The sequence below is a fragment of the Salvelinus alpinus genome, chromosome 11 (genome assembly GCF_045679555.1).
Source record: "Salvelinus alpinus chromosome 11, SLU_Salpinus.1, whole genome shotgun sequence".
Classification (NCBI taxonomy): domain Eukaryota; kingdom Metazoa; phylum Chordata; class Actinopteri; order Salmoniformes; family Salmonidae; genus Salvelinus; species Salvelinus alpinus.
The window spans coordinates 63872911-63927720 of record NC_092096.1 but is presented as its reverse complement, the minus strand read 5'-3'; the positions used below and the strand labels follow the sequence as shown (position 1 = coordinate 63927720).

The following is a 54810-nucleotide window of genomic DNA, read 5'->3' as shown; positions in this document are numbered from 1 at the left end:
ATCATGAGAAAACAAAAAGAGAATTACTTGACACAGTGGAAAGAATCAACAAAAAAACAGCAAACTAGAATGCTATTTGGCCCTAAACAGAGAGTACTGTGACTGACCAAACTTAAGGAAAGCTTTTACTATGTACAGACTCAGTGAGCATAGCCTTGCTATTGAGAAAGGCCGCCTTAGGCAGACTTGGCTCTCAAGAGAAGACAGGCTATGTGCACACTACCCACAAAATGAGGTGGAAACTGAGCTGCACTTCCTAACCTACTGCCAAATGTATGACCATATTAGAGACACATATTTCCCTCTGATTACACAGATCCACAAAGAATTCGAAAAACAAACCCAATTTTGATAAACTCCAATATCTACTGGGTGAAATATCACAGTGTGCCATCACAGCAGCAACATTTGTGACCTGTTGCAACAAGAAAAGGGCAACCAGTGAAGAACAAACACCATTGTAAATACAACTGTATTGTAATGCTCGTCTTCCTCCTCTTCTGAGGAGGAGTAGTAGGAAGGATCGGAGGACCAAACTGCAGCGTGGTAAGTTTCCATATTTTAATAAAACAAATAGAACACTGAACAAAAACAACAAAGTGAACGAACGAAAACGAAACAGTCCCGTACGGTGACAACACAGACACAGGAACAATCACCCACAACCCACAATGACAAAACAGGCTACCTAAATATGGCTCCCAATCAGAGACAACGACTGACACCTGCCTCTGATTGAGAACCATATCAGGCCAAACACATAGAAACAGACAAACTAGACATACAACATAGAATGCCCACTCACATCACACCCTGACCAAACAAAACATAGAAACATACAAAGCAAATTATGGTCAGGGCGTGACAGTACACCCCCCAAGGTGCGGACTCCGGCCGCAAAACCTAAACCTATAGGGGAGGGTCTGGGTGGGCATCTGTCCGCGGTGGCGGCTCTGGCGCGGGACGTGGACCCCACTCCACCATAGTCTTAGCCCGCTTCAGTGGCCTCTTTAGAGCGGCGACCCTCGCTGCCGACCTTGGACTGGGAACCCTAATAAAAAGCCCCACTGGACTGAGGAGCGCCTCCGGACTGAGGGGCGGCTCCGGACTGAGGGGCAGCTCCGGACTGAAGGGCGGCTCAGGCGCCTCTGGACTGAAGGGCGGCTCAGGCGCCTCTGGACTGTGGGGCGGCTCAGGCGCCTCTGGACTGCGGGGCGGCTCAGGCGCCTCTGGACAGACGGGCGGCTCAGGCGCCTCCGGACTGAAGGGTGGCTCAGGCGCCTCCGGACTGAAGGGCGGCCCAGGCGCCTCCGGACTGAAGGGCGGCTCAGGCCCCTCCTGACTGAAGGGCGGCTCAGGCGGCTCCTGACTGAAGGGCGGCTCAGGCGGCTCCTGACTGAAGGGCGGCTCAGGCGGCTCCTGACTGAAGGGCGGCTCAGGCGGCTCCTGACTGAAGGGAGACTCTGGCGGCTCAGGACAGACGGGAGACTCTGGCGGCTCAGGACAGACGGGAGACTCTGGCAGCACTGAACAGGCGGGAGCACCTGTAGGGAGGAGACGGAGAGACAGCCTGGTGAGGGGGGCTGCCACCGGAGGGCTGGTGCGTGGAGGCGGCACCGGATAGACCGGACCGTGGAGGCGCACTGCAGGTCTCGAGCACCGAGCCTGCCCAACCCTACCTGGCTGAATGCTCTCCGTAGCCAAACCAGTGCGGCGAGGTGGAATAGGCCGCACTGGGCTGTGCTGGCGAACCGGGGACACCATGCGTAGGGCTGGTGCCATGTACCCCGGCCCGAGGAGACGCACTGGAGACCAGATGCATTGAGCCGGCTTCATGGCACCTGGCTCGATGCCCACTCTAGCCCGGCCGATACGAGGCGCTGCTATGTAACGCACCGGGCTATGCCTGCGCACCGGGGACACCGTGCGCATCTCCGCATAACACGGTGCCTGCCCGGTCCCTCTCTCTCCACGGTAATCACGGGGAGTTGGCTCAGGTCTCCTACCTGACTTAACCACACTCCCCGTGTGGCCCCCCCCAATACATTTTTGGGGCTGCCTCTCTGGCTTCCAGCCGCACTTTCGTGCTGCTTCCTCATACCACCGCCTCTCGGCTTTAGCTGCCTCCAGCTCTTCCCGAGGGCGGCGATATTCTCCAGCCTGTGCCCAGGGTCCCTTGCCGTCCAGAATCTCCTCCCAGGTCCAGGAGTCTTGAGATTTCGGCCGCTGCTGCTGCTGCTGCTGCCCGTTACCACTCTGCTTGGTCCTTTGGTGGTGGGTGATTCTGTAATGCTCGTCTTCCTCCTCTTCTGAGGAGGAGTAGTAGGAAGGATCGGAGGACCAAACTGCAGCGTGGTAAGTTTCCATATTTTAATAAAACAAATAGAACACTGAACAAAAACAACAAAGTGAACAAACAAAAACGAAACAGTCCCGTATGGTGACAACACAGACACAGGAACAATCACCCACAACCCACAATGACAAAACAGGCTACCTAAATATGGCTCCCAATCAGAGACAACGACTGACACCTGCCTCTGATTGAGAACCATATCAGGCCAAACACATAGAAACAGACAAACTAGACATACAACATAGAATGCCCACTCACATCACACCCTGACCAAACAAAACATAGAAACATACAAAGCAAACTATGGTCAGGGCGTGACATGTATTTCTTTTTTGTACTTTAACTATTTGCACATTGTTACAACACTGTATATAGACATACTATGACATTTTAAAGGTCTTTATTCTTTTGAAACTTCTGTGAGTGTAATGTTAACTGTTAATTTTTGTTGTTTATTTCACTTTTGTTTATTATCTATTTCACTTACTTTGGCAATGTTCACATATGTTTCCCAGACCAATAATGCCCTTACATTTAATTTAATTGAGACAGAGAGAGAGAGAGAGAGAGAGAGAGAGAGAGAGAGAGAGAGAGAGAGAGAGTGTATCTGTGTGTTTGTGTGTGTGAGAGAGAGAGAGATTTAGAGAAAGAGGTGGAGAGGGAAGAGAGAGCGAGAGAGAGAGAAAAAGAGAGAGGATATGTGAGAGTGAGGTTGCGCTTAACAATTTTGCAATCCGATTACAGTCTCAGCACGTTTCAAAACAGTCCTTCAAGGTCCCGGTAAGTCCCGGGGGAAATGAGAGGAATTTAAGGAATTTGCTTATCCCTCCCTCTCAAACAAGAATCTAGTACAGTGTTATTTGCAAAAGGGAATTTGATTCTCAATTACAATTACTTTGCATTATACTAGCATGATTTAGGACACATGGTATGTGCCGATTATATTTTATTTAAAAAAAAAATACATTGTGCACTCACAGCATGAGGGCATTGTACCACAAGAGGGCAGCAATTGCATGGTCTTTTTGCATTCATTGTACAACTATATAAGTGTGTCACCTGTATGCCAATGACGATCAATAGGCAAGATAATCAATAAGGAAATTGATTAATGTTCACCAACAATACGAACCGTTCTCCACAAGTACATCATGAATTAGGGGGCGATTTGGGATTGGGCCTTATAGCCATTGTCTACAGTGGTGGAAAAAGTACTCAATTGTCATACTTGAGTAAAAGTAAAGAGACCTTAACAGAAAATGACTCAAGTAAAAAAGTGAAAGTCACCCAGTAAAATACTACTTGAGTAAAAGTCCAAAAGTATTTGGTTTTAAATATACTTAATTATCAAAAGTAAATGGAATTTCGAAAATGTACTTAAGTAAAAGTTCAAGTATAAATAATTTCAACTTCCGTATACTAAGCGAACCAGATGACACAATTGTCTTGATTTTGTTTATTGATGGATAGCCAGGGGCACACTCCAGCACTCAGACAGAATTTACAACGGAGCATTTGTGTTTAGTGAGTCCGCCAGATCAGAGGCAGTTGGGATGACCAGGCATGTTCTCTTGATAAGTGTGTGAATTGGACCATTTTCCTGTCAAAATGTAACGAGCACTTTTGGGTGTCAGGGAAAATGTATGGAGTAAAAAGTACATTATTTTTTTTAGGAATGTAGAGTGAAGTAAAAGTAAAAGTAGTCAAAAATATAAATAGTAAAGTACAGATACCCCCAAAAAATGACTTATGTAGTAATTTAAAGTATTTTTACTTAAGTACTTTACATCACTGATTGTCTATGATAAGGGGTATGTAGACAGGACATGCCAGTCTTGAATAGATCCTCAATGTCTATATTTATAGTTACAGCATCAACAAAATAGTGTACAACAATGTAAAGTACACGTTTGTTACATCACGTACTTGCATGCAGCTTTTCATGTTCACATTTATAAAGGAAATATGCAAGGAAATATCTCTGAGGTGTAATATTGGTTCACATGCTGTGTAGGAGATATGATACCATTGTGGTTTGATAAAAGTTCACTTCCTAAGTGGTTTGTTTCAAGGTGTAACATGCATGTTAACGCCTACACACGCTAAAAATAGGCATTGGATCTGAACGGATAGTTTTCAACTGAACACTATGTTCTTCTATTCTCTTTAATGTGGTTGAAAAGTTCAATTCGGTTTAAAGCCTCTGGCTGCATGTTCAATTCATGTGAAAGATTGTCGTTCTGCAGAAGTATTGTCTCTATAATGTCTCTCATCTCATGGTGTGAGCAGAGTGCTACTAATTTAATTAAGTTTTAAACACCAGAGGCCAAAATAATCTTTGCTGCCTGCCATTCACCGGTCACCTGTGGCCACAAGATGGCCATGAATAGCCTGTATGCCAAAACTCCTGCCTTTATTTGTAGTTTGCCCTACTTAACAGCCGACAGTGTATAAAGTGTCTGAGGTGACTCAGATATAAAAAAAAAAATACATTTTAAAGTAATGTAAACACCTCTAAATTATATTACATGATGACTTGTTATTTAAGTGGTGCACAAAATAACGAAAACAAGACTGAAAAGATAAAATAAATGTATTTTGTAAAAGTGAGTAAATATAGGCCTACTCGATAGTCACTGTTTTAAATGCTCCCAGGTAACTGGGACAGGGATTACTTACATTTTCAGCCACAGTTGGAAGACAAGACCACCACACAAATGGATAAAGATGCATTTAGTAAAAAAATGATTATTAACTGATTATAAACAGAAACAGGGAGATTGGGGGAACTCTGGTCTGGCGGGAGGCACTTGCTACTTGCAGCCGGGCGTGACTCGACCACAATTCTGCACGAGGAGCTCATTTCTTGGTGCAGCGGTTGTGGCAGGCGCAGGTGAGAGCAGAGACCAGGACTACGAACTCATTGAAGTCCACCTCAGAGTCTCCATTATGGTCCAAAGCCTTCATCAGCTTGTCACAGTCCTCAGGGTTCTTAGAGGCCTGCAGAGAGACGGAGGAGAATGAGGAGGTCCCACAAAACAACATGATTCATCTCAACGACTGTTATTCACACAAATAACATGATATATAAACTAGAATTGACTTCATGATAAATCAGTAGATCTGAAAACAGCTTGCCCTTTGGATGGGACAAGACAGAGTTGTTGAATCTAATACATTTGCTGCAGTGTAGCGCTGGCCTACAGTGCAGTGTACAGTACCTTCAGGAGAGAAGGCAGCTCCTTTTCTATCATGGTCTTGAGCTCAGCCTTGCTCAGCGTGCCCTTGTTGCCCTCGGCTCCAGCGTACTTGTCAAAGGTCTTCAGGAGGATGGCCATCGCTGTCTCGAGTTGGGACATGACTGCTACTGGTGATGATAAAGTTAGGGCAAAAACTCCAAGGCAACGTTTCGGCGACCGGACAGGAGGAGAGGTGAAGGTACAGACCGAGTGGAATTGAAGTCTGCTTTATATTCTGCCCATGTATTAATGTTGACTGATGTTTGAATCAAGGAACTTACCAAAGCGACTATTGGCTCAGTGCTTGGGAGGTGGCAGTGACCGATAGTGTTTGATTTGGGGGAGTTTACGGTTGTGTCAACATTATCTTAACATCAAAACGCCTATTGCAAACTTTACCTCAATGACTGGTTCCATAGAATTCTGTCGTGCAATTTTGTGAAATTGGATTTGATTCAAGAATAGTTAAAGTGTTTTTAGGAAGGTGTTTGGATCCGGGTGCATTGTGGCTGTTTTCCTTCAGAGCTGCCGTTAGCTTACTTTGAGTGGCTTTTTGTACACAAGCCTAATGAGTTTTGGTTGGCTACATTAAATGGTTACACTATGATTAGAGTGTTTCTGTAGGAGAGTGAACATTCAGTAACTAAAAGTCAGAAAAGATCACATCATGTTCTTTGATCAATACCACATGACCTGACCAGGCAAAATTCTGGGCTATAGTTGCAGTTTAAGAGAGAATATAGATTATATACCGAACGAAAATATAAATGCAACATGTAAAGTGTTGGGCCCATGTTTCATGAGCTGAAATAAAAGATCCCAGAAGATCCCAGAAATCCATATGCACAAAAAGCTTATTTCCCTCAGCTTTTGTGCACAAATTTGTTTACATCCTTGTTAGTGAGCATTTCTCAATTGCCAAGATAATACATCCACCTGACAGGTGTAGCATATCAAGAAGCTGATTAAACAGCATGATCATTACACAGGTGCACCTTGTGCTGGGGACAAGGAAAGGCCACTCTAACATGTTCCATTTTGTCACACAACACAATGCAACAGATGTTTCAAGTTTTGAGGGAGCGTACAACTGACATGCTGACTGCAGGAATGTCCACCAGAGCTGTTGCCAGAGAATTGAATGTTAATTTCTCCACCATAAGCCGCCTCCAATGTCGTTTTAGAGAATTTGGCAGTACGTCCAACCAACCTCACAACCGCAGACCACGTGTATGGCATCGTGTGGGCAAGCGGTTTATTGATGTCAATGTTGTGAACAGAGTGCCCCATGGTGGCGGTGGGGTTATGGTATGGGCAGGCATTTTTCAATGAATTGCATTTTATCGATGGCAATTTGAATGCACAGAGATACCGTGTCAAGATCCTGAGGCCCATTGTCGTGTCATTCATCCGCAGCCATTACCTCATGTTTCAGCATGATAATGCCCGGCCCCATGTCACAAGGATCTGTACACAATTTCTGGAACCTGACAGTATCCCAGTTCTTCCATGGCCTGCATAGTCACCAGACATGTCACCCATTGGGCATGTTTGGGATGCTCTGGATTGACATGTACGACAGCGTGTTCCAGTTTCCGCCAATATCCAGCAACTTCGCACAGCCATTGAAGAGAAGTGGAACAACATTCCACAGGCCACAATCAACAGCCTGATCAACTCTACATGAAGGAGATGTGTCACATGTGTCACGCTGCATGAGGCAAATGGTGATCACACCAGATACTGACTGGTTTTCTGATCCACGCACCTACCTTTTTTTAAAGGTATCTGTGACTACCAGATGCATATCTGTATTCCCAGTCATGTGAAATCCATAGATTAGAGCCTTTTTAATTAATATCAATTGACTGATTTACTTATATGAATTGTAACTCAGTAAAATCTTAAAAATTGTTGCATGTTGTGTTTATATTTTTGTTTAGTGTAGTTTCCCTAGTCTTAGATGAAGTGTTAGCTGGTCCCAGATCTGTTTGTGCTGTATAGCCAACATATCTGGGACCAGGCTAGAGAAGGGTATCTCCACAGATAGAACAATGAGACAGATATTTCACTGGATGTATAAATGTGAAGCACCCGATTGGTGTTTCCACTCACTACCAAATATGGTAGTGAGAGGAAGCCTACTGGCTTGGCAGTGGGAGAAGATGGAACGAGATGGATTTTAGCCGACATTCTGCACATTTTCTCATCGATTAAACATTTGATCTAAATACAGTTTTCTGTTCCCAAAACTAGAATCTGTTAAAGAACAGAGTGGACTACGTTTTATAGACTTTACTCTTTTCAAAAGTTTGAAAAAATGTAAAGGCGAATTGAGTTATTGCACACGCGCACTTCACAGAGTAGGCGTTCCGTAACGGAAATATGCAGATAATACTAGAACACGCCAATAGGATATGTGCTTGGCTCTGCCCACCTCTTTGTTTGTTCTGCCCACTATGACTCATTTGTTCGCATTTGAAACGACAAGTTGTGGTCTATCTTGGTTAAGTTATGAAAATCTTTGGGTATCTCTGTTCTGTGTGTGTATCTGGTCTTCTATAGCACTGTTTCCTGGAAATGCTGCTCTCTTTTCTGGTAAACATTTAGGATCCCTGCATAGTGACGCTTTCTTCAAAAGACAACCTGCGTGTCTACATCTTACAGTAATCAATCCCCTGAATTAAACATGTTTGTTCCATATCAAAACACAACTTCATATATCAGATCATCTCTGATGATAACAAGTAAACGTGTGAATAGGAAACCAAGGATCTTGCCAGACGGCTGAAGCAGTGAGAATGTGTTACTGTGCCTAACAATTCTGTCTTGGTAGGAGTGCAGCCATGGTTACAAACTGTTGTTTGTTCTTATAAGATGTGAGTAGGTGTGTGTCTGCTTACTTTGTAACCGCAGGACCTAGTGACTCATTGGGGCAAGTTGTAGGATCCTATATTAATATATATAACATATTAAGCGTTTACGACTACGGTGAGCATATCATTTGTTAGCTGTGAGCAACTGATTAAAGTGTCCGCTAAACAGCTCTAAATAGCTGAAATGTAAATTTAACTGTCCTTTTTCCTGATCTGTTCCTCAAATATTTTCACAATGTGTATGAGTGTGTGTCAATTTGTAGGGCAATCACATCTACTGTTATTGTAAATACTGTTCTGTTTCTCATTTCTGTTCATCCTGTGGTCTACAGCAGACGAGGGGCCATGGTTACTACCTGAGGTATAAGCATATACTGTCACCACCGTCTGCTCTGTTTCCATTTCCTGTCACTGACCTATGAGAGAGCCCCCAGACACCATCATTTCCACTGGTGACAAAACACCAGTCAAACCGAGAATCTTAAGGCTGCATCTCTGGACTGTATGATTTTTGTCTGATGCTCAATCATTGGGCATTTTTTAAATTCTACTGTATTTTAATTTGCAGTCATTATTATTGTCAAAACGCACTCAGTGATATATATGTCTCTTGTGTCGTATAATTTCCACTTTTTCTCTTTTACTCGCTTTCTCTTGTCAGGCACATAGACACATTCACATGCATACGTGCGCACACACACTTTTCATGTGAACACTGGCTTTTGCATAGGTCGAAGATACAAACCAGAGTTAAATAAAGAGTAACTATTCACAGATCTCTGTAAAAGTACCTCATTGCACAATCTAGATTTACATGAGTTTCTGTTTCGCTCCCTCACTGGAGAATAAAGTACATTCCACACAGTAAAAATGGTTTATAGAAGAAACAATAGCAGTAATTACCTACTGCAATCAAATACAAAAACACACACATCAAAAAGACACTGTACATACATACTGTAAAATACATACAGAAAAGACTGACACATGAAGCGCAATAGAAAAATACATTCACAGACTGGGCTGAGCCGGTCCTTAACCTTTGTCTTGGGTTGGTAAAGCCATGTAATCAAGTGATTCATACACCTGGACTTGACACTGAGAGAGAGAGAGAGAGAGGGAGGGGGAGAGAGAGAGAGAGAGAGAGAGAGAGAGAGAGAGAGAGAGAGAGAGAGAGAGAGAGAGAGAGAGAGAGAGAGAGAGAGAGAGAGAGAGAGAGAGAGAGAGAGAGGGAGAGAGAGAGGGAGGAAAAGTCAGCAATGCATATAGAATAACACAGACTTCAGAAACGTTCTGATATCTTAAGTGAGATCACCATGCCTATAGAACTTACTCCATTAAATCAGGATAGGAATATTAGCCTGTGAGTAGGGTGTGGGACGGTGTATCGTGGCGGTAGGTGGTATGGTGTGATTAGCCTGTGAGTAGGGTGTGGGACGGTGTATCGTGGCGGTAGGTGGTATGGTGTGATTAGCCTGTGAGTAGGGTGTTGGACGGTGTATCGTGGCGGTAGGTGGTATGGTGTGATTAGCCTGTGAGTAGGGTGTGGGACGGTGTATCGTGGCGGTAGGTGGTATGGTGTGACTAGCCTGTGAGTAGGGTGTGGGACGGTGTATCGTGGCGGTAGGTGGTATGGTGTGATTAGCCTATGAGTAGGGTGTGGGACGGTGTATCGTGGCGGTAGGTGGTATGGTGTGTACTGATTATGAGACTCACCCATTGGGTGGATCCTCTGGAGGAGGAGCTCTGGTTGGCGGCCTCTTCCAGCTCCTCCATCTTCAACTCCTCGTCCTCATGGTTGGGGGCCTCGTGGATCACCCTGGTTGCTCTGTCTGGGGCACCACCTGCATACACCAAACACATACAGTGTTGTAAACTAAATATTTGCCTCCTTTCTAGTTTTCTCTATTTTTGCATATTTTTTATACTGAATGTTATCAGATCTTCCATCAAAACCTAAAATTAAAGGGAACCTGAGTGAACAAATAACACAACATTACATGCTTATTTCATGTATTCCATTAACAAAGTTGTGCAACACCCAATGCCTCTGTGTGAAAAAGTAATTGCCCCCTTACACAAAAAAACTGCTTGTGCCATCTTTAGCTGAAATGACTCCACCCAAACGCTTCCTGTAGTGGTTGATCAGTCTCTGACGTCACTGTGGAGGATTTTTGGCCCACGCTTCCATGCAGAACTGCTGTAACTCAGCGACATTTGTGTGTTTTCAAGCATGAACTGCTTGTTTCAAGTCCTGCCAAAACATCTGAATTGGGATTAGGTCTGGACTTTGACTAGGCCATCCCAAAATGTCAAATTTGTTTATTTTTAGACATTTTCATGTAGAATTGATTGTGTGTTTTGGATCAATGTCTTGCTGCATGACACACCTGCGTTTCAGCATCAGCTCACAGACGAATGGCCTGACATTCTCCTGTAGAGTTCTCTGAAACAGAGCAGAATTCATGGTTCCTTCTATAAAGGCAAGTCGTCCAGGTCCTGAGGCAGCAAAGCATCCTTAAACCATCACACTACCACCACCATGCTTGACCGTTGGTATGAGGTGTTTACTGCAGAATGCCGTGTTTGGTTTTCACCAGGCATAATGGGAACCATGTTGTCCAAAAAGTTATACTTTTGACTCATCTGTCCTGGCCTAGTCAAAATCCAGACCTAATCCCAATTCAGATGTTGTGACAGGACGTGAAACGAGCAGTTCATGCTTGAAAACACACAAATGTCGCTGAGTTACAGGAGTTCTGCATGGAAGCGTGGGCCAAAAATCCAACACAGAGACGTGAGAAACCGATCAACCACTACAGGAAGCGTTTGGTTGCAGTCATTAGAGCTAAAGGTGGAACAACCAGTTATTGAGTGTAAAGGGGCAGTTACTTTTTCACACAGGGGATTTGGGCGTTGCATAACTTTGATAATTAAATAAATAAAATAAGCATCATTTTACTTTTTTTTTTGTAAACTTAGGTTCCCTTTATCTAATTTTAGGTTTTGGTTGAAGATCTGATAACATTCAGTACTGAAAATATGCAAAAATAGAGAACATCAGAAAGGGTGCAAATACTTCTTCCACGGGTTTATACTTTTTCACGGGTTTGTAGATATCAAGGGCGTACACAGAAAAACAACCAAATAACAGGATGCGTCAACTCACTGTCTTGCATGGTAACAAAGTGATACAGCATTGAATATATACTGTAACTCTGATCTGTTGCGAAATGGGCTTGAAATACAAAACTAGGGACTGTTGCGAGTTTAGGGTGAAACGGCTTGAAAGACAAGACTCCGTAGCTGCTCTATAGAAATGAAAATGTACATCGTCGGATTGTAGGTTCTGATCTACTCTATGAATGCATACATATGTAAACGTTGATTGAAAAGCTACCATCTCTTTCATAAGCACACAAGTGTAGTATCCTATAGCAGTGTTTGACTTGGACTGAAATAGGTGCCAGTACTGTTTTATATTTAGGTGCAGAGGCTCCACAATACTTTTGAGCTGATATTCTATAAGAAGAACAGGAGCTCAAGCCGTAGAACATGTGTGGTGTCGGTACTCAGCTCCAGTCAAGCACTGGTGTAAAGATGTCAAATAAACATAATATCGCAATGCCCTCTGACCGTGGTGTCTTTTCCGTGCCCTGTACAGGCAGAGGAGAGCGATGAGGAACAGTGGCAGGACAGCAAGTGGAATCATGATAGGCAGCAGTTGGGGCAGATTTCCTTCTGAGGAATCTGCTGTGCAGAAAGAGTGGAGTTATTAGCAAACTATTGCAATAAGATTGGATCTATAACCAGTTTAACTTGTTCTTAATGTATAACTTTCCCCAAAGAAATGTTAACTGTCTCTAATCAATACTCGCCATTGTTTGTCGTATTTTGGGACGTAACTGTTATCCGTGTCCCATTCCCCTTGGATTCAATAAGAGATGGTATCTCTATAGTAACTTTACAGATGTAAGTTCCCGTGTCATTTCTAGTGAGGTTTGAGATGGTCCAATGTGAGCAGTTACAGGCTACAGTCTGTTGAGATGCCCTGTCATGACACTGACTGTTGTTGACCCGTAAACTATTATATTTTATCTCGGTGTGTTCTTTTTTATGCAACTGAACTGTCCCTCTTGACACATTTGTATTCCAGCAGCACTGGATCTGAACAGTGTCCCCCTCTGTTACTGTTACATTATGAGGAGACTGGATCACCACCAACGTGTCCCTTATACCTGTGGAGAGAGAGAAAACAACATATTAGTGAAACATCAAATGACAAGGCTAAATAGTATGACATTCATGAAGCTGATGTTTTGTATTCATATTAGGGTGGTACCATTACCAAATCAAAATAATTATTACCATATAAAACATGGTATAAAACTGGGTATAAAACAGAGTATAAAATGGTGTATAAACCATGGTTTAAAATGGGGTATAAACCATGGTTTAAAACGGGGTATAAAACGGGGTATAAAACATGGTATAAAACATGGTATAAAACATGGTATAAAATGGGGTATAAAACGGGGTATAAAACATGGTATAAAACGGGGTATAAAACGGGGTATAAAACATGGTATAAAACATGGTATAAAATGGGGTATAAAACGGAGTATAAAACGGGGTATAAACCATTGGTATAAAACTGGGTATAAAACAGAGTATAAAATGGGGTATAAACCATGGTTTAAAATGGGGTATAAACCATGGTTTAAAACGGGGTATAAAACATGGTATAAAACGGGGTATACGCGTAGTTTAATGAATTCTACAATCATTGTTGTTGTTGTTAATGATACCAAAATAAATGCATTGACTACAGTGAAATTAATGAAAACAAGTTAAGAGAAACTAAAAGGTAATGTCCAGACCAGTAGAATATGTAAATTACCTTCCCTTTAAAAACATTGCGATGTTTTTGCCCGGTTAGCCAATATGGTGTTGGTTTAATCTAAGATACTGATGGTCCAAATAAATGTGTAACTCAATATTTTGTAACCTACCCCAAGAAGAGAGGGAACAGAGGAAGGAGAGGAGCAGCCAGACCAACAGATGCTTCATCTTTCTGAAAGGGTATCAGAATGAGCCCAGTCACTCAGCCTTCAGGTGCTGTGGCCTCCCCCTCTACACACACACACACACACACACACACACACACACACACACACACACACACACACACACACACACACACACACACACACACACACACACACACACACACACACACACACACCCAGGGCATGAGAATCACAACTGACACACACTCGCTGTGGATTTCCTTTGATGACGCACTGAAATGTTAACCACAGAGTAACTTCTCTCCATCTTTCTCTCTCTTCTTTATGTGCGTAATTTGTGTTCTTTCTTCATGCTGACCCTTTGACCCACTAATGTCATCTTCTTTTGGTCTTGCTGTCTGCTCTATACCAGTTGATTTCAAGTATCTGCAGTTCTGAACCAGCTTTATTTGTTGATTAAAGATCTAGTCAAAAGTTTCATCATTGGCAAAATTATGGGGGAAAAAGAGAACTAAATGTGAAGATTGTGACATTTCCATTGTCGTATCACTCACTGTCACAAGTCTAACTTCCTTCCAACAACATCTGATGTAAAAATTTAGCAAAGAGAAGATATAAAGCAAACATTCGGCGTGGAATTGGCATGGTGACTGCAGGAATGTCCACCAGAGCTGTTGCCAGAGAATTTAATGTTCATTTCTCTACCACAAGCCACCTCCAACGTTGTTTTACAGAATTTGGCAGTACGTCCAACCGGCCTCATAACTGCAGACCACGTGTAACCACGCCAGCCCAGGACACCACATCCGGCTTCTTCACCTGCAGGATCGTCTGAAACCAGCCACCCGGACAGCTGATGAAACTGAGGAGTATTTCTATCTGTAACAAAGCCCTTTTGTGGGGAAAAACTCATTCTGACTGGCTGGGCCTGGCTCCAGGCCCACCCATGGCTGGGCCCCTGCCCAGTCATGTGAAATCCATAGATTACGCCCTAATTTTATTTAATCTTTATTTAACAAGGCAAGTCAGTTAAGAACAAATTCTTATTTACAATAACAGCCAAACCCTAACGACGCTGTGCCAATGGTGCGCCGCCCTATGGGACTCCCAATCACAACCAGTTGTGATACAGCCTGGAATTGAACCAGGGTCTGTAGTGACGCCTCCAGCACTGAGATGCAGTGCCTTAGACGCCTGCACCACTTGGGAGCCCCAATTAATTTATTTCAATTGACTGAGTTCCTAATATGAACAGTAACTCAGTAAAATCATTGAAATCTGCCTCCCGGGTGGTGCAGTGGTCTAAGGCACTGCATCGCAGCGCTAGCTGTGCCACCAGAGACTCTGGGTTCGAGCAGCCGGACGCGACCAGGAGGTCCATGGGGCGACGCACAATTGGCCTAGCGTCGTCCGGGTTAGGGAGGGTTTGGCCGGTAGGGATATCCTTGTCTCATCGCGCACTAGCGACTCCTGTGGCGGGCCGGGCGCAGTGCACGCTGACCAGGTCGCTAGGTGCACGGTGTCTCCTCTGACACAGTGGTGCGGCTGGCTTCCGGGTTGGATGCGTGCTGTGTTAAGAAGCAGTTGGGTTGTGTTTCGGAGGACGCATGGCTCTCGACCTTCGTCTCTCCCGAGCCCGTACGGGAGTTGTAGCGATGAGACAAGATAGTAACTACTAACAATTGGATACCATGAAATTGGGGAGAAAAAGGGGGGTAAAATGAAAAAATATATATATTTGAAATTGTTGCATGTTGCGCTTATATTGTTGTTCAGTACATCATATTTTTGTGGATCCAAACGTTCTGAATTAAAATTATTGACAGACTTACATTAGCTTTTCTTCCACTGGTAGCTATAGTAACAGAATATGGCCACCAGTATAATGACTGGGAGACATCTCAAGGTGTAGGGGACTGCTATGTCCTCCGAGGTCTCAATAACCACTGTAAGCACATACATGGTGTCAATACACACAAGTTATTATACAAATCCTGACAGACTACACATGGAATATTGGTATTCAGGAGAATTGAGAACTGTATATTGTTGTAAAGTGATTGATCTGTGTAAAAGTCTATAAGTCAAAACCTTACTCTTTAGCAAAACAGAGCTACTGTACATCAGCGGTAGACATTATGCTTGACAAAGATATAGACCAAATCAGACTACTCACCTTTGCTTTTATTCTCTCTGGCTGTAACTGTTATCCGTGTCCCATTCCCCACAGATTCAATAAGAGATGGTATCTCTATAGTAACTTTACAGATGTAAGTACCAGAGACAATTCTAGTGAGGTTTGAGATGGTCCAATGTGAGCAGTTACAGGCTACAGTCTGTTGAGATGCCCTGTCATGACACTGACTGTTGTTGACCCGTAAACTATTATATTTTATCTCGGTGTGTAAATCTTTATGCCAATGAACTGTCGCTCTTGACACATTTGTATTCCAGCAGCACTGGATCTGAACAGTGTCCCCCTCTGTTACTGTTACATTATGAGGAGACTGGATCACCACCAACGTGTCGCTTATACCTGTGGAGAGAGAGAAAACAGCATATTAGTGAAACATCAAATGACAAGGGTACGCATAAAATCCAATGTAATGTACTCATATTAGGCACAGATCCTTATAACACACACACATCTCTCAATCATTATTCACTCATTCTTACCATGGTATAAACAAGGTTTTATTATTTGTCAACAATTGATTTTTATTGAGTCGGTGTAATCAATAAGAATCACAACACCATTTTTTAACAAACACCCAACCCCTTCCAAACAAACAGGTTTTATGAGTTCTACATCTTACACGTAGAACAAGCACGTGGAAGAATAAAATCATTTATTTTTTACCTGTTATTTTCAAAATATTTCTAATGTATAAGTTAGGTTTTGATTAACCCAATACGAACGGTCTGCACTTACCGCTGGATGAGAGAAAACAGATTGACGAGCGGAGCAGGCAGCAACACAACAAGTTATAAAAGTACCTCATGTCAGATGACTGATGGGGTGATCGGTTCTCTCACTTATACCAACACCTTTCTGACTCTCCCTCTCTCTGTATTTATTAATTTCACACTTTCACAGCCAACCGCAGCTTGGCATTTCTCTCTTCCCTTTCTACTGCCAACACTGCTGTGGACTCCACTACCCATCTCCCCTTGCGTAAGTATAGGGAATATTGACCTCAAAATTACAGTAAGCTTGGAAAAAAATACTGTAGACTGGAGAAAAGTGACAGTCATACGATCTGTATTACAGGAATCATAACTAGCTCTGGCATGCTGTCAATTAAGTTCTGGGCCACATCCTGACTGATGGCAGCCCATTCTTGCATAATCAATGCTTGGAGTTTGTCAGAATTTGTGGGGTTTTGTTTGTCCACCCGCCTCTTGAGGATTGACCACAAGTTCTCAATGGGATTAAGGTCTGGGGAGTTTCCTGGCCATGGACCCATAATATCGATGTTTTGTTCCCCGAGCCACTTAGTTATCACTTTTGCCTTATGGCAAGGTGCTCCATCAAGCTGGAAAAGGCATTGTTCGTCACCAAACTGTTCCTGGATGGTTGGAAGAAGTTGCTCTCGGAGGATGTGTTGGTACCATTCTTTATTCATGGCTGTGTTCTTAGGCAAAATTGTGAGTGAGCCCACTCCCCTGGCTGAGAAGCAGCCCCACACATGAATGGCCTCAGGATGCATTACTGTTGGCATGACACAGGACTGATGGTAGCGCTCACCTTGTCTTCTCCGGACAAGCTTTTTTCCAGATGCCCCAAACAATCGGAAAGGGGATTCATCAGAGAAAATTACTTTACCCCAGTCCTCAGCAGTACAATCCCTGTACCTTTTGCAGACTATCAGTCTGTCCCTGATGTTTTTCCTGGAGAGAAGTGGCTTCTTTGCAGGACTTCTTGACACCAGGCCATCCTCCAAAAGTCTTCGCCTCACTGTGCGTGCAAATGCACTCATGTGACCAATAATATTTAATTTATAGGCTGATGTCACCCTATGGAAAGTTCTTATTCTCTAAGGCCAATAACAGGAAGTGGCCGTGTGGTCTACTGTGGACTGTCAGCGCTGTGCTCACTTGCAAACAGGAAGAACATTTCTCACCAACGGCGTTCAGATAAAGAATCTTACCGTTACTCAAAGCATCTGATACCCTCATAACTACTGCGTTAGGTTATCAGATGCTTTGAGGCGTCAATAATGACCTTCCCCTCGCCAAGGCCTTAAAACAGAAGCACTTCAACTGAGGAAAATAAAGAAATAGACACAAAATGGAGTGACTCCTTATTTTAGATTATACTCAATTTTATACAGAAAAAGTAGACCAGCACTTCAAGATAATCCACATCCTGGTCATACAATGTCACGTGTTACATTAGAGAATGTACATGACAGAATGTTTAATCCCATGTTCTACATGTCAGAAGGCCTCTCTTCAGATTAGTTATCCATCTTCACAGAAGACTGAAGGGGAACGAACTTTCTACTTGAGCTTGAAGTAAACAAAGAAGGTCCTGATTTCTTTGGGTGATATGGTCACGTTGAACTCTCCTCTTACACCAACACTTGACCTCTTGACCCCTGAAACAGACAAATACGAGCACTAGGACGTAGACAAAACAATTGTAAACACCATTTTTTCCCTTCAGATCTCACAGGTGGTTAACATCTCAAACACTACAGCCTACTCCATTGTGAACTGAATTGACAGCGCCTGAATCTCAAAGGTACACTGATGCAGTAACTTCTCATCTTTTAACAAAAAGGTATTTATTCTGATGCAATATTTCACCCCTACCAATGCTGATCTGCAGCTTACCAACACTCTCACCCCTCCCTGGGTCTTCTGAAGCCTTCCACTTCCACCTCTGGAGGTCGGCGATATCCCAGGTTCCTGTGAGAGAGCGCTCCTCCAACGCTCTCACTTCCCCCATGCCCCGCAGCACTTCCTGTTTTACACAGGAAATGGATTTTCAAAACATATTGTAAATAGAGCAGTGATCTGGGCTGTTGCGGTGACCGTATTACTGGCAGTCAAATTCCATGTCAAATCAAATCAACGTTTGTCATGTGCGCTGAATACAACAGGTGTAGACCTTACAATGAAATGCTTACTTACAGGCTCTATCCAATAGTGCAAAAAAGGTATTAGGTGAACAGGTAAGTAAAGAAATAAAACAGTAAAAAAGACAGGCTATATACAGTAGCGAGGCTATAAAAGTAGCGAGGCTACATACAGACACCGGTTAGTCAGGCTGATTGAGGTAGTATGTACATATGGTTAAAGTGACTATGCATATATGATAAACAAACAAATGTGACCGTTTAGTCACGGTAATTAGGCTTCTCCAAGCGCTGATGCTGTTGATCGCCGTTAGTAGCCTACCAAACTCACTAACTGCCTGGTACTCAGCTCGCCATTGTCCCGCTAATCACTGACATCAATGCAAATGTCATCGAAAATCTAATCAAAACACTTCAAGAGTGCCCATGTTGCGCAACATCTCTATAGGCTATGCAATCACGAGAAAACAGAGTGATGGCCTCTAAAAGAGGATGATCCCATCAGCTTTCTATAGGCTAGGTCTACTATATGTCTCTCAGCTAAACTAATATTAAGCACATTGTTTATCTTTACCACAGGAGTATAGCCCAGTTAAAAAATATATATAAATTACCAAATAAATTCTAAAAACCTGTTATATCTTTGTCATTATGGGGTTTGGTGTGGAGATTGAGGAACAAAAACAATTTTAGAACAAGGCTGTAACGTAACAAAATGTGTGGTCTGAATAGTTTCTGAATGCACCGTAGGCTAGTGCTTTTGCTATCTGATGCATCTTTCTTTACTGCGAGAAAGACCCGATGACATGGAGAGCCATGTGAGTGAGAGGTGCTTAGGACGCTCAGCACTCAGCACTCAGCCTGAGCAAAACAAAGCAGAGATCATGTCTTTCAAGCAACTTTTTTCAAGTCATTATAGTCACATCGTGCACAATTAGAATATATAAAAAATCAAAACGTTTGTATCACAACTAAAGTTGCATAAACAACTCTAAATTAAGCATATACAGTAGCAGTCAAGTTTGGACACACCTACTCATTCCAGGGTATTTCTATATTTTTACTATTTCCTACTTTGGAGAAGAACTATGAAGTAACACATATGGAATCTAGTACCCAAAAAAAGTGAAAATGGAAAATGTCAAGACCTTTGAAAGTGTCTTTAAGTGCAGTCGCAAAAACCATCAAGCACTATGATGAAACTGGCTCTCATGAGGACCGCCACAGGAATGGAAGACCCAGAGTTACCTCTGCTGTAGAGGACAAGTTCATTAGTTAACTGCACCTCAGATTGCAGCCCAAATAAATGCTTCAGAGTTCAAGGAACAGACACATCAACATCAGCTGTTCAGAAGAGACTGAATCAGGCCTTCATGGTCAAAGGACACCAATAAGAAGAAGAGACTTGCTTGGGCCAAGAAACACGAGCAATGGACATTAGACCGGTGGAAATCTCTCCTTTGGTCTTATAAGTCCAAATTGGAGATTTTTGGTTCCAACCCCACTGTCTTTTGAGACGCAAAGCAAGTGAACGGATGATCTCCACCGTGAAGCATGCAGGAGGTGGTGTGATGGTGTGGGGCTGCTTTGCTGGTTACACGGTCTGTGATTTATTTCGAATTCAAGGAACACTTCACCAGCATGGCTACCACAGCATTCTGCAGAAATATGCCATCTCATCTGGTTTGCACCTAATGGGACTATGATTTGTTTTTCAACAGGACAATGACCCAACACACCTCCAGGCTGTGTAAGGGCTAATTGACCAAGAAGGAGAGTGATGGAGTGCTGCATCAGATGACCTGGCCTCCACAATCACCCGACCTCAAACCAATTGAGATGGTTTGGGATGAGTTGGACTGCAGAGTGAAGGAAATGCAGACAAGTGCTCAGCATATGTGGGAACTCCTTTAAGACTGTTGGGAAAGCATTCCAGGTGAAGCTTGTTGAGAGAATGCCAAGAGTGTCCACAGCTGTTGTCAAGGCAAAGGGTGGCTACTTTGAAGAATCTCATACTTTTTGGTTACTACATGATTCCATATCTGTTATTTCATAGTTTGGATGCCTTCACTGTAGAAAATAGTAAAAAATAAAGAAAAACCCTTGAATGAGTAGGTGTCCAAACTTGACTGGTACTGTAGGTGTAACGATAGTCTATATCGTCCTCCTCATCGGACGAGGAAAGGCGAGAAGGATCGGACCAATATGCAGAGTGGTTGGTTTCCATGGTAATTTAATAACACGAAAACAAATATGCGATACAAAATAACAAAACGAAACTACCGTGAGAGTCCCGTGTGGCGAAACACTAACACAGGAACAAACACCCACAAAACACACGTGAAACCCCGGCTGCCTAAGTATGATTCTCAATCAGGGACAACGATTGACAGCTGCCTCTGATTGAGAATCATACCAGGCCGAACACACAAAATCCCAACATAGAAAATCACACATAGACAACCCACCCAACTCACGCCCTGACCATACTAAATAAATACAAAACAGGTCAGGAACGTGACAGTAGGAGTACCCATTTCTTTGTTAACCGCTCAACTCAGAAAAGCCACATGTGCCCACTGCCTCAAATCATTGAGAAAATATTTATATTTTATTCAGCTTGGTTCAATTGTATTCTTCAAACTATAATATAAAATAATGCCACTGAATTCTAAGCAAACGTTGTCTGCTAAATGAACTAGTGTAGCCCACAGCCATATGGTATAGCCACATCAGGACAACTCAGAGTATGTTATTCTATTCTTCTGAAATAGACAATATTTTCTTCATATCATGTTTCTTTAGACCTGTCTAAAATAAATAATTGATTTATTGTGAAGGTGTAGGCTACATTACATGGATTTATTAGACTTTTGAAATTGTAGATGTTCCACATGTCTGCATCAGTGGCTTGTAGGCTGTGTGGAAGCCAGGAGATGCTGCATATATTTATATTAATTAACGGTCAAGTACCGTGAGACCGACAGTTATTTGCTTGACAATCACCGGCTGACGAAATTTCGTAACCGCCACAGCCCAAGGAGAGACCACCAAATGTCAATATCACATCTATTTGTTCACTTAATTTAGCATTTAATACACAAACATCTATCTGGGTTATTGAAGTCTACTCTTCATATTGATCTCATCTAGCGGTGTTTCCTGTTACCTTCATGTTAATGGTAGACGGCTGAGACAGAACCGGGTCTTCCCCCCTCTCATACAGATGCATGATCCTCAGTAGGACACGATCGTAGTCCGGCTGTGTGGACCCAGGGGTACCGGTCTCCATGTTGCGGAGGTGCAGGGTGTGGTTGGAGCTGTAGAACCAGCCCGGGACACTCAGCGTCAGCAGGTGGAGGTTGTCAGGCAGGACCACGGGGCGAATCGGAGATCCGGTCCGAGGCTCCTTCTTCCAGGCTTTCTCTAAAGGGGGCAGTAAATGGCATTGTGGGTATGAGACCATACATTGTGACAATGCATAGTACAGGTGAGCAAAAACATGGTCGACTCCATTTGGGAACATTTCAATTGTGGATTTGTTTCTAGAACGGATTCCACTTCCTGGATTTCCAGGGAAAAGTTTAGTGGAAAGTAGCTGTGTGTGCTTTAAGCAGGTTGGTATTTACTGTCATGAATCTTGTCCTGAAGGCAGCTCTGCAGAGTGGTCACTAACTGGCACAGCCACAAAGTCATAAAATCTGATTTTAAACCTAACCTAGTCTTAACCATACTGCTAACCCTAATCTTAAATGAAGACCAAAATGCACATTTAGTTTTCATGAATGTTTACAATATAGCTAATTTTCACTTTGCAGCTGGAGCATCTAGAGGAAAATGGCTCAGTTCTGCCTCCAGGTCAAGATTCATGACAATAAAGGTGAACCTGCGAGCCTCGAAACAGTTGAGCTATAAGGAGTGGACTCACGTGGCCTGTCGATGGGCATGACCACAGGTCTGTGCTGCAGCTCTAGCGCCTCCCTCTGGTAGAGAGAGGAGGTAGCAGCCAGGGAGCCCAGTGTCATCCACAGGACAGGCCTCACCACCGAGCTGTCGTTCAGGGTCAGGTTATAACCCAGAGTCCACTCCTGGTTGTTCCACAGACGTCGGTGGAGCATCACCTGGGACAGATACAAGGGGTTGAGGTTGTGAGTGTGAGCGTACGCATCTCATACATAAAACACTCACCTCCAGCTCTCCCTCACTCTGGCTGGATGCCTCGTGAGCTCTCTCACTGAGGAGGACCAGTCTGCTAGAGTCATCTTCAATGTAGGCCATTCGAACCATGGGGTAGTAGTTCTGCAGTACACAGACACGGGAAGAAACACAAGCAATTGTCACAAAGTCCTGAACAGTAACCCAGGCCTGAACCACCAAAAAGGAAAGCTGAGACCAAACACCCAAACTTCCTGAGTAGGAAGAAACGTTGAGAGGAACCAGGCTCATAAAGTGTAGCCCATCTTCCTCTGGCTGGCAAGGTACTGTGGAAGTTCAGTGTACATTTAACCATCACAAAACTGTCCTTAAATACAACCCACTCACTCTGGCAACAGTATCATTGACGAACGTCCTGGAAGGCCTCTTCATCATCTGGTACCCGTTGTCGTCAGTAAACAGAGTCCTGTTGTTCTTCAGGCTGGTCTTGGTCCTGAGGACAGCCTCGGTGTTGACCACCAGGGGGCCCAGCGAGTAGCTCTGCTCCAGCCTGTAACACAGCCTGCCGCTGGGGAAACTCTGTGGTACTCTGGTGGTGACAGAGTAGGTGTAGTCCTCATCTGCTTCCTCCCTGCAGACAGAACCCATTGTTGTTAATGTGAGCCACCCAATATTAGACCTGCACCTTACTAAGCTGTAGTGTGGTGTGAGTGAGTGAGTGAGTGAGTGAGTGAGTGAGTGAGTGAGTGAGTGAGTGAGTGAGTGAGTGAGTGAGTGAGTGAGTGAGTGAGTGAGTGAGTGAGTGAGTGAGTGAGTGATAGAAGGAATATAATAGAGATCGTAGCTTAGGGAAGGAGGGTGGATGGAAACCAAAGACTGACAGAAAGGAGTTGTTCACATTCCCACCTGTAGAAGTACTGTCTGATCTCAGTGATGATCTTCCCAGGGACAATCTCCATCTTGACGGCCTTGTACGCCCTCACTGCCGAGTCGTTAGCACTGAAGATGTAGTTGTCAGAGATGGGCCCTGCGCTGACATTCCCATTGACCTGGTACTCCCAGAAATCCTGAGTCATTCTCACCGTCCTCTTCTCATGCCTGGCAGGGTCAAAGGTCAGAGGACATTGTTGACCTAACACCTGGGCTGCATTCAGAAGGAAAACGTTGTGCAACGTTCAGTAAAATAAACATGCTTCTCTGACATGTCATTTCTTCTACATCAGCTCTATTAATTACCTTTGTATCTGCAACGTTCCACAACGTTGGCCTGTTGAATGTGCCCCTAATGTGAATGTTGAATATAACTACCTGTCGGTGATGCTATGCAGTAGGTTAGTATCCTGGTCCAGCATGATCTTATAACACTCATTCAGAACCGGTAAGAGTCTCCTTCCTGTCTTCAACTCCTGTGAAACATTTAGTCTCTTGAACGACACAACCCAGGCATGGTGGGTCAAGGATCCCTCTTTACCCGGCTTCTCTGAGAACTTGATGAGGTACTTCCTGTGTTGGAGACCCCCAAGGTCCACCACAATGAACAGGTCATAGGTCGTGTTGGAGTCAGCTGAACTCTGGGTCTGTTGGGAGCAGAGAGACACAGGCCGTGTTCATTAGACACTAAACAGACAAACCGAGAGGGAATTACCTGAACTTGTCCAATAAGAAACACACATTTTCATCTTCCGATGCAAAATGTTTTTTTGCTGAGTGCCCAATGAACACAATCAGTTCTGAAAACTGAGTTTGTCTAGAAGGTATGTACAGTGGGGAGAACAAGTATTTGATACACTGCCGATTTTGCAGATTTTCCTACTTACAAAGCATGTAGAGGTCTGTCATTTTTATCATAGGTACACTTCAACTGTGAGAGACGGAATCTAAAACAAAAATCAAGAAAATCACATTGTATGATTTTTAAGTAATTAATTTGCATTTTATTGCATGACATAAGTATTTGATCACCTACCAACCAGTAAGAATTCCGGCTCTCACAGACCTGTTAGTTTTTCTTTAAGAAGTCCTCCTGTTCTCCACTCATTACCTGTATTAACTGCACCTGTTTGAACTCGTTACCTGTATAAAAGACACCTGTCCACACACTCAATCAAACAGACTCCAACCTCTCCACAATGGCCAAGACCAGAGAGCTGTGTAAGGACATCAGGGATAAATTGTAGACCTGTACAAGGCTGGGATGGGCTACAGGACAATAGGCAAGCAGCTTGGTGAGAAGGCAACAACTGTTGGCACAATTATTAGAAAATGGAAGAAGTTCAAGATGACGGTCAATCACCCTCGGTCTGGGGCTCCATGCAAGATCTCACCTCGTGGGGCATCAATGATCATGAGGAATGTGAGGGATCAGCCCAGAACTACACGGCAGGACCTGGTCAATGACCTGAAGAGAGCTGGGACCACAGTCTCAAAGAAAACCATTAGTAACACACTACGCCGTCATGAATTAAAATCCTGCAGCGCACGCAAGGTCCCCCTGCTCAAGCCAGCGCATGTCCAGGCCCGTCTGAAGTTTGCCAATGACCATCTGGATGATCCAGAGGAGGAATGGGAGAAGGTCATGTGGTCTGATGAGACAAAAATAGAGCTTTTTGCTCTAAACTCCACTCGCCGTGTTTGGAGGAATAGAAGGATGAGTACAACCCCAAGAACACCATCCCAACCGTGAAGCATGGAGGTGGAAACATCATTCTTTGGGGATGCTTTTCTCCAAAGGGGACAGGACGACTGCACCGTATTGAGGGGAGGATGGATGGGGCCATGTATCGCGAGATCTTGACCAACAACCTCCTTCCCTCAGTAAGAGCATTGAAGATGGGTCGTGGCTGGGTCTTCCAGCATGACAACGACCCGAAACACACAGCCAGGGCAACTAAGGAGTGGCTCCGTAAGAAGCATCTCAAGGTCCTGGAGTGGCCTAGCCAGTCTCCAGACCTGAACCCAATAGAAAATCTTTGGAGGGAGCCGAAAGTCCGTATTGCCCAGCGACAGCCCCGAAACCTGAAGGATCTGGAGAAGGTCTGTATGGAGGAGTGGGCCAAAATCCCTGCTGCAGTGTGTGCAAACCTGGTCAAGAACTACAGGAAACGTATGATCTCTGTAATTGCAAACTAAGGTTTCTGTACCAAATATTAAGTTCTGCTTTGCTGATGTATCAAATACTTATGTCATGCAATAAAATGCAAATTAATTACTTAAAAATCATACAATGTGATTTTCTGGATTTTTGTTTTAGATTCCTTCTCTCACAGTTGAAGTGTACCTATGATAAAAATTACAGACCTCTACATGCTTTGTAAGTAGGAAAACCTGCAAAATCGTCAGTGTATCAAATACTTGTTCTCCCCACTGTATATCTGCAGTTCCATTGACACATGGCTTTTACATGATATAATGGTGACTCATTGTTCTACAAAGTGTTTAACTGGATAAATCAACTCTGTATTTCCACACTACCTGTGCAGGTATGGCCTGTCCTTGGTCGTCGAACACGGTTGCCATGGGGAAGGTTAACGTGACGTTGATGATGGCGGTGGTGTTCCATGCCAGGGGGTTGTACACAATGATGTGCTGCTCCAGGTCCTGATGGGAGCCTGCAATTACATTCATTATCAAAATGTTGTTGATGTAAACAAGACCCATGTTGTAGTTGAGGAAGTCATTAAATGATGCCTTGGACCAAGCTGAACCTTGTGCCTGGTTAGAATACAAAATACATCCTCTCCCTTCCTTGATGTGTACTCTCTGATCTGTAGTGTGTGATTGGATAAGTGAAAACATGCATCCCATCCAACTACTTTCACAAATCCACATCTGAGTTCATGTCAAATAAAGTATAAATATTTTTCAATTATTCATTATTATCTTGAAGTACAGTACTTTACCCTTGCTATGAGAGTCTTGTCTATTGAAGGCTTCAGAGTTGCTAGCGGGGCCCAGGGCCTGGGGCAGGAGGAAGAGGGCAGCCAGAAGTTCCTCTACTCCCATCATAGCCTGGGCCAGGTGCTCTATGTACATGTCAGACACCTTGGGAGACTCTGTCCCCGTGATCCCATCATGGTGCTGTACCTGGAGATAACACAGAGGGATAATATTATAAAAACAGTACTTATCTATTACAATAATTCCTTTTGTGGGTCTTTAATTTTAAAATTTGTCTGACAAGAGTGGGATATGAGATTGATAATCACTTGGTTACAATGATAGGTATAATTAATACATATAAATACACAATGAGTCACAATCAATTAGTGAGTATTTTGATCAAGCACCTCAGAGACAGCCCAGCGGAGGACCTTCAGCTTCTGCAGGGCCTCTTCTTTAGGGACCGGTCCATCTGGGTAGCTGACCCGGTACCGAGTGAACAGAGTCTCTGCAGCGTGCAGCTGGGAACTAGCTCTCCTGGCTATCCCCTTCAGAACATTCCGGGAGGCATAGAACCCAGTCCACGACTGAAAAGGTTCTGTAGAGATAAAAGGTTCCTTTTTAGCATTTTATCAACCCTCTGCTTCATAGCAGTTTTTACTCCTACATGTTTTGACTGTGCCAAGTCTTGGTCATTGGAACCATTGATACTGTATATACAGTGCATTCGGAAAGTATTCAGACACCTTGACTTTTTCCATATTTGTTACGTTACAGTCTTATCCTAAAATGTAAGAAAAAATATATTGTCACGTTCCTGACCTGTTTTCCTTTGTCTTGTATTTATTTTAGTTGGTCAGGGCGTGAGTTGGGTGGGTTTGTCTATGGTTGATTTTCTATGTTGGGATTTTTGTGTTCGGCCTGGTATGATTCTCAATCAGAGGCAGCTGTCAATCGTTGTCCCTGATTGAGAATCATACTTAGGCAGCCTGGGTTTCACGTGTGTTTTGTGGTTGTTTGTTTCCGTGTTTGTGTTTTTCACCACACGGTACTGTATCTGTTTTCTGCACTTCGTTTATTTGTTTTGTATTTTCAGTGTTCAGTTTTTCCGTTATAATAAATCATTCATCATGAACACTAACCACTCCGCGTATTGGTCCGATCCTTCTCGCCTCTCCTCGTCCGAGGAGGAGGAATATGACGATAGCCGTTACATATATACAGTAATTATCATCGATCTACACACAATACCCCATAATGACAAAGCGAAAACAGTTTTTTTGAATTGTTGGCAAATGTAAAATGAATAAATAATTGTAATAACTTCTTTACATAAGTATTCAGACCCTTTGCTATGAGACTTGAAATTAGGCTCAGGAGCATCCTGTTTCCATTGATCATCCTTGAGATGTTTCGACAACTTGATTGGAGTCCACCTGTGGTAAATTCAATTGATTGGACATGATTTGGAAAGGCACACACCTGTCTATGTAAGGTCCCACAGTTGAAAGTGCATGTCAGAGCAAACGCCAAGCCATTTTTTAAAAACCTTTATTTAACTAGTCAAGTCAGTTAAGAACAAATTCTTAATTCCAATGACGAACTACCCCGGCCAAACCAGGACAACGCCGGGCCAATTGTGCACCGCCCTATGGGACTCCCAATCACGGCCGGTTGTGATACAGACCGCTGCGCCACTCAGGAGCCATGAGGTCGAAGGAATTGTCCGTAGAGCTCAGAGACAGGATTGTGTCGAGGCACAGATCTGGGGACGGGTACCAAAACATTTCTGCAGCATTGGAGGTCCCCAAGAACATAGTGGACTCCATCATTCTTAAAAGGAAGAAGTTTGGAAACACCAAGACTCTTCCGAGAGCTGGCCGCCCGGCCAAACTGAGCAATCGGGGGAGAAGGGCATTGGTCAGGAAGGTGACCAAGAACCCGATGGTAACTCTGATAGCACTCCAGAGTTCCTCTGTGGAGATGGGAGAACCTTCCAGAAGAACAACCATCTCTGCAGCACTCCATCAATCAGGACTTAATGGTAGAGTTGCCAGACGGAAGCCGTTTCTCAGTAAAAGACACATGACAGCCCACTTGGAGTTTGCCAAAAGCCACATAAAGACTCTAAGACAATGAGAAATAAGATTCTCTGGTCTGATGAAACCAAGATTGACATTTTTGGCCTCAATGCCAAACGTCACGTCTGGAGAAAACCTGGCACCATCTCTATGATGAAGCATGGGGGTGGCAGATTCATGCTGTGGGGGTGTTTTTCAGTGGCAGGGACTGGGAGACTAGTCAGGATTGAGAGAAAGATGAACGGAGCAAAGTACAGAGAGATCCTTGATGAAAACCTGCTCCAGAGCTCTCAGGACCTCAGACTGGGGCAAAGGTCTGGGGATGAAGGTTCACCTTCCAACAGGACAATGACCCCTAAGCACACAGCCAAGACAACGCAGGAGTGGCTTCGGGACAAGTCTCTGAATGTCCTTGAGTGGCCCAGCCAGAGTCCGGACTTGAACCCGATCGAACATCTCTGGAGAGACCTGGAAATAGCTGTGCAGCTACGCTCCTCATCCAACCTGGCAGAGCTTGAGATGATCTGCAGAGAAGAATGGGAGAAACTCCCCAAATACAGGTGTGCCAAGCTTGTAGCGTCATATCCAAGAAGACTCGAGGCTTTAATCGCTGCCAAGGTGCTACAACAAAGTACTGAGTAAAAGGTCTGAATACTTACGCAAATGTGATATGTTTATTCATTATAAATTTGTTCAAAATTCTAGAATCTTGTTTATCTTTTTTCATTATGGAGTATTGTGTGTAGATTGAGGAATAAAAACAATTTAATACATTTTAGAATAAGTATGTAACGTATAATGTGGAAAAGTCAAGGGTTCTTATTCCTTTCCGAATGCACTGTACATTTTGTTTTTAATACATAGGTCTTAAACATATAATAGGTAAGAACATTTCAGGAAAAACCACCAATGTGTTACGTGGAGCAGGTGAACCCAAGAGCAGACTCAGACGAGAAGACTGGGATCAGGTAACCAAGGTATTTATTGAAAAACAGGGGGAAGATGGGGTGCAGGCCAGGGAAAGCTTGGGCGAGTTACAGGGAGCCAGGTGCTGAGGCTGGAGCGAGGGGAGTTGGGGCTGGGTGAGCAACTCCGGAGATGTATACAAGGAAGCAGAAGAGTGGGGGATCCAGGACAGGGTAGCAGGACTGATGAGACGTGGGACCGGAGACAGGGACCAGAGTCAGAGCGGACAGACCTGTAGCGGCGAGGAAAACAGCATCAGGCAACCAGGAACAACACGAAAGCAGGCGCAAACAGCTAAAACCACAGACTGACTGAGCAGAGATTACGATCTGGCAACGTGGAAGTGGCAGGGCTGAGTATTTGTAGGGGTCTTGATTATGGAACAGGTTGCAGCTGGTGGCGATCTGCTCCGCCTCCAGCACACCTGTCAACGCCCACACAATCACACACACACACACAGAGGGAGAGAACACTGGGGGAGTGGCGGCAGGATAGGGAAACACAGGATGAGCAGTAGGGGGCGTGGCAGATGTAACAGTGAAGTCAGTAAGGAAGGGAGTCCTCTCGACGCACTGAAGTCTCTGCTTTATGTGCGTAATTTGTTCTTTCTTCATGCTAAACATTTGACCCAATAATGTCATCTTCTTTTGGTCTTGCTGTCTGCTTTATACCAGTTGATTTCAAGTATCGGCAGTCCTGAACCAGCTTTATTTGTTGATTAAAGATCTAATCTGTCATGTGTGCTCCCTCTCTGGCCTCAAGGTCACCAGGCTGCTCATTATGGCGCACACCTGTCACCATCGTGACTCGCTCCTGCGCCTCATCAGACTCACCTGGACTCCATCACTTCCCTGATTACCTTCCCTATATATGTCACTCCCTTTGGTTCCTTCCCCAGGCCTCATTGTTTCTGTTTCATGTCTGTGCGTTGTTCGTGTTTTGTATTATGTTGCGTTTATTAATTAAAACACTCACTCCCTGAACATGCTTCCCGACTCTTAGCGCACATCGTTACATAGTCAAAAGTTAATCATTGGCAAAATGATGGGGAAAGCAGAGAACTAAATGTACAGGTTGTGAAAGTCTTGAAAATGTAAAGTTATTGTTTGAGGCAATTTAAGACAGAACTTTGATTGTATGGTGCAATATTTGTTTTATTAAGTCTTTAAAACAAACCAAATACAACTGTTTTACAACGTATGTATTTATTTTTTAAATTATAACCATCAACTACTACATGCACATAGTGTGAACAATTGAACAATTCACACACAAATGAAATGTTTAAGCTAAAGCTCCTAACTACGGTAGTTACTAAGCATCACTCCATCAGTGGTGAACTAACAGTGATGAGTATCTCTGTTGTGGTATTCTGCAGGTGTCCCTGTAGAGAGGTGACATGGTGGAGGTCCATGATGATCAACAGGAAGTCACAGCGTCGTGTCAGTCTCTTTCTTCTCTAGGAAGAAAGTGTCCATTGGTCTCTTAGCTACAGCTGAAAGAAAACAACACAATGCCTCACAAAACACTGGCCTGCATTCACATTACTATGTGTGTTAAAATGAATATTGAAAAGGGAATGCGTTAATTTTACTTTAAGTTAAAGTAAAGTAACTTAAAGCAAGTTCAAGTACATTTTTTAAATAATGTTATATTTTTGTGGATCCAAACGTTCTGAATTAAAATTATTGACAGACTTACATTGACTTTTCTTCCACTGGTAGCTATAGTAACAGAATATGGCCACCAGTATAATGACTGGGAGACATCTCAAGGTGTAGGGGACTGCTATGTCCTCCGAGGTCTCAATAACCACTGTAAACACATACATGGTGTCAATACACACAAGTTATTATACAAATCCTGACAGACTACACATGGAATACTGGTATTCAGGAGAATTGAGAACTGTATATTGTTGTAAAGTGATTGATCTGTGTAAAAGTCTATAAGTCAAAACCTTACGCTTTAGCAAAACAGAGCTACTGTACATCAGCGGTAGACATTATGCTTGACAAAGATATAGACCAAATCAGACTACTCACCTTTGCTTTTATTCTCTCTGGCTGTAACTGTTATCCGTGTCCCATTCCCCACAGATTCAATAAGGGATGGTATCTCTATAGTAACTTTACAGATGTAAGTTCCCATGTCATTTCTAGTGAGGTTTGAGATGGTCCAATGTGAGCAGTTACAGGCTACAGTCTGTTGAGATGCCCTGTCATGACACTGACTGTTGTTGACCAGTAACCTATTATATTTTATCTCGGTGTGTCCTTTTTTATGCCACTGAACTGTCGCTTTTGACACATTTGTATTCCAGCAGCACTGGATCTGAACAGTGTCCCCCTCTGTTACTGTTACATTATGAGGAGACTGGATCACCACCAACGTGTTGCTTATACCTGTGGAGAGAGAGAGAACAGCATATTAGAGAAACATCAAACGACAAGGCTAAATAGTATGACATTCATGAAGCTGATGTTTTGTATTCATATTAGGGTGGTACCATTACCAAATCTAAATAATTATTACCATATAAAACATGGTATAAAACATGGTATAAAACTGGGTATAAAACGGAGTATAAACCATGGTATAAAACATGGAATAAAACGGGGTATAAAACGGGGTATAAAACGGAGTATAAAACAGGGTATAAAACGGTGTATATAACATGGTATAAAACGGGGTATAAAACGGAGTATAAAACAGGGTATAAACCATGGTTTAAAACATGGTATAAACGTAGTTTAATGAATTCTACAAGCATTGTTGTTGTTGTTAATGATACCAAAATAAATGCATTGACTACAGTGAAATGAATGAAAACAAGTTAAGAGAAACTAAAAGGTAATGTCCAGACCAGTAGAATATGTAAATTACCGTCCCTTTAAAAACATTGTGATGTTTTTGCCCGGTTAGCCAATATGGTGTTGGTTTAATCTAAGATACTGATGGTCCAAATAAATGTGTAACTCAATATTTTGTAACCTACCCCAAGAAGAGACGGAGGAGAGGGAGGAGAGGAGCAGCCAGACCAACAGATGCTTCATCTTTCTGAAAGGGTATCAGAATGAGCCCAGTCACTCAGCCTTCAGGTGCTGTGGCCTCCCCCTCTACACACACACACACACACACACACACACACACACACACACACACACACAGGGCATGAGAATCACAACTGACACACACTCGCTGTGGATTTCCTTTGATGACGCACTGAAATGTTAACCACAGAGTAACTTCTCTCCATCTTTCTCTCTTTTCTTTATGTGCGTAATTTGTCCTTTCTTCATGCTAAACCTTTGACCCAGTAATATCTTCTTCTTTTGGACTTGCTGTCTGCTCTATACCAGTTGATTTCAATTAGCTGCAGTTCTGAACCAGCTTTATTTGTTGATTAAAGATCTTGTCAAAATTTCATCATTGTCAAAATTATGGGGAAAGCAGAGAACTAAATGTGAAGATTGTGAAATTTCCATTGTCGTATCACTCACTGTCACAAGTCTAACTTCCTTCCAACAACATCTGATGTAAAAATTTAGCAAAGAGAAGATATAAAGCAAACATTCGGCGTGGAATTGGCATGGTGACTGCAGGAATGTCCACCAGAGCTGTTGCCAGAGAATATAATGTTCATTTCTCTACCACAAGCCACCTCCAACGTTGTTTTACAGAATTTGGCAGTACGTCCAACCGGCCTCATAACTGCAGACCACGTGTAACCACGCCAGCCCAGGACACCACATCAGGCTTCTTCACCTGCAGGATCGTCTGAAACCAGCCACCCGGACAGCTGATGAAACTGAGGAGTATTTCTATCTGTAACAAAGCCCTTTTGTGGGGAAAAACTCATTCTGACTGGCTGGGCCTGGCTCCAGGCCCACCCATGGCTGTGCCCCTGCCCAGTCATGTGAAATCCATAGATTACGCCCTAATTTTATTGAATATTTATTTAACAAGGCAAGTCAGATAAGAACAAATTCTTATTTACAATAACAGCCAAACCCTAACGACGCTGTGCCAATGGTGCGCCGCCCTATGGGACTCCCAATCACAACCAGTTGCGATACAGCCTGGAATTGAACCAGGGTCTGTAGTGACGCCTCCAGCACTGAGATGCAGTGCCTTAGTCGCCTGCACCACTTGGGAGCCCCAATTAATTTATTTCAATTGACTGAGTTCCTAATATGAACAGTAACTCAGTAAAATCATTGAAATCAGCCTCCCGGGTGGTGCAGTGGTCTAAGGCACTGCATCGCAGTGCTAGCTGTGCCACCAGAGACTCTGGGTTCGAGCAGCCGGACGCGACCAGGAGGTCCATGGGGCGACGCACAATTGGCCTAGCGTCGTCCGGGTTAGGGAGGGTTTGGCCGGTAGGGATATCCTTGTCTCATCGCGCACTAGCGACTCCTGTGGCGGGCCGGGCGCAGTGCACGCTGACCAGGTCGCTAGGTGCACGGTGTTTCCTCTGACACAGTGGTGCGGCTGGCTTCCCGGTTGGATGCGTGCTGTGTTAAGAAGCAGTTGGGTTGTGTTTCGGAGGACGCATGGCTCTCGACCTTCGTCTCTCCCGAGCCCGTACGGGAGTTGTAGCGATGAGACAAGATAGTAACTACTAACAATTGGATACCATGAAATTGGGGAGAAAAAGGGGGGTAAAATGAAAAAATATATATATTTGAAATTGTTGCATGTTGTGCTTATATTGTTGTTCAGTACATCATATTTTTGTGGATCCAAACGTTCTGAATTAAAATTATTGACAGACTTACATTGACTTTTCTTCCACTGGTAGCTATAGTAACAGAATATGGCCACCAGTATAATGACTGGGAGACATCTCAAGGTGTAGGGGACTGCTATGTCCTCCGAGGTCTCAATAACCACTGTAAACACATACATGGTGTCAATACACACAAGTTATTATACAAATCCTGACAGACTACACATGGAATATTGGTATTCAGGAGAATTGAGAACTGTATATTGTTGTAAAGTGATTGATCTGTGTAAAAGTCTATAAGTCAAAACCTTACTCTTTAGCAAAACAGAGCTACTGTACATCAGCGGTAGACATTATGCTTGACAAAGATATAGACCAAATCAGACTACTCACCTTTGCTTTTATTCTCTCTGGCTGTAACTGTTATCTGTGTCCCATTCCCCACAGATTCAATAAGAGATGGTATCTCTATAGTAACTTTACAGATGTAAGTACCAGAGACAATTCTAGTGAGGTTTGAGATGGTCCAATGTGAGCAGTTACAGGCTACAGTCTGTTGAGATGCCCTGTCATGACACTGACTGTTGTTGACCAGTAAACCATTATATTTTATCTCGGTGTGTCTTTGTTTATGCCAATGAACTGTCGCTCTTGACACATTTGTATTCCAGCAGCACTGGATCTGAACAGTGTCCCCCTCTGTTACTGTTACATTATGAGGAGACTGGATCACCACCAACGTGTCCCTTATACCTGTGGAGAGAGAGAGAAAACAGCATATTAGTGAAACATCAAATGACAAGGGTACGCATAAAATCCAATGTAATGTACTCATATTAGGCACAGATCCTTATAACACACACACATCTCTCAATCATTATTCACTCATTCTTACCATGGTATAAACAAGGTTTTATTATTTGTCAACAATTGATTTTTATTGAGTCGGTGTAATCAATAAGAATCACAACACCATTTTTTAACAAACACCCAACCCCTTCCAAACAAACAGGTTTTATGAGTTCTACATCTTACACGTAGAACAAGCACGTGGAAGAATAAAATCATTTATTTTTTACCTGTTATTTTCAAAATATTTCTAATGTATAAGTTAGGTTTTGATTAACCCAATACGAACGGTCTGCACTTACCGCTGGATGAGAGAAAACAGATTGACGAGCGGAGCAGGCAGCAACACAACAAGTTATAAAAGTACCTCATGTCAGATGACTGATGGGGTGATCGGTTCTCTCACTTATACCAACACCTTTCTGACTCCCTCTCTCTGTATTTATTAATTTCACACTTTCACAGCCAACCGCAGCTTGACATTTCTCTCTTCCCTTTCTACTGCCAACACTGCTGTGGACTCCACTACCCATCTCCCCTTGCGTAAGTATAGGGAATATTGACCTTAAAATTATAGTAAGCTTGGAAAAAAATACTGTAGACTGGAGAAAAGTGACAGTCATACGATCTGTATTACAGGAATCATAACTAGCTCTGGCATGATATCAATTAACTTCTGGGCCACATCCTGACTGATGGCAGCCCATTCTTGCATAATCAATGCTTGGAGTTTGTCAGAATTTGTGTGGTTTTGTTTGTCCACCCGCCTCTTGAGGATTGACCACAAGTTCTCAATGGGATTAAGGTCTGGGGAGTTTCCTGGCCATGGACCCATAATATTGATGTTTTGTTCCCCGAGCCACTTAGTTATCACTTTTGCCTTATGCAATATGGCAAGGTGCTCCATCATGCTGGAAAAGGCATTGTTCGTCACCAAACTGTTCCTGGATGGTTGGGAGAAGTTGCTCTCGGAGGATGTGTTGGTACCATTCTTTATTCATGGCTGTGTTCTTAGGCAAAATTGTGAGTGAGCCCACTCCCCTGGCTGAGAAGCAACCCCACACATGAATGGCCTCAGGATGCATTACTGTTGGCATGACACAGGACTGATGGTAGCGCTCACCTTGTCTTCTCCGGACAAGCTTTTTTCCAGATGCCCCAAACAATTGGAAAGGGGATTCATCAGAGAAAATTACTTTACCCCAGTCCTCAGCAGTCCAATCCCTGTACCTTTTGCAGACTATCAGTCTGTCCCTGATGTTTTTCCTGGAGAGAAGTGGCTTCTTTGCAGGACTTGACACCAGGCCATCCTCCAAAAGTCTTCGCCTCACTGTGCGTGCAAATGCACTCATGTGACCAATAATATTTAAATTATAGACTGATGTCACCCTATGGAAAGTTCTTATTCTCTAAGGCCAATAACAGGAAGTGGCCGTGTGGTCTACTGTGGACTGTCAGCGCTGCGCTCACTTGCAAACAGGAAGAACATTTCTCACCAACGGCGTTCAGATAAAGAATCTTACCGTTACTCAAAGCATCTGATACCCTCATAACTACTGGGTTAGGTTATCAGATGCTTTGAGGCGTCAATAATGACCTTCCCCTCGCCAAGGCCTTAACAGAAGCACTTCAACTGAGGAAAATAAAGAAATAGACACAAAATGGAGTGACTCCTTATTTTAGATTATACTAAATTTTATACAGAAAAAGTAGACCGGCACGTCAAGATAATCCACATCCTGGTCATACAATGTCACGTGTTACATTAGAGAATGTACATGACAGAATGTTTAATCCCATGTTCTACATGTCAGAAGGCCTCTCTTCAGATTAGTTATCCATCTTCACAGAAGACTGAAGGTGACCTGGAACTTTCTACTTGAGCTTGAAGTAAACAAAGAAGGTCCTGATTTCTTTGGGTGATATGGTCACGTTGAACTCTCCTCTCACACCAACACTTGACCTCTTGACCCCTGAAACAGACAAATACGAACACTAGGACGTAGACAAAACAATTGTAAACACAATTTTTTCCCTTCAGATCTCACAGGTGGTTAACATCTCAAACACTACAGCCTACTCCATTGTGAACTGAATTGACAGCTGAATGTCAAAGGTACACTGATACAGTAACTTCTCTCATCTTTTAACAAAAAGGTATTCATTCTGATGCAATATTTCACCCCTACCAATGCTGAACTGCAGCTTACCAACACTCTCACCCCTCCCTGGGTCTTCTGAAGCCTTCCACTTCCACCTCTGGAGGTCGGCGATATCCCAGGTTCCTGTGAGAGAGCGCTCCTCCAACGCTCTCACTTCCCCCATGCCCCGCAGCACTTCCTGTTTTACACAGGAAATGGATTTTCAAAACATAGTGTAAATAGAGCAGTGATCTGGGCTGTTGCGGTGACCGTATTACTGGCAGTCAAATTCCATGTCAAATCAAATCAACGTTTGTCATGTGCGCCGAATACAACAGGTGTAGACCTTACAATGAAATACTTACAGGCTCTATCCAATAGTGCAAAACAGGTATTAGGTGAACAATAGGCAAGTAAAGAAATAAAACAGTATAAAAGACAGGCTATATACAGTAGCGAGGCTATAAAAGTAGCGAGGCTACATACAGACACCGGTTAGTCAGGCTGATTGAGGTAGTATGTACATATGGTTAAAGTGACTATGCATATGTGACCGTTTAGTCACGGTATTTAGGCTTCTCCAAGCGCTGATGCTGTTGATCGCCGTTAGTAGCCTACCAAACTCACTAACTGCCTGGTACTCAGCTCGCCATTGTCCCGCTAATCACTGACATCAATGCAAATGTCATCAAAAATCTAATCAAAACACTTCAAGAGTGCCCTTGTTGCGCAACATCTCTATAGGCTATGCAATCACGAGAAAATGGCCTCTAAGAGGATGATCCCATCAGCTTTCTATAGGCTAGGTCTACTATATGTCTCTCAACTAAACTAATATTAAGCACATTGTTTATCTTTACAACAGGAGTATAGCCCAGTTAAAAAATATATATAAATTGCCAAATAAATTCTAAAAACCTGTTATTGCTTTGTAATTATGGGGTTTGGTGTGGAGATTGAGGAACAAAAACAATTTAATCAATTTTAGAACAAGGCTGTAACGTAACAAAATGTGGAAAAAGTCAAGGGGTCTGAATAGTTTCTGAATGCACCGTAGGCTAGTGCTTTTGCTATCTGATGAGTCTTTCTTTACTGCGAGAAAGACCCGATGACATGGAGAGCCATGTGAGTGAGAGGTGCTTAGGAACGCTCAGCACTCAGGGACAAGGGCACAACGCAGCATTCCTGGGCAAGCACACAATAGCAGCAAAAGGCATGGATTTTCTTAGGGTGCATTACAGCCACAAAGGGGATGGGGCCGTGACATTTGAGGCATTATCAAGTGCTTGTCAAATTGTGAATGAGAGACTAATGAAGAGTGTACAGCCTGAGCAAAACAAAGCAGAGCTCGTGTCTGTAAGGGCTGTCGCTCTCCTCATCCTCGGACGAGGAGAGGAGAGAAGGATCATCAGACCAATACGCAGCTTTCGGGAAATAAGCCATCTTTTATTTTATAACAACGATGAAGATGGCAACACGAAAACAAAAACACTTTTAACAAACTTACAAAATAACAAAACGACGTAGAACGAAACCTGAACATAAACTCACATCACTAAACGTAAACTTACGGACAGGAACGTTACATCAAAACACACGAACAGCCAAACAGCCCCGAAAGTGAAAATACATCGACAACGACGAAGACATCACAGGAGACAATCACCCACAAACAAACAGTGAGAACACCCTACCTAAATATGACTCTTAATTAGAGGAGAACGCAAAACACCTGCCTCTAATTAAGAGCCATACCAGGCAACCACAACCAACATAGAAACAGATAACATAGACTGCCCACCCAAAACACATGCCCTGACCTAAACACATACAAAAACAACATAAAACAGGTCAGGACCGTTACAGAACCCCCCCCTCAAGGTGCGAACGCCGGGCGCACCAGCACAAAGTCCAGGGGAGGGTCCGGGTGGGCAGTTGACCACGGTGGTGGCTCCGGCTCTGGACGCTGTCCCCACACCACCATAGTCACTCCCCGCTTCTGTCTTCCCCTCCCAATGACCACCCTAAAACTAACATCCCCTAAATGAACGGCCAGCACCGGGAGAAGGGGCAGCACCGGGAGAAGGGGCAGCACCGGGACAAGGGGCAGCACCGGGACAAGGGGCAGCACCGGGACAAGGGGCAGCACCGGGACAAGGGGCAGCACCGGGACAAGGGGCAGCACCGGGACAAGGGGCAGCACCGGGACAAGGGGCAGCACCGGGACAAGGGGCAGCACCGGGACAAGGGGCAGCACCGGGACAAGGGGCAGCACCGGGATAAGGGGCAGCACCGGGATAAGGGGCAGCACCGGGATAAGGGGCAGCACCGGGATAAGGGGCAGCACCGGGACAAGGGGCAGGTCCCGGCTGAGGGACTCTGGCAGATCCCGGCTGAGGGACTCTGGCAGATCCCGGCTGAGGGACTCTGGCAGATCCCGGCTGAGGGACTCTGGCAGGTCCCGGCTGAGGGACTCTGGCAGGTCCCGGCTGAGGGACTCTGGCAGGTCCCGGCTGAGGGACTCTGGCAGGTCCCGGCTGAGGGACTCTGGCAGGTCCCGGCTGAGGGACTCTGGCAGGTCCCGGCTGAGGGACTCTGGCAGGTCCCGGCTGAGGGACTCTGGCAGGTCCCGGCTGAGGGACTCTGGCAGGTCCCGGCTGCGGGACTCTGGCAGGTCCCGGCTGCGGGACTCTGGCAGGTCCCGGCTGCGGGACTCTGGCAGGTCCCGGCTGAGGGACTCTGGCAGGTCCCGGCTGAGGGACTCTGGCAGGTCCCGGCTGGACGGCTCTGGCAGGTCCCGGCTGGACGGCTCTGGCAGGTCCCGGCTGGACGGCTCTGGCAGGTCCCGGCTGGACGGCTCTGGCAGGTCCCGGCTGGACGGCTCTGGCAGGTCCCGGCTGGACGGCTCTGGCAGGTCCCGGCTGGACGGCTCTGGCAGGTCCCGGCTGGACGGCTCTGGCAGGTCCCGGCTGGACGGCTCTGGCAGGTCCTGGCTGGACGGCTCTGGCAGGTCATGGCAGGACGGCTCTGGCAGGTCATGGCAGGACGGCTCTGGCAGGTCATGGCAGGACGGCTCTGGCAGGTCATGGCAGGACGGCTCTGGCTGGTCATGGCAGGACGGCTCTGGCTGATCATGGCAGGACGGCTCTGGCTGGTCATGGCAGGACGGCTCTGTAGGGAGGAGAAGGAGAGACAGCCTGGTGCGTGGTCTAGGCACTGGCTGCGCTGGAGAGGAGGAAACAGCTGGAGAGAGAACCCGGAGAGACAGCCTGGTACGGGGGGCTGCCACCGGAGGACTGGTACATGGAGGTGGCACCGGGTATACCGGACCGTGAAGGAGGACACGTGCTCTTGAGCACCGAGCCTCCCCAACCTTACCAGGTTGAATGGTCCCCGTAGCCCTGCCAGTGCGGCGAGGTGGAATAGCCCGCACTGGGCTATGCAGGCGAACCGGGGACACCACCTGTAAGGCTGGTGCCATGTACGCCGGCCCGAGGAGACGTACTGGAGACCAGATACGTTGGGCCGGCTTCATGGCACTCGGCTCGATGCCCAACTTAGCCCTCCCAGTGCGGCAAGGTGGAATAGCCCGCACTGGGCTAAGCACGCGTACTGGGGACACCGTGCGCTTTACCGCATAACACGGTGTCTTACCAGTACGACGCCTTCTACCTCCACGGTAAGCACGGGGAGTTGGCTCGGGTATCCTACCCGGCTTTGCCACACTCCTCGTGTGCCCCCCCCCAAGAAATTTTTGGGTCTGACTCACGGGCTCCCAACCGCGTCGACGCGCTGCCTCCTCATACCAGCGCCTCTCAGCCTTCGCTGCTTCCAACTCCTCCTTGGGACGGCGATATTCCCCTGGCTGAGCCCAAGGTCCTCTACCATCCAGGATCTCCTCCCAAGTCCAGGAGTCCTTGTTGCTCTGTTGAGCTTTCCCTTGCCGCTTGGTCTTAGCGTGGTGGGTGATTCTGTAAGGGCTGTCGCTCTCCTCATCCTCGGACGAGGAGAGGAGAGAAGGATCATCAGACCAATACGCAGCTTTCGGGAAATAAGCCATCTTTTATTTTATAACAACGATGAAGATGGCAACACGAAAACAAAAACACTTTTAACAAACTTACAAAATAACAAAACGACGTAGAACGAAACCTGAACATAAACTCACATCACTAAACGTAAACTTACGGACAGGAACGTTACATCAAAACACACGAACAGCCAAACAGCCCCGAAAGTGAAAATACATCGACAACGACGAAGACATCACAGGAGACAATCACCCACAAACAAACAGTGAGAACACCCTACCTAAATATGACTCTTAATTAGAGGAGAACGCAAAACACCTGCCTCTAATTAAGAGCCATACCAGGCAACCACAACCAACATAGAAACAGATAACATAGACTGCCCACCCAAAACACATGCCCTGACCTAAACACATACAAAAACAACATAAAACAGGTCAGGACCGTTACAGTGTCTTTCAAGCAACTTCTTTCAAGCAACTTTTTTCAAGTCATTATAGTCACATCGTGCACAATTAGAATATATAAAAAATCGAAACGTTTGTATCACAACTAAAGTTGCATAAACAACTCTAAATTAAGCATATACAGTAGCAGTCAAATGTTTGGACACACCTACTCATTCCAGGGTATTTCTATATTTTTACTATTTTCTACTTTGTAGAAGAACTATGAAGTAACACATATGGAATCTAGTACCCAAAAAAAGTGAAAATGGAACATGTCAAGACCTTTGAAAGTGTCTAAGTGCAGTCGCAAAAACCATCAAGCACTATGATGAAACTGGCTCTCCTGAGGAGCGCCACAGGAAAGGAAGACCCAGAGTTACCTCTGCTGTAGAGGATAAATTCATTAGAGTTAACTGCACCTCAGATTGCAGCCCAAATAAATGCTTCAGAGATCAAGGAACAGACACATCAACATCAGCTGTTCAGAAGAGACTGAATCAGGCCTTCATGGTCAAAGGACACCAATAAGAAGAAGAGACTTGCTTGGGCCAAGAAACACGAGCAATGGACATTAGACCGATGGAAATCTCTCCTTTGGTCTTATAAGTCCAAATTTGAGATTTTTGGTTCCAACCCCACTGTCTTTTGAGACGCAAAGCAAGTGAACGGATGATCTCCACCGTGAAGCATGCAGGAGGTGGTGTGATGGTTACACGGTCTGTGATTTATTTAGAATTCAAGGAACACTTCACCAGCATGTTTACCACAGCATTCTGCAGAAATATGCCATCTCATCTGGTTTGCACCTAATGGGACTATGATTTGTTTTTCAACAGGACAATGACCCAACACACCTCCAGGCTGTGTAAGGGCTAATTGACCAAGAAGGAGAGTGATGGAGTGCTGCATCAGATGAACTGGCCGCCACAAACACCTAACCTCAACCCAATTGAGATGGTTTGGGATGAGTTGGACCGCAGAGTGAAGGAAATGCAGACAAGTGCTCAGCATATGTGGGAACTCCTTCAAGACTGTTGGGAAAGCATTTCAGGTGAAGCTTGTTGAGAGAATGCCAAGAGTGTCCAGAGCTTTTGTCAAGGCAAAGGGTGACTACTTTTTGGTTACTACATGATTCCATATCTGTTATTTCATAGTTTGGATGCCTTCACTGTAGAAAATAGTAAAAAATGAAGAAAAACCCTTGAATGAGTAGGTGTCCAAACTTGACTGGTACTGTAGGTGTAACGATAGTCTATATCGTCCTCCTCATCGGACGAGGAGAGGCGAGAAGGATCGGACCAATATGCAGAGTGGTTGGTTTCCATGGTAATTTAATAACACGAAAACAAATATGCGATACAAAATAACAAAACGAAACTACCGTGACAGTCCCGTGTGGCGAAACACTAACAAGGAACAAACACCCACAAAACACACATGAAACCCCAGCTGCCTAAGTATGATTCTCAATCAGGGACAAAAATTGACAGCTGCCTCTGATTGAGAATCATACCAGGCCAAATACACAAAATCCCAACATAGAAAATCACACAGACAACCCACCCAACTCACGCCCTGACCATACTAAATAAATACAAAACAGGTCAGGAACGTGACAGTAGGAGTACCCATTTCTTTGTTAACCGCTCAACTCAGAAAAGCCGCATGTGCCCACTGCCTCAAATCATTGAGAAAATATTTATATTTTATTCAGCTTGGTTCAATTGTATTCTTCAAACTATAATATAAAATAATGCCACTGAATTCTAAGCAAACGTTGTCTGCTAAATGAACTAGTGTAGCCCACAGCCATATGGTATAGCCACATCAGGACAACTCAGAGTATGTTATTCTGTTCTTCTGAAATAGACTATATTTTCTTAAATGTTTCTTTAGACCTGTCTAAAATAAATAATGGATTTATTGTGAAGGTGTAGGCTACATTACATGGATTTATTAGACTTTTGAAATTGTAGATGTTCCACATGTCTGCATCAGTGGCTTGTAGGTTGTGTGGAAGCCAGGAGATGCTGCATATATTTATATTAATTAACGGTCAAGTACCGTGAGACCGACAGTTATTTGCTTGACAATCACCGGCTGACGAAATTTCGTAACCGCCACAGCCCAAGGAGAGACCACCAAATGTCAATATCACATCTATTTGTTCACTTAATTTAGCATTTAATACACAAACATCTATCTGGGTTATTGAAGTCTACTCTTCATATTGATCTCATCTAGCGGTGTTTCCTGTTACCTTCATGTTAATGGTAGACGGCTGACACAGAACCGGGTCTTCCCCCCTCTCATACAGATGCATGATCCTCAGTAGGACACGATCGTAGTCCGGCTGTGTGGACCCAGGGGTACCGGTCTCCATGTTGCGGAGGTGCAGGGTGTGGTTGGAGCTGTAGAACCAGCCCGGGACACTAAGCGTCAGCAGGTGGAGGTTGTCAGGCAGGACCACGGGGCGAATCGGAGATCCGGTCCGAGGCTCCTTCTTCCAGGCCTTCTCTAAAGGGGGCAGTAAATGGCATTGTGGGTATGAGACCATACATTGTGACAATGGATAGTACAGGTGAGCAAAAACATGGTCGACTCCATTTGGGAACATTTCAATTGTGGATTTGTTTTTAGAATGGATTCCACTTCCTGGATTTCCAGGGAAAAGTTTAGTGGAAAGTAGCTGTGTGCTTTAAGCAGGTTGGTATTTACTGTCATGAATCTTGTCCTGAAGGCAGCTCTGCAGAGTGGTCACTAACTGGCACAGCCACAGTCATAAAATCTGATTTTAAACCTAACCTAGTCTTAACCATACTGCTAACCCTAATCTTAAATGAAGACCAAAATGCACATTTTGTTATCATGAATGTTTACAACATTGCTAATTTTCACTTTGCAGCTGGAGCATCTAGAGGAAAATGGCTCAGTTCTTCCTCCAGGTCAAGATTCATGACAATAAAGGTCAACCTGCGAGCCTCGAAACAGTTGAGCTATAAGGAGTGGACTCACGTGGCCTGTCGATGGGCATGACCACAGGTCTGTGCTGCAGCTCTAGCGCCTCCCTCTGGTAGAGAGAGGAGGTAGCAGCCAGGGAGCCCAGTGTCATCCACAGGACAGGCCTCACCACTGAGCTGTCGTTCAGGGTCAGGTTATAACCCAGAGTCCACTCCTGGTTGTTCCACAGACGTCGGTGGAGCATCACCTGGGACAGATACAAGGGGTTGAGGATGTGAGTGTGAGCGTACGCATCTCATACATAAAACACTCACCTCCAGCTCTCCCTCACTCTGGCTGGATGCCCCGTGAGCTCTCTCACTGAGGAGGACCAGTCTGCTAGAGTCATCTTCAATGTAGGCCATTCGAACCATGGGGTAGTAGTTCTGCGGTACACAAACACGGGAAGAAACACAAGCAATTGTCACAAAGTCCTGAACAGTAAACCAGGCCTGAACCACCAAAAAGGAAAGCTGAGGAGACCAAACAACCAAACTTCCTGAGTAGGAAGAAACGTTGAGAGGAACCAGGCTCATAAAGTGTAGCCCATCTTCCTCTGAACTCCACAGTAACTTGCCAGCCAGTGTATATTTAACCATCACAAAACTGTCCTTAAATACAACCCACTCACTCTGGCAACAGTATCATTGACGAACGTCCTGGAAGGCCTCTTCATCATCTGGTACCCATTGTCGTCAGTAAACAGAGTCCTGTTGTTCTTAAGGCTGGTCTTGGTCCTGAGGACAGCCTCGGTGTTGACCACCAGGGGGCCCAGCGAGTAGCTCTGCTCCAGCCTGTAACACAGCCTGCCGCTAGGGAAACTCTGTGGTACTCTGGTGGTGACAGAGTAGGTGTAGTCCTCATCTGCTTCCTCCCTGCAGACAGAACCCATTGTTGTTAATGTGAGCCACCCAATATTAGACCTGCACCTTACTAAGCTGTAGTGTGAGTGAGTGAGTGGTGGTGATAGAAGGAATATAATAGAGATCATAGCTTAGGGAAGGAGGGTGTCAGGACCCGGTGCGAGAAACAGTCACTAATAATCGGCAGAACCCAGAAGATGAGGCAGACACAGCAGTACTAGAGATGGTGGTTTAATTAAAGAACAAGATCTTCAGGCAAAGAATCTAAATCCACAAAGTCCAAAATAAAGCCAAGAGGCAAAAAATGGATATCTTCCAAAATACAAAGAAAATCCACAAAGTGGTAAGAACAGCAAGGGAAAAAACAAACCTCAAAAGACTAATCCAAAATATACAAGAACAAAACCAGAAACCTCTGGAAAATCCAACAAGAGAAAAATATATGTTCACAACAAGGCTGGGGCTGGGTGCTAACATACAAACACTGAGCAAAGAACTGAGGAACACACAGGGTTTAAATACCAACAAGGGAACGACACACAGGTGCAATCAATAATAGAGCAAGGAAAAAACAAAAGGTTCAAAAAAGGTGCAATGGGGACATCTAGTGACAAAAACCAGAACAGTCCTGGCCAAAACCTGACAGAGGGTGCATGGAAACCAAAGACTGACAGAAAGGAGTTGTTCACATTCCAACCTGTAGAAGTACTGTCTGATCTCAGTGATGATCTTCCCAGGGACAATCTCCATCTTGACGGCCTTGTACGCCCTCACTGCCGAGTCGTTAGCACTGAAGATGTAGTTGTCAGAGATGGGCCCTGCGCTGACGTTCCCATTGACCTGGTACTCCCAGAAATCCTGAGTCATTCTCACCGTCCTCTTCTCATGCCTGGCAGGGTCACAGAAAAGTCAGAGGACATTGTTGACCTAACACCTGGGCTGCATTCAAAAGGAAAAACGTGCAACGTTCAGTAAAATAAACATGCTTCTCTGACATGTAATTTCTTCTACATCAGCTCTATCAATTACCTTTGTATCTGCAACGTTCCACAACGTTTGCCTGTTGAATGTGCCCCTAATGTGAATGTTGAATATAACTACCTGTCGGTGATGCTATGCAGTAGGTTAGTATCCTGGTCCAGCATGATCTTATAACACTCATTCAGAACCGGTAAGAGTCTCCTTCCTGTCTTCAACTCCTGTGAAACATTTAGTCTCTTGAACGACACAACCCAGGCATGGTGGGTCAAGGATCCCTCTTTACCCGGCTTCTCTGAGAACTTGATGAGGTACTTCCTGTGTTGGAGACCCCCAAGGTCCACCACAATGAACAGGTCATAGGTCGTGTTGGAGTCAGCTGAACTCTGGGTCTGTTGGCAGCAGAGAGACACAGGCCGTGTTCATTAGACACTAAACAGACAAACCGAGAGGGAATTACCTGAACTTGTCCAATAAGAAACACACATTTTCATCTTCCGTTGCAAAATGTTTTTTTGCTGAGTGCCCAATGAACACAATCAGTTATCTGAAAACTGAGTTTGTCTAGAAGGTATGATGTATATCTGCAGTTCCATTGACACATGGCTTTTACATGATATAATGGTGACTCATTGTTCTACAAAGTGTTTAACTGGATAAATCAACTCTGTATTTCCACACTACCTGTGCAGGTATGGCCTGTCCTTGGTCGTCGAACACGGTTGCCATGGGGAAGGTTACCGTGACGTTGATGATGGCGGTGGTGTTCCATGCCAGGGGGTTGTACACAATGATGTGCTGCTCCAGGTCCTGATGGGAGCCTGCAGTTACATTCATTATCAAAATGTTGTTGATGTAAACAAGACCCATGTTGTAGTTGAGGAAGAAAGTCATTAAATGATGCCTTGGACCAAGCTGAACCTTGTGCCTGGTTAGAATACAAAATACATCCTCTCCCTTCCTTGATGTGTACTCTCTGATCTGTAGTGTGTGATTGGATAAGTGAAAACATGCATCCCATCCAACTACTTTTACAAATCCACATCTGAGTTCATGTCAAATAAAGTATAAATATTTGTCAATTATTCATTAAGTAAGTACAGTACTTTACCTTTGCTATGAGAGTCTTGTCTATTGAAGGCTTCAGAGTTGCTAGCGGGGCCCAGGGCCTGGGGCAGGAGGAAGAGGGCAGCCAGAAGTTCCTCTACTCCCATCATAGCCTGGGTCAGGTGCTCTATGTACATGTCAGACACCTTGGGAGACTCTGTCCCCGTGATCCCATCATGGTGCTGCACCTGGAGATAACACAGAGGGAGAATAATATAAAAACAGTACTTATCTATTACAATAATTCCTTTTGTGGGTCTTTAATTTAAAAATTTGTCTGACAAGAGTGGGATATGAGATTGATAATCACTTGGTTACAATGATAGGTATAATTAATACATATAAATACACATTTACATTTACATTTAAGTCATTTAGCAGACGCTCTTATCCAGAGCGACTTACAAATTGGTGCATTCACCTTATGATATCCAGTGGAACAACCACTTTACAATAGTGCATCTAACTCTTTTAAGGGGGGGGGGGGGGGTTAGAAGGATTACTTTATCCTATCCTAGGTATTCCTTAAAGAGGTGGGGTTTCAGGTGTCTCCGGAAGGTGGTGATTGACTTCGCTGACCTGGCGTCGTGAGGGAGTTTGTTCCACCATTGGGGTGCCAGAGCAGCGAACAGTTTTGACTGGGCTGAGCGGGAACTGTACTTCCTCAGAGGTAGGGAGGCGAGCAGGCCAGAGGTGGATGAACGCAGTGCCCTTGTTTGGGTGTAGGGCCTGATCAGAGCCTGAAGGTACGGAGGTGCCGTTCCCCTCACAGCTCCGTAGGCAAGCACCATGGTCTTGTAGCGGATGCGAGCTTCAACTGGAGGCCAGTGGAGAGAGCGGAGGAGCGGGGTGACGTGAGAGAACTTGGGAAGGTTGAACACCAGACGGGCTGCGGCGTTCTGGATGAGTTGTAGGGGTTTAATGGCACAGGCAGGGAGCCCAGCCAACAGCGAGTTGCAGTAATCCAGACGGGAGATGACAAGTGCCTGGATTAGGACCTGCGCCGCTTCCTGTGTGAGGCAGGGTCGTACTCTGCGAATGTTGTAGAGCATGAACCTACAGAAACGGGTCACCGCCTTGATGTTAGTTGAGAACGACAGGGTGTTGAGTCACAATCAATTAGTGAGTATTTTGATCAGGCACCTCAGAGACAGCCCAGCAGTGGGCCTACAGCTTCTGCAGAGCTTCTTCTTTAGGGACCGGTCCATCTGGGTAGCTGACCCGGTACCGAGTGAACAGAGTCTCTGCAGCGTACAGCTGGGAACTAGCTCTCCTTGCTATCCCCTTCAGAACATTCCGGGAGGCATAGAACCCAGTTCACAACTGAAAAGGTTCTGTAGAGATAAAAGGTTCCTTTTTAGCATTTTTCAACCCTCTGCTTCATAGCAGTTTTTACTCCTACATGTTTTGACTGTGCCAGGTCTTGGTCATTGGAACCATTGATACTGTTTAAACAGTGCATTCAGAAAGTATTCAGACACCTTGACTTTTTCCATATTTGTTACGTTACAGTCTTATCCTAAAATGTAAGAAAAAATATTTAATTATCATCGATCTACACACAAAACCCCATAATGACAAAGCGAAAGTTTTAAAAAAAATTGTTGGCAAATGTAAAAAAAAAGAAAAAAATAATTGTAATAACGTCTTTACATAAGTATTCAGACCCTTTGCTATGAGACTCGAAATTGAGCTCAGGAGCATCCTGTTTCCATGGATCATCCTTTGAGATGTTTCTACAACTTGATTGGAGTCCACTTGTGGTAAATTCAATTGATTGGACATGATTTGGAAAGGCACACACCTGTCTATGTAAGGTCCCACAGTTGAAAGTGCATGTCAGAGCAAACACCAAGCCATTTTTTAAAAACCTTTATTTAACTAGTCAAGTCAGTTAAGAACAAATTCTTAATTACAATGACGAATTACCCCGGCCAAACCCGGACAACGCCGGGCCAATTGTGCACCGCCCTATGGGACTCCCAATCACGGCCGGTTGTGATACAGACCGCTGCGCCACTCAGGAGCCATGAGGTCGAAGGAATTGTCCGTAGAGCTCAGAGACAGGATTGTGTCGAGGCACAGATCTGAGGACGGGTACCAACACATTTCTGCAGCATTGGAGGTCCCCAAGAACACAGTGGACTCCATCATTCTTAAAAGGAAGAAGTTTGGAAACACCAAGACTCTTCCGAGAGCTGGCCGCCCGGCCAAACTGAGCAATCGGGGGAGAAGGGCATTGGTCAGGGAGGTGACCAAGAACCCGATGGTCACTCTGATAGCACTCCAGAGTTCCTCTGTGGAGATGGGAGAACCTTCCAGAAGAACAGCCATCTCTGCAGCACTCCACCAATCAGGACTTAATGGTAGAGTTGCCAGACGGAAGCCGTTTCTCAGTAAAAGACACATGCCAGCCCACTTGGAGTTTGCCAAAAGGCACATAAAGACTCTTAGACAATGAGAAATAAGATTATCTGGTCTGATGAAACCAAGATTGACATTTTTGGCCTCAATGCCAAACGTCACGTCTGGAGAAAACCTGGCACCATCTCTATGGTGAAGCATGGTGGTGGCAGCATCATGCTGTGGGGGTGTTTTTCAGTGGCAGGGACTTGGAGACTAGTCAGGATTGAGGGAAAGATGAACGGAGCAAAGTGCAGAGAGATCCTTGATGAAAACATGCTCCAGAGCTCTCAGGACCTCAGACTGGGGCAAAGGTCTGGGGATGAAGGTTCACCTTCCAACAGGACAATGACCCCTAAGAACACAGCCAAGACAACGCAGGAGTGGCTTCGGGACAAGTCTCTGAATGTCCTTGAGTGGCCCAGCCAGAGTCCGGACTTGAACCCGATCGAACATCTCTGGAGAGACCTGGAAATAGCTGTGCAGCTACGCTCCCCATCCAACCTGGCAGAGCTTGAGATGATCTGCAGAGAAGAATGGGAGAAACTCCCCAAATACAGGTGTGCCAAGCTTGTAGCGTCATACCCAAGAAGACTCAAGGCTTTAATCGCTGCCAAGGTGCTACAACAAAGTACTGAGTAAAAGGTCTGAATACTTACGGAAATGTGATATGTTTATTTATTATAAATTTGTTCAAATTTCTATAATCTTGTTTATCTTTTTTCATTATGGAGTATTGTGTGTAGATTGAGGAATAAAAACAATTTAATACATTTTAGAATAAGTATGTAACATATAATGTGGAAAAGTCAAGGGTTCTTATTCCTTTCCGAATGCACTGTACATTTTGTTTTTAATACATAGGTCTTAAACTTATAAGAGGTAAGAACATTTCAGGAAAACCCCACCAATGTGTTACGTGGAGCAGGTGAACCCAAGAGCAGACTCAGACGAGAAGACTGGGATCAGGTAACCAAGGTATTTATTGAAAAACAGGGGGAAGATGGGGTGCAGGCCAGGGAAAGCTTGGGCGAGTTGCAGGGAGCCAGGTGCTGAGGCTGGAGCGAGGGGAGTTGGGGCTGGGTGAGCAGGCCCGGAGAGGAATCCAAGGAAGCAGTAGAGTGGGGGATCCAGGACAGGGTAGCAGGACTGACGAGACGTGGGACCGGAGATAGGGACCAGAGTCAGAGCGGACAGACCTGTAATGGCGAGGACAACAGGCAACCAGGAACAACACAAAAGCAGGCGCAAACAGCTAAAACCACAGACTGACTGAGCAGAGATTACAATCTGGCAACGTGGAAGTGGCAGGGCTGAGTATTTGTAGAGGTCTTGATTATGGAACAGGTTGCAGCTGGTGGGGATCTGCTCCGCCTCCAGCACACCTGTCAACACCCACACAATCACACACACACAGAGGGAGAGAGCACTGGGGGAGTGGCGGCAGGATAGGGAAACACAGGATGAGCAGTAGGGGGCTTGGCAGGCGCAGATGTAACACAGTGAAGTCAGGAAGGGAGTCCTCTCGACGCACTGAAGTCTCTTCTTTATGTGCGTAATTTGTTCTTTCTTCATGCTAAACATTTGACCCAATAATGTCATTTTCTTTTGGTCTTGCTGTCTGCTTTATACCAGATGAATTCAAGTATCGGCAGTCCTGAACCAGCTTTATTTGTTGACTAAAGATCTAGTCTGTCATGTGTGCTCCCTCTCTGGCCTCTAGGTTACCAGGCTGCTCATTATGGCGCACACCTGTCACCATCGTGACGCGCTCCGGCGCCTCATCAGACTCACCTGGACTCCATCACTTCCCTGATTACCTTCCCTATATATGTCACTCCCTTTGGTTCCTTCCCCAGGCGTCATTGTTTCTGTTTCATGTCTGTGCGTTGTTCGTGTTTTGTATTATGTTGCGTTTATTAATTAAAACACTCACTCCCTGAACATGCTTCCCGACTCTTAGCGCACATCGTTACATAGTCAAAAGTTTAATCATTGGCAAAATGATGGGGAAAGCAGAGAACTAAATGTACAGGTTGTGAAAGTCTTCCTTCCAACATCTGATGTAAAATTGAGCAAAAAGAAAATGTAAAGTTATTGTTTCTGAGGCAATTTAAGACAGAACTTTGATTGTATGGTGCAATATTTGTTTTATTAAGTCTTTAAAACACACCAAATACAACTGTTTTACAACGTATGTATTTATTTTTTAAATTATAACCATCAACTACTACATGCACATAGTGTGAACAATTGAACAATTCACACACAAATGAAATGTGTAAGCTAAATCTCCTAACTACAGTAGTTACTAAGCAACACTCCATCAGTGGTGAACTAACAGTGATGAGTAACTCTGTTGTGGTACTCTGCAGGTGTCCCTGTAGAGAGATGACATGGTGGAGGTCCATGATGATCAACAGGAAGTCACAGCGTCGTGTCAGTCTCTTGGTCTCTTAGCTACAGCTGAAAGAAACCAACACAATGCCTCACACGACACTGGCCTGCATTCACATGACTATGTGTGTTATAATGAATATTGAAAAGGGAATGAGTTAAAGTAAAATTAAGTTAAAGTAAAGTAACTTAAAGCAAGTTCAAGTACATTTTTTAAATAATGTGGATCCATATGTTATGAATTAAAATTATTGACAGACTTACATTGACTTTTCTTCCACTGGTAGCTATAGTAACAGAATATGGCCACCAGTATAATGACTGGGAGACATCTCAAGGTGTAGGGGACTGCTATGTCCTCCGAGGTCTCAATAACCACTGTATGCACATACATGGTGTCAATACACACAAGTTATTATACAAATCCTGACAGACTACACATGGAATATTGGTATTCAGGACAATTGAGAACTGTATATTGTTGTAAAGTGATTGATCTGTGTAAAAGTCTATAAGTCAAAACCTTACTCTTTAGCAAAACAGAGCTACTGTACATCAGCGGTAGACATTATGCTTGACAAAGATATAGACCAAATCAGACTACTCACCTTTGCTTTTATTCTCTCTGGCTGTAACTGTTATCTGTGTCCCATTCCCCACAGATTCAATAAGAGATGGTATCTCTATAGTAACTTTACAGATGTAAGTACCGGAGACAATTCTAGTGAGGTTTGAGATGGTCCAATGTGAGCAGTTACAGGCTACAGTCTGTTGAGATGCCCTGTCATGACACTGACTGTTGTTGACCAGTAAACCATTATATTTTATCTCGGTGTGTCCTTCTTTATGCCAATGAACTGTCGCTCTTGACACATTTGTATTCCAGCAGCACTGGATCTGAACAGTGTCCCCCTCTGTTACTGTTACATTATGAGGAGACTGGATCACCACCAACGTGTCGCTTATACCTGTGGAGAGAGAGAGAACAACATATTAGTGAAACATCAAATTACAAGGGTACGCATAAAATCCAATGTAATGTACTCATATTAGGCACAGATCCTTATAACACACACACATCTCTCAATCATTATTCACTCATTCTTACCATGGTATAAGGTTTTATTTTATGTCAACAATTGATTTTTATTGAGTCGGTATAATCAATAAGAATCACAACACCATTTTTTAACAAACACCCAACCCCTTCCAAACAAACAGGTTTTATGAGTTCTACATCTTACACGTAGAACAAGCACGTGGAAGGATAAAATCATTTATTTTTTACCAGTTATTTTCAAAATATTTCTAATGTTTCAGTTAGGTTTTGATTAACCCAATACGAACGGTCTGCACTTACCGCTGGATGAGAGAAAACAGATTGACGAGCTGAGCAGGCAGCAACACAAGTTATAAAAGTACCTCATGTCAGATGACTGACGGGGTGATCTGTTCTCTCACTTATACCAACACCTTTCTGACTCTCCCTCTCTCTCTGTATTTATTAATTTCACAGCCAACCGCAGCTTGGCATTTCTCTCTTCCCTTTCTACTGCCAACACTGACAGTCATACGATCTGTATTACAGGAATCATAACTAGCTCTGGCATGCTATCAATTAACTTCTGGGCCACATCCTGACTGATGGCAGCCCATTCTTGCAAAATCAATGCTTGGAGTTTGTCAGAATTTGTGGGGTTTTGTTTGTCCACCCGCCTCTTGAGGATTGACCACAAGTTCTCAATGGGATTAAGGTCTGGGGAGTTTCCTGGCCATGGACCCATAATATCGATGTTTTGTTCCCCGAGCCACTTAGTTATCACTTTTGCCTTATGGCAAGGTGCTCCATCATGCTGGAAAAGGCATTGTTCATCACCAAACTGTTCCTGGATGGTTGGAAGAAGTTGCTCTCGGAGGATGTGTTGGTACCATTCTTTATTCATGGCTGTGTTCTTAGGCAAAATTGTGAGTGAGCCCACTCCCTTGGCTGAGAAGCAACCCCACACATGAATGGTCTCAGGATGCATTACTGTTTGCCTGACACAGGACTGATGGTAGCGCTCACCTTGTCTTCTCCGGACAAGCTTTATTCCAGATGCCCCAAACAATTGGAAAGGGGATTCATCAGAGAAAATGACTTTACCCCAGTCCTCAGCAGTTCAATCCCTGGACCTTTTGCAGACTATCAGTCTGT

At 44.4% G+C, this 54810-nt stretch overlaps 6 protein-coding genes across 6 annotated transcripts; all 6 read right to left on the bottom strand.

The window, feature by feature from the left end:
* Positions 1-3797: 3797 nt before the first annotated feature.
* LOC139534647 (protein S100-P-like) lies at positions 3798-5886 on the bottom strand. Its single transcript, XM_071333943.1, has 2 exons — positions 5578-5886; positions 3798-5356 (listed from the first exon to the last, which is right to left on the bottom strand). Exons 1-2 carry the CDS (start codon positions 5713-5715, stop codon positions 5216-5218), a joined length of 279 nt encoding a protein of 92 aa, XP_071190044.1. The 5' UTR covers positions 5716-5886; the 3' UTR covers positions 3798-5215.
* A 3445-nt stretch (positions 5887-9331) lies between these two features.
* On the bottom strand, positions 9332-15176 carry LOC139534646 (uncharacterized). The gene is made up of 6 exons (XM_071333942.1): positions 13697-15176; positions 13484-13604; positions 12350-12709; positions 12108-12221; positions 10188-10315; positions 9332-9569 (listed from the first exon to the last, which is right to left on the bottom strand). Exons 2-6 carry the CDS (start codon positions 13539-13541, stop codon positions 9507-9509), a joined length of 723 nt encoding a protein of 240 aa, XP_071190043.1. The 5' UTR covers positions 13542-13604; positions 13697-15176; the 3' UTR covers positions 9332-9506.
* A 2640-nt stretch (positions 15177-17816) lies between these two features.
* Positions 17817-24242, bottom strand: LOC139534642 (epididymis-specific alpha-mannosidase-like). The gene is made up of 8 exons (XM_071333938.1): positions 24049-24242; positions 23647-23838; positions 23128-23371; positions 22774-22884; positions 22514-22706; positions 21755-22011; positions 18341-18470; positions 17817-18102 (listed from the first exon to the last, which is right to left on the bottom strand). The coding sequence occupies exons 1-8, from the start codon at positions 24090-24092 to the stop codon at positions 18005-18007; spliced, it is 1269 nt and encodes a 422-aa protein (XP_071190039.1). The 5' UTR covers positions 24093-24242; the 3' UTR covers positions 17817-18004.
* Positions 24106-30467, bottom strand: LOC139533362 (epididymis-specific alpha-mannosidase-like). The gene is made up of 7 exons (XM_071331407.1): positions 30458-30467; positions 29993-30090; positions 27027-27236; positions 26640-26823; positions 26212-26348; positions 24212-24317; positions 24106-24146 (listed from the first exon to the last, which is right to left on the bottom strand). The coding sequence occupies exons 1-7, from the start codon at positions 30465-30467 to the stop codon at positions 24106-24108; spliced, it is 786 nt and encodes a 261-aa protein (XP_071187508.1).
* A 343-nt stretch (positions 30468-30810) lies between these two features.
* On the bottom strand, positions 30811-36736 carry LOC139533361 (uncharacterized). The gene is made up of 6 exons (XM_071331405.1): positions 36718-36736; positions 34792-35151; positions 32665-34561; positions 31712-32071; positions 31368-31481; positions 30811-31161 (listed from the first exon to the last, which is right to left on the bottom strand). Exons 1-3 carry the CDS (start codon positions 36734-36736, stop codon positions 33939-33941), a joined length of 1002 nt encoding a protein of 333 aa, XP_071187506.1. The 3' UTR covers positions 30811-31161; positions 31368-31481; positions 31712-32071; positions 32665-33938.
* Positions 36737-36924: 188 nt separating this feature from the next.
* On the bottom strand, positions 36925-49059 carry LOC139534641 (epididymis-specific alpha-mannosidase-like). The gene is made up of 11 exons (XM_071333935.1): positions 48960-49059; positions 47821-48004; positions 47394-47530; positions 46833-47101; positions 46429-46620; positions 45500-45743; positions 45144-45254; positions 44884-45076; positions 44129-44385; positions 37458-37587; positions 36925-37220 (listed from the first exon to the last, which is right to left on the bottom strand). Exons 2-11 carry the CDS (start codon positions 47951-47953, stop codon positions 37123-37125), a joined length of 1764 nt encoding a protein of 587 aa, XP_071190036.1. The 5' UTR covers positions 47954-48004; positions 48960-49059; the 3' UTR covers positions 36925-37122.
* Between the last annotated feature and the right edge of the window lie 5751 nt (positions 49060-54810).

Excerpts from the sequence above, each read along its gene's own strand:
- LOC139534641 (XM_071333935.1), bottom strand. The coding sequence starts at position 47,953 with ATGTACATAGAGCACCTGACCCAGGCTATGATGGGAGTAGAGGAACTT. Across the intron at positions 47,102-47,393 it reads GACAGGCCATACCTGCACAG|ACCCAGAGTTCAGCTGACTC; the intron begins GTAGTGTGGAAA and ends TGCTGCCAACAG. Across the intron at positions 46,621-46,832 it reads CTGCATAGCATCACCGACAG|GCATGAGAAGAGGACGGTGA; the intron begins GTAGTTATATTC and ends TGACCCTGCCAG.
- LOC139533362 (XM_071331407.1), bottom strand. Across the intron at positions 26,824-27,026 it reads TCCGCTGGGCTGTCTCTGAG|GTACAGCACCATGATGGGAT; the intron begins GTGCTTGATCAA and ends TGTTATCTCCAG. Across the intron at positions 24,318-26,211 it reads GACAGGCCATACCTGCACAG|ACCCAGAGTTCAGCTGACTC; the intron begins GTAGTGTGGAAA and ends TGCTCCCAACAG.
- LOC139533361 (XM_071331405.1), bottom strand. Across the intron at positions 34,562-34,791 it reads CAGAGAGAATAAAAGCAAAG|TGGTTATTGAGACCTCGGAG; the intron begins GTGAGTAGTCTG and ends ATGTGTTTACAG.
- LOC139534647 (XM_071333943.1), bottom strand. The coding sequence starts at position 5,715 with ATGTCCCAACTCGAGACAGCGATGGCCATCCTCCTGAAGACCTTTGAC. Across the intron at positions 5,357-5,577 it reads AGCTGCCTTCTCTCCTGAAG|GCCTCTAAGAACCCTGAGGA; the intron begins GTACTGTACACT and ends GTCTCTCTGCAG.
- LOC139534646 (XM_071333942.1), bottom strand. The coding sequence starts at position 13,541 with ATGAAGCATCTGTTGGTCTGGCTGCTCCTCTCCTTCCTCTGTTCCCTC. Across the intron at positions 12,222-12,349 it reads CCAAAATACGACAAACAATG|ATTCCTCAGAAGGAAATCTG; the intron begins GCGAGTATTGAT and ends TCTGCACAGCAG. Across the intron at positions 10,316-12,107 it reads GGCACGGAAAAGACACCACG|GTGGTGCCCCAGACAGAGCA; the intron begins GTCAGAGGGCAT and ends TGGTGTATGCAG.
- LOC139534642 (XM_071333938.1), bottom strand. The coding sequence starts at position 24,092 with ATGCTGGACCAGGATACTAACCTACTGCATAGCATCACCGACAG. Across the intron at positions 22,885-23,127 it reads TCAATGATACTGTTGCCAGA|AACTACTACCCCATGGTTCG; the intron begins GTGAGTGGGTTG and ends TGTGTACTGCAG. Across the intron at positions 22,707-22,773 it reads AGAGTGAGGGAGAGCTGGAG|GTGATGCTCCACCGACGTCT; the intron begins GTGAGTGTTTTA and ends TATCTGTCCCAG.